Below are 58,298 nucleotides of genomic sequence, written 5' to 3'. Positions count from 1 at the left end.
ACCTTATATTTTAACGATTGACAACTGAAAAATTAGTTTTATTCTCAAAAAAGAAATTAATTTTTAAATTATAGTTAAACTAAGCTTAAGTCTCTAAATTATGGTTTCCGTTGATACTTTGATCACTCTTTTATAATTTTCATTAACACTCTGATGTCTCTGTTTTGCACGAAAGGACCTTATGTAGTTAATATGAAACATTTCAATTAGAAATTGTATTAAATTTTATATTTTATAATAAAATTTAGATTTAAGTAGAAAATTAATATAACTAGTTAAATTAAAATATTTAAACATATTTTTTTCAATATATAAATTTAAAGACTATTTTTGACAATCTTAATATTTCTCTCCCTATTCACACACACACATATAGGGTTTGATTTTAAATTTTGACTCCAAAATTGTAAACCAAATCAAAAATTAAGGTTTTAAATTTTACATAGTCAAACTGATTTTAAACCGATTTGAATCGATTTGGAGGATTAAATGGTTTGATGAACACTCCTAATGAAGCAAATATTTGTATGTGGTTTCCAATTCCACACAACACCAACATGGCTTGTGGAAAATGTTAGTTTCTTCAATTTTAAACTTATTTTCATTTGATCAGTAAACTAATTATTTTTTCATTTATACCTCAAAAAACTAAAATATTATGGAAAATATTTTATAACCATTTATTTTTCATAAACAAATAGAATCTAAATATTAATTATTATTAATATAGATATTAACAGAAAACCTAAAAATGGTCAGAATAGTTGGAAGAAATTAAATTAGAATGGATATTAAATTAATTTAAAAAAACTAATTAATATATTTCATTATAATATAAGATAATTCGCCTTAAATAAGAATTGGACTCCATTTCTCTGGGCCCATCAAAACGAAAGGGTCCAAAGAAAAGGTATTAACCTACATTTAGCCCATTAATTTGTAGGCATGGACCAGTTTGGGCCTAAATGTACGTGACTGGTATTAGAGCACGGACATTGCAAATGCAAAGAGTAAGCCCAACCTATATATATAGTTTATAGATCCTTGACTGAATTTTTTTTTTTTTTTTTTATTATCCTATTAAAGCATATGAACAAAGATAGATTGATGGTATATCCAGCAATGTACGACAGAAAAATAGCGCGCTCTCTATTTTCTCTTTAATTTTCTAAACCCTAACAGTAGCTCCCTATCTCATACTTTCTAATATCTTTTTCGTTTCACGTTCTTTTGCTTTTAATTTTTTTACATTAATAAATTTAGATTTATTTTTCTATAATAGATTTGTCTCTTTTATTTCGTTATAACTGGTTATCTCCGCATTTGGAGTTTTTTTGTCCATTCTTTGTGAGGGTAGTTCTTTCTTTGTGAGGGATTAGTACTAAACAAAACTATGATATTTGATTTTATTTGGTTGAAGACTTTAGATCTTGATTTGCTTGTGTCTTTGATCGACGGAGCCTGGTAGTGCAGTATGTTCCTTTCATTGATGTTATTGACGCATAGCAAGAGAAACTCAATTGTATTCGTCATATGTTGCAAATTATTGAAAAAGCTATCCAGTTATAGAAGATCTAGAGGAGTTACGATTTTGACGTCCAAATCAATTAAAGGACTAGTTGTTGCTATAAAGATTTATATCTTTTCTCAAGATTAACTCCAAGCTGAAAGATCTAATATTATATTTTTCAATTTTAGTTTCATTCAAAAGGATATGAATTCCTTTGTTTCGTTAAAAAAACAGCGAACTCTATTAGCTACTAATAGTAAAATTCTATGTCTGATCTATAAATTTATTTGTAATTCTTGATATTATTATTAATGAATTATATTTTCAAAAAAAAAAAAAAAAGATAGATCGATGGTAAAAGAAAAATATAGCCGTGATTTTTTGATTATGAGAGGAAATTAATAGATAAACATGTGTTTGGAAGTAGAAATTTAAAATGTTAAAATTTATAGAGATAAATAAAAAAATAAAATGAAAGGTGGCAGAATTTATTAGTTTGGTTTATTTTAGAATTGATTTAAAAAATAACAATTTATATCCTTAAAATCCATGAATAAATAACTTATTTTAAATAAATAAAGTTGTATAAATCATCACCTTATCATGTTATTAATTGTCTAACATGATAATTAATATTTAACATTATTTAATTTAATAAATAAATAATTATTCAATTTATTTTTTAATAATTTATTTAAAAATAATATAAAACAATAACTGCCTATTAAGTAATTTTTTTCGTATCATTAAAATTTATATAAGTTATTACTTAATTAATATGCTATTATTAAGCTCTCAGAAATTGAGGGTTTGGAGACTTTAGAATTAGTCCCTTTTAGGTTTAATTGAAAATATTTATATTGATAAAGAGATAATTATATCTGGATAAAGATAGTAAGAATCCTAGTTTATCTGAGTCTAATATCTTTTTATATTATTCTTTTATATACTTTATTATTATATATTATCAGTAGGTCCCCTTAGTTATTTGGTCATTTATGTCTAAAAGATGTTGTCATGTGTTATATTATCTATGTATACTTTATTTTTTTATACTATGATTACTAATTGTTACATATACTTTTTGAGCATGGAGTTCCTTGCCTGTTCTTGTCAATTCAGCAGTGGTTCTATTTGAGAGAAACAGGGTGATGGTTCGTCTGTCTAAGGAGAACCTCAAGAGTCACTTCCTTTCAGTTTATTTAATGAAGAACTCTTTTATTTATCCTCTTTGTATGATTTTGAATGTTGGCGTAATTTTAATTTCTAAGGGTTTCTGATAAAGTGTTTTTCATTGGGACCGGATGGTGTATGTAAATTGTCAAAGCTCCTTATCATCCCTAAGTGTGAAGTTGTTTAAGTTGCCTTAACTTGAAATTTTGTGAACTAAGAGGAGCGCTTTAACTGAAAGATTGCTTAAGTCCGAGCCAAACAGGAGGACTGCTTAAGTCTGAACTAATAGACTATTTAAGTTCGAGCTGGTGGACTGTTTAAATCCGAACTGATGGGCTACTTAAATCCGAACTGATAGACTGCTTAAGTCTGAACTGGTGGATTACTTAAGTCCAAATTGGAGGACTATTTAAGTCTGAGCTAATGGACTGAAAGACTGCTTAAGTCTGAACTGATGGACTTCTGAAGTCCAAGCTGGTGGACTGTTTAAGTCCGAACTGGAGGACTGCTTAAGTCTGAACTAGAGGACTGCTTAAGTCTAAACTCGTAAACCTGGCGACAGAATAAGGAGTGTCAAACATTTCTAAGTAAAAAAAAAAAAAATCTTTAAGAAAAACTTAACATATCATGTTTTCTCAAATTTTCTGAGGCATGATATGCTAAGTGAAAAAACCTGAGATTATGTTTATTATTTCATTCTAGAACTATTTTACACTTTATTTTGTGAAAATATAATAAGCGTTCTTTAGATTGTCTGAATTTCATATCCGGAGTAGTTCCACTCCATGAATATTCTTAAGCTTGTATATACTTCTGTGGGTAGTTCGACATCCAAGGTCAGAAATCTCTTTGGCTCCACCTCCCATTAGGTGAGTTCGCCCACAGGCGTTGGGTTCATCTCCAACCTTTCTTTGGATATGTCAAAAGATTGTTGCTCTTCTGATATTGTGTACTTGTTATCATCTGACATCCACATTATAGATAGAGTGAGGGGTATCCCTTTGAGTGTAAGAACCTTATTGTGGGTACTCATTTGACATCCACATTAGGGTACTTGCGTCGCTCCGATCTGTTTAAAGAGGATATGAGTAGTTTTAAGTGGGTTTAAGACAGATACAGATAGTGAAATTACTATCCGTAATGGATACGGGTAAGGTACGAGTATAGGTCTTTAGATACCCGCTACCCATTATCCGCTATTGGTACTCATGGATATCCTATCCATTATTAGTAAAAATTATATTTTAAATAAATTCGGATTTGGATAGTTAAAATTCGTGGATACCCTATCCATATAAGAGTACTTTAAACGAGTACGGATAGTAAAAATTTAAACAGGTTTGGATATGGATACTTAAATGAATATTCTAACAGGTTTTAAATGGATACAGATAGTAAATTTTAAATGGATATGAGTATGTGTAGCTTAAATTTCACGGATATCCATCCCGCTTCCATCCATAGTAAGAGTCAATTAATGCAATCAATTATCAGCAGGGAAGCATTGCAAGATGGAGAGTATCAAAATGATTATTGCAAAGTCATAGCAGCCTTGCTTATTACTCTCTCTTTTCAAAATATAAATCGCTTAAGCTTTTTACATGAGACGAAGCAATTAAGTCTCTTAAATTATAACAAATTCAAATGTAATTTGATCAAATTATCATTTATCTCAAAATCAAGAATAGCTCGTGAATGCAGTTATTATATCTCCTGTAAATAAGAATAATATGAAAAAATATCATTTATTACTCTTTAAAATACTCAAAACAATTTATATTTTGAGATAAAATAATCATAAAAAAATAATTTATATTTTAAAACGGAAGGAATACCATTTAACTGGTTTGAATTGATATAATATGCGTAATAAAATTAAAATATTACATAAACTTATTAATTTTTTCCTGTGTGGTTGAAAAAAAAGGCCAAAATGTATGAAAGTAATAAATCCATCTTAATTACACCATTTCAAAAAAAAAAAAAAAAAGAAATCCTACCTCAAAGGTAGGATTTTCTTAATTTTATTTTTTTATAATAATAGAATCTAAGTTATTCTTTTTTTTCAAAAGAGTGTAAAATTCAAAAAATTTGAATTTATAAATTTTATATTTCATAATTGTATAAAATTTTTGAATTTTACATTCCATCAATCCAAATGAATATAGACTTAAAGATGTACATATAAATTTTTCTTGATTCATTAGCCCTATTTACTTAAAAAATAGAAATCCTAGAGTTCGGCTGATTCACAACCCTATTTGCTTTTTACATTAGCCTCCTACAAGACTCGTAAGTAAAGAAAATAACATAATTAGTTGTTTACACATAATTTATTTTCTAAGTAAACAAAAAAGCAAGAATCTCTAACCAATCGATCTTTCCACCTATATGATGAGTAAAAGGTTTTAAGTTTGAGTATTCTCAATCACTAGTATTTTCATTAATTTAGTGAGAATAGAAGAAGATTTTCACCAATTTGGTGAGTTTAGGAAGGACTACCCCTATTTTATAGTACGCAGTATTATTTCAGCCCACCAAGCATTCTGATAAATAAATAATAAATAAAAGAAGAATCTCCAATATTATGAGTTTTATGACAATGTATTTTGTTCCCAAAATTTATGAACAAGTTGTTTTATATATTCTGATTTTTCATTTTCAAATGGGTCCTACTTGAACTTTATTATCTTGTTATGTGTGTCATGTGGAGGGAGGGAGAGATGAGCAATGAAAGGCATCTATTTTTTCTGATATAGCCTTTGGATAATGGTAATTTTTTCAATTTTTAATGTTAAAGCTTATTATTGAAAAAGAAAAATGTATAAACAATAATGAGTGTGTTTTTTAATAGTTATAGTTAAGGATATTCTCCTAATGCAATCTGAAATATTAATTATTAACATTTTAGAAATACTTTTCACTGAACTTAAAATCTGATTAATAAGAAATCAGACTTTTTATTCATTCCAATTGAATTTACTAACTCTAAGGCTTAATGAATTTTTTTTTAGAGTTTTTACAGTTATTTAAGATTATGGGTAGTAATTAATTTAAACAGTATTATTTCTCAAAGAAAAGGCAAAAAAAAAAAAAAAAAAAAAAGAAAAAGGTATGAAACTTTAATTGAATTGTATTACTTGAAATAGTTTAAGAAATTTACTCTTATGTATCTATATTAAAAAGCAGCAGAAAGTATGTTAAAACATAACCGAGTGGTAAGTGCATATAATTTACTCTTATGTATCTATATTAAAAAGCAGCAGAAAGTACATTAAAACATAGCCGAGTGATAAGTGCATATATAATCTGACAGTAGATTTAGATTCGAATCCTTCTTCCCTAATACTTAAAAAAAAAAAAATGATAGAAAGTCCCTTCCTTATCATCGAATCCTTCTTCCCTAATACTCAAAAAAAAAAAAGTCCTTATCATCGAATCCTTCTTCCCTGATACTCAAAAAAAAAAAAGTGGTAGAAAAGTCCCTTCCTTATCACCTTACCTTAGCCGGTCTCAATTTTGCCACATTTATTTAAAAATAGATATATTTATACTAAAAATTTAGATTTATATAAAATATGAAAATTCTTTTTTTATTAAGTTTAAATGAGCTTAAAAAATATTTTATGATACACCCTTTTTCTTACAAAAACTCATCAAATTGGTTAAAAATCATATAATGAAGATGATTTAAAAATTCATTTAACTTTGAAAATATAAATTTTATTATTTTGTTATTATTGTTCTCAAATAATAATTAATATAAACTTAACCAACAATATCAATGCAATTAGTAAGAACCAACATTGTCTTTTCTTATCAAGCTAATAAAGTTTTTCATTTTTTTTATATAAATAGTTATAGTTGAGAAGTAAAAAATTTTGAATTCAAATATTTTTAACTGTTTCTGCTTTCACTAAATGGTATTAAATTTCCTATTGTTTTTTCCCTTCCCTACAACGAGGATATAAATATGACAAACTGGCTTTATTTTGTACTCTTCTCACTATTATTTCTTTTCTTTTTTTATTTTTTTTGTCAAAAAAAAGGAGGAGAAGAGGATGAAGAATCAGATAAGAAGAACGAGAGGCAGAGGCCTCAAGGCCTGTTAATATCAGTTGGTTGTTTTCCAAGATGTATTTCAAATATTAATTTGTCGTATCTTGGTCCTGTCAATGTCGTTGGACAGAGAACAAAAGGAAATGAAATCACATATCAAATTGAAACTCAACTTTGCAAATCCTGAAGCATTTATCACTCCACACCATCAATGGCTGCATGGAAAATAGAATTGAACTATTGATTATAAGTACAAATAACAATAATTAAATCTTAATCTCAAATTAGTTTATTCAGTTATATGAATTTTTTGTTTCTATTTTTCTGTTCGTTACTAAATCTAAATTAAATATCCATTTCGCATTTGTAAATAATAAAAAAAACTCATTTTTGTTGAAATGCTAATAAGTAGTTTGTTAATGGAGATTGAGTATTTATGTTTAAAATGAATGGGTTTGAATAAATGTCACATTCAGAAAATTTCCATAACGGTTATTTGATCCTAATAACAGAAATTGTCCTGTTGTTTGGGAAATTGAGACCCACTCACGTTGCATTCAAATTATCTTTTATGGAAACATTTTTTAATTTCTATTTTCTATTTTCAACACACACCAATTTATCTTCTTAGCTTGGCAGTCAGCAATTTATATTTGAAATTTTTGATTTGTGGTTGTCATCACACTAGGGCAAAGCCAACCTTTTTTCTTTTTTTTTTTTTTAATTATTAGGAAATGAATATTTAATCTCGAACTATTGTCAAGTTGTAAAAAAAAAAAAAAAAAAAAAAAAGATTACTTTTTTATATTTTTAAAAATAATTCTAGAATTACTAGGTGGATGATTTCAAATCAGCATTATTTATATCCACAGTTTCATGGAAGAGCATGCACACTGTCTTATCCATAAATTCTCTATATCAATATTTCTCCACCACCACCACCATTAACCGGCTGCATGGCTAATAAGGAACTCGGTGAAGAAGTAGCACATCAACATGGGAAGGACTATGTGGACCCACCTCCAGCTCCATTGTTGGACATTGAAGAGCTAACGAAATGGTCATTTTACAGAGCTGTAATTGCAGAGCTTGTGGCCACACTTATCTTCCTTTTTGTCACTGTAGCCACTGTTATAGCCAACAAAGCCTCAACTATGTCTAGTGGATGTGGCGGCGTTGGTCTTCTTGGCGTTGCTTGGTCTTTTGGTAGCACGATTTTCATTCTTGTCTATTGCACCGCTGGGATTTCTGGTACACAACTTTTGTTTAATTATTTCATTTTTTTAGTATATTTTTTTTTATTACATATTTAATGTGATAATCTTTTGTGATTTGAAACGACATGCAGGAGGTCATATTAATCCTGCGGTGACGTTCGGGCTGTTGCTGGCAAGGAAGGTGTCGTTGAATCGCGCGGTGGCGTATATAGTGGCACAATGCGTAGGAGCTATTATTGGTGTAGCACTAGTGAAAGGACTAGTAAAGGATCTTTACAAGTCCCTTGGCGGTGGTGCAAATTCTGTTACGGCTGGTTTTTCAATCGGCACCGGTTTAGGAGTTGAGATTCTTGGCACATTTTTCCTTGAATACACCGTCTTGTCCGCCACTGACCCTAAACGGAAAGCCCGTGACTCCCATGTTCCGGTAAGTATTTGTAGCGGGATTTCTTTTAGTTTGCACGTGTATATTTATATTGAAGGGAAAGACTCCCGTACACCCAGTATATGAGTTCATTTCTTTCACCAAAACAATTAAAAATAAATTTTTAATTTAACAAGGATATTTTCTGAACATTCACTAAAAGAAAATAAAAACAGTGACATTTAAAAAAAAAAAAACTTTATGAATTGACTTGGTGTTTGAGGGGTAATCCTCCCCTCCCTTCAAACTCAAGATCTTTCATTGCTTATATAAGTGAAAAGACCAATCAAACCACCATTTGATTATATTTAGATGTTTACTTTAGTATGATTGTTGATGTGGTGTTAAATTAATTATATTTTGTGGTAATTGAATATTTAATAGTATATCAACTTTATGTTGATAAAATTAACTGTATTAGATTCTTTCAAAAAAATTAAAAATAAAAAATAAAAAATAAAAAATAAAAAATAAACGGTATTAGATACCACAGTATAAACTATTAGTAAAATGAAATGTGTATTTCTTTTTGTGAAAAAAGAAAATATATAAACGCTAATATAAAAATTGTTGTTGAATAGAGTCTAAATGAAAAAGTATAACACCAAATAATTTGCTATTTTGTATTTCTTCTTATAAACTTATCTTGAAATAAAAGAGTATAACATTTACCTACGAGCTGTGACTCAGTTATCGATATAGATTGGGTACATGGAAAGAGCTCTCGGATTCAATTTCCACTAAACCTATCATGTAGAGAGGGGCAACGAACATTAACTGTAACTAAGCCCCGGTAGTTTGGATACTAGTGGGTTACACAAAAAAAAAAAAAAAAAACATTCATCATTATTTTATTAATTTTGAAGAGTTCCCGAGTCAATTGTAGATCGGAGCAATATATATAATTAGTAGATAAAATTTATCTACACTCAATATATAGACAGTTTCATATACCAAACCGATAAAAAGAAAATTTTTCTTTTAAATGTTACTGTATCATAAACAATAAACAATAAGTGTTAGTGCTTCTAAAAAAAGGAAAAAACAAAAGTGTTAGAAATAATTATACACAGAAAAAAAAATTTTGAAAATTTTATTTCATTATTATTTTCTCAAAAAAAGAAAAGAGTACATGCTAAAATTAGTTTTTTTTAAAAATCGTGATTTTTTTTACTTGCAATGGGTAAAAAGGCTTGACAAAGTAAAAAGGTACATTTTTGTCTTTTACATCTTAGAAATATAATTGTTTTCTAATACGTTAAAAAATATGCAATATTAAAAAAAATCAATAATCTAGAAATAAAACTTACTCCTTCCATTCTTTTTATACAGACACAACTAATTTTTCATCAAGATTAAGAAAATAGTTTAACTTATTTTTTTTGTCATTTTTTTCTTAATTTACCTTAATATATCATTTATTTCTCCTCCAATATCAATATATATCTTAAATTATTTTTCAATCTTTAATTATATACTTTGTTGGAATAAATGAAATACAATCAATTACAAAAATGAAGTTTATACTCTAACATATGGAGCGAAATTCATTTTTTGTCATTTATTTGAAAAAATTATTTGAAAATATGAAAATTTATATTATTTTTATACTCAGTAGGTGGACTAATATATGTTTGTTTTTCTTTTTTCAAAGTCCAATTTAATTAAAATAAATGTTAGTACCGATTTAACCATCTATAGATTGCTTGAAAGTTTATTAATTTAATTTAATCCGTAATTAATGAATGGTTCAGGTTTTGGCTCCGTTGCCTATTGGATTTACTGTGTTCGTAGTGCATATGGCCACCCTCCCCATAACTGGCACTGGGATCAATCCTGCTAGAAGTTTTGGAGCTGCTGTCATTTATAACAAGAAGATGGTTTGGGATGATCATGTAAGTCTCTTACTCTTAACTTGTCCCCTTTTGTAATTTCATTTTATTCAATAACTCCATCAATATATATATTCGGAAACTGTTCGGCAAAAGCTTCTACACTAACTTTTAGCGTTTTGGTCAAAATTCTACTTCTGTTAATTGTAACTTTCAGTAATATAGCTTTTATAATAGGTTTTAAATGTTAGAAATAGCTTTTTACGAAACATTAAACATTCTAACTTTTAATGTTTAGCTTTAATTAAAATTTTTTCCATAATCATACCTAATGTCATTTGTTTATCATTTTAAGTTAAACAGTTATTTTTACCGAACACTTTAAATTTAAACCGCTGCAATATAAATAACTAACAGCTACTAATATAATAGTTAACATATATTAAAACAGCTAATACTGCTGAATGGACCATAAGAGTTTAGAATAGTTATAAAGGCATCAAAATTAAACCGATACTCATAAATTATACTTAAAATATTGGTGAAACAGTGGATTTTCTGGGTCGGACCACTTGTTGGAGCAGCAGCAGCAGCAGCATATCATCAGATTGTATTGAGAGCAGGAGCTGTTAAAGCTTTGGGATCATTCCGCGGCAACCCTGTTATGTAAACTCATTTTCAATCTTAGTTATTGTATTAAATTATTAATGCTTCTTTGAATTGAGACTTTAGAACAATTTGGTATTCATTATCTGCTTGTACTCTTCAGATCACCCCTAGTGGTGTTCGTTAGTGTGAAAACAATATTTCTAAACTATTCTTTCTTTCTTTCTTTTCTCTTATGGTTTATCAACTTTGAATCAACCTTTCTTGATATTGGAATAATTATATCTTCTTGTATCATGTGTTCAATTTCTCACAACTGCTCTCTTATAAATATATTAGGATCATACCTAATCAACATTTTTTAAAAAATACATAAAAATAGGTTAAATAGCTTTGCTATACACAGCCTAAGTCCACTCATTGCAAGAAATCTTAAAAAATTTCAACATTTTGCCATTCAAATAGAGTGCAATGGTTAAAAACATAACATCATTCAAATGACAGTGCAGCAGTAAAAAACATATTAACAGAATTTTTTAATTTTGACTTATTTTTCTGATTAAATCAATTTGATTTTTAAGAACTAATTTTTTTTTAGGATTTTTTCTAGTAAAATCACTATGAAATTAGATTTTTTTTTTTTTTTCTAAAAAGAAAAACAAACTTAATCGACCAGTTTGTTTACCAAATACCAATTATTGAGTCTTACAAGTGGGTGCAGAACAGAAAAAATTACTTACTTGGTAATCAGCAGTTGATGCATGGATTGTTCTGGCCACAGACCTTAAGAAAATTTTAAAGTTTTAAAAGATACCACTAATGTGCATTTAATATAATCAAAGGCCCATTGGGCCAGGAAACAAAAATGGAGGTATTCCAATTCCTCCATATTGGGCCCACCATGTACTAGTACTACAACTTCAACCCTGGCTATAAAAGCTACAGAAATTTTAGCTGGAAAAAGTCTGATGATCAAAGTTGAATGCAAAACAACTCCCAAACATCAGCAGCTAGAAAAAATAACCAATCACAGGTTACATCTAATGTAAATTACAAAAACACCACCAAGAGTAGGCTTGACCCCTTTCCCCAGGGTTAACTAGGCTTACCTATTCACAACCCCACACTATTAGAAACTCAAAAAACTGCCTTTGTCAACCCAAGCCATCCACAAAACATAACTCACACTAGAAACAAAAAAACTAGACCAAAACTAAAAGCCCCACCAGGAGAAAACTGACACTTTCAGTATACTTGCTGGTTTCTTCTCCTGGGAAAAACGCTGGGTTTATAACGGTAAAAGCAAGACAGGGCAAGGGATGAACTCAGCCAATAAGTTAGCATCCACATGCTTGGAATGAATTGCCTCCATGCTTATGACTACCAAATCTAAGTTCAGTTCATCAGCAACATCACCAATGATGGCTGTGGGCTTGTTCCCTTCGCCGAGCCGCTCCAATAACTTGAATTCCTGGAATCCACCTGTCATTTTTTTTTTTTTCAAAAATAACAAGCAACTTAATCATATAGTTGCCATTTTGGATAAAGACATTAGCTACTAAAATAATTTTCTATTGTCAGTTGTCACAACTTAGATAAGCACAAATATATATAAAGAAAAAGAAGATAAGATGATGACGACTTGCATTTTATACATCAATTATTACCATTATTATATCCATCAAGCCGCTACATTTACTTTTCTAATGCTCCATATGCATGCACATCAAGAATCATACTGAGTGGCTTATTAATAAATATAATCCCTCTGTTACTCGTACCTTTTCTTCGTACATTCTATCCACATTCAATTTTTTCAAACCGAGCTTAGTATGTGTTTTATTGATCAATGTTAATTTGTGAATTATCATAGTTAAACTTCCTTAGCTACAAAAGGAAAAGAACACACACATCCTCTAATACAAGTCTGGAAGATAAACTTTCCAATGTTTCAAAAGTTATGGGATCACACACAAACCTTCAGATAGATGCCAGCGAATGCTAGACATTTGAGTTTCATGCTCTGGCAATGACTCTCTCTCCTTTTCATCAATAACTGCAAATAATAATTCAAGATTCCTTAAAATTTTGCATTAAAAAGAATCTGTAACATAAAGTAGACCTCCACTATTTAGTTCCCTACATCTTTAAATGAGAAATGATAATACACAGCATAAGTCAATGCACTTACCCACAACAGTGATGTCAGCCCCATATTTCTTAGCCAATGCAGCAGCTGTAGCAGCAGCCTGTTGAATAAACAATCAGAATAAATAAAAAAACCAACAAAATGAATAATTGAAGCCAACACCATGCCAACAAGGCTGCGGAGCTAGGAAATCAAAATTTCCCGATTAAGTGGCATTGCTCACTGGCGTTGAAGACTTGATGAGAACAAAAAACATTCCAATTGCATTTTATACATGACAATGAATCAGTATAGTCAATACTTTCTATGACCTGTATTAAGACTATTCAACTTCTAAGGCAAAGAGGGTTAATTATGGATGGTTAAGAGCACTTAGCAAATAGATGAGGGAAGTGATTTCAAAAGAAAGAAAGAGAGAAAGAAAAGCTGTTAAGAAAAATTGAGGTGCCTTAAAGGAAGGTCACCTGTCTTGTGCCCTCAGAAAGATAAGGATTCCTGTCTGTGATTGGCAGAAGCAGATGCTTGAAATGAGTAAAGGCATCTGCAGCTAAACTGACTTCAGATTCTTGTGGCATAGCTTTAGCTGATTACAATTCAAGCATAAAAACAACAAGTCACAAGCCATGAATTATATACAGAAAGAAAAAGGTAATCACAATGTACAGACAATTTGCTTTTTGGTCAATAACTCAAAAACATTTCAAATTTTTGGTCCAAAATTTTAATTATGAACAATGCTTTAATTTGTGTTAGCATCTGATATTACATGTTTATAAGTGTAAGACCCCACAAAGAACTACCGATTACATTTTCTAAATAATTAGTTGGCACAAAATTATTTAATGTTTAAAAATAGGAAAAGAAAAATCTGAATCTTTTTGCCAAGTCTTCTCTCTCAATATCATCCCTTCCATAGAAATGCTATATATATATATACACACCATATCATATGATATGCTTATGTGAAAATTTTACCAAACAAATAAATTTTCAGTAGAAGCCTTTCACACACGTACATGGGTTCAATTAATACCAAGAATTACAATTAGCACCAATGTCAATGTCAAAAACTATATTTGACACAGAAATTGAAATATCAAGAAATGATTTCAAATTACAGGGAAAAACCAAAAATTGCAAAAGTTCATTGATTTCCTAATAATTATGAAGTTTGCATCATAGACTTAAAAAGACTTTAATTTAAAAAAAAAAAAAAAAAACATTCATTGCTATCAGGTTGCAAAAATAAAATTTCAAATAAATTAACTATCCAGACTGCAACTAAAAAAATCAAGCAGAAAGTTAATTAACATCAAAAAATTACCTTTATGTCCGATTCTTTGAAGTTTAGGAAAGAAAGAGAGTTTTTGAGCCTTAGACCAATTAGATGAAGACGAGAAATATAAAGAAGAACAAGAAGAAGAAGCGGCAGAAGAAGAAGAAGCGGTAGAGTTGAGGATCGTGATTTTTGGATGAGTTGAAGTCTCAACGGGAACAGCTAGCAAGTACTGAGCAAACGCCATAGCCAAACACTGTGCTGCACCAAGAGAGAAGAGAAGAGAAGAAAAGGCCAAAAGGAACAGAATTGGGGTTGTTTCCAGAAAGGGAATGAGTGTGATTCTGTGAGGTGAGAAAACGATTTCATCTTTGCTGACTCGTGTGTATTTGCTTTACGCGTGGCCTTTTGCTGTTTGATTGATAGATCATTTTTATCTGACGGCTAGTTCTAACCGCAGTAAGGTAGTGTTTGGTCCACGGGATCCGGTTAGATGTTTATCCGGATTATGTTCGCCAGTTTTCGACACAAAACTGATTAACATACAGTACGATTAGAGTCATCGTAAATATGATAAATTTTAATAATCGTATCAGAATACTCTTTCCGATATTAAAATAACAAATTAAAGGCTTTTAAGAGTCAAAATAATACTATAAGACTATATAAAAAGGGTGATTTTTCCGTTAACCTACTGAATCGGTGAAACAACTATAATCAAAAGTACTCGTACTCGAGAGATTCCGTATATAAAAAGACCAATAAAATCACCATGTATCAAATATTTTAATACAAAATATAATATGTTATTAATTAAATGAATAGTTTAAGAATAAATAAAAAAATCCAACCAGTTTAATCGTTTTACCTTCATCAATTCTCTATCCCAAATCCAAATGTACAAAAAAAAAAGTGTAAAATTGTTAATTTTTATTTTCTTTCCTTCAAAATTTGAATTTTTCAAATAAAGGAAATTACAAAAAGGACGTGATTATAATGTTAGTCAAACTATAGGGACTAAATATTTAATTACCTAAAGATAAAGAATAAAACGGCAACTTAACTGACAAGGTCCGTTAATATTGAGGTGTAATTCATCGCGTCACTATGCAAGGGAAAGACGGCGATGAAGAACCGTCGGACCGGCATATGTCGACGATATCTCGGCATGCCTTCGGCGACGACGAGGAACAACCGGCGTTTTCTATCTCGATAATTGAGGTACTCACTCAACATTCTGTGCTTTTCCTGAAAAATAAAAATTAAGCGTAGAAATGAAAAAAATTAGAGTACTTTTTCAATGTTCTTAAACAGAACATGAAGGAAGAGTATGGGCTATTTGTGTGGCCGTGTAGTGTAATTCTCGCCGAGTACGTTTGGCAACAGAGAGACCGCTTTTCAGGTGCCCGCGTAGTTGAGGTAATTCAAATTCGTTTCTTAAATTTGACCGAATTTTTTTCGTTTAATTTACTCTTGTTATCTATATTTATGTGATTCTTAGTTTGCAGCTCGGTGCCGGAACTTCCTTGCCGGGATTAACGGCGGCCAAGTTGGGTTCCGATGTCACTCTCACCGATGACTCCAATAGATTGGAGGTATTTCCTTCGCTTGATACTCCTGTTTGTCTGCATTGTTTTAAGATTCCTGAACACTGTCTTTTTTTTTTTTTTTTTTTTTTTTTTTTTTTTTATTGCATCCAATGAGGAAAATGTCGTTTAAAGGTTTTTTCTTTTGGATGACACGTCTTTCAAGTAAGTTGAGATAGACTTTTCTGGTTCTTTCGCAGAAGTGACAGGTCGTCCTTCCTCTGTTTCAGATGTTTTTTGTACCAAAAAATGGCCGTTATATTCTCCAAATTTTGACTTCGCTGAACTTTGGACATGGTTACAAATTTTTTAGATGTTATGCATTTAGGAGTTAGGTTTTGTGCATTTAAAAAATGCACTAACTAGCACTTGGGCTTTAAAATTTATGCCATATATATCACTGTATTGTTAAAATAAGGTGTTTCTTTAAATCAATTGTTAAAATAAGGTCTTCTGCTCATAATGATTTTAATGGAGTTGTGAGTTCATGGGACCATTCCTTGAGTCTACCTATCTATGGAGTGCCAACTTTCAGTTCACTAGAAACTGCATTATTCTCATTCAAATTTCAGTTTTTTGGCATTCTTATATAGTTAGAAAATTTTTGAGGTTCATTTATGTAGACACTTCTTGAGCTCATGTCTGCAGTGTGCATGCTAAATGGGTTTGTTTGGCTAGATTGATGTCTTCTTACCTTAATTTGATTTCTGGTTTTCACTCAGTAACTTAACTCTTATGATATTATTGTTTTGGAGCAACAGGTGCTGGACAACATCAGAAAAGTATGCAACCTAAATAAGCTCAAGTGCAATGTAAACCATGATAATTAGTAAAATTTTCTTTTTCATTAGTTGACCCTGATTGGCCTTGACTTTCTTCTTTGTTCATCTTACTTTGTAGGTACTGGGATTAACATGGGGAATTTGGGATGAAGCTATATTCAGTTTAAAGCCAACAATTATCCTTGGTGCTGATGTACTTTATGAAGCGAGTGGTAAAATCATTTTTCTGCTACATTCTTCATACTCCTTCCCCCCTGTGGGAATCCCCTTGCACTTAGTTTGTTTGGGCTGAAAAATTCATTGCTATTTCTGTTTTTAAGCCTTTGATGACCTCTTTGCCACCTTGACATTCCTGCTCCAAAATTCTCCGGGTTCTGTCCTTATAACAACTTATCATAATCGAAGGTACTTCTCCATCGGTTTTGAATTATGTTCCAATTATACGCCATAGCATGTGCACTTGTAGTTTTGCCTGCTTGTCTAGTGCAATTGCCTTTTTCTTGTTTTTTTTTTACCTCTTGCAAGCTTTATTTGTATATATATATATATATATATATTTTTTTTGTGATAATCTGCAGCGGGCACCATCTTATTGAATTCTTGATGGTGAAGTGGGGATTAAAATGTGTGAAGCTACTTGATGGATTTTCTTTCATGCCATCCTACAAGGCATCTGGATTAAATGGCAACATTCAATTGGCTGAGATTGTACTCAATAGCAAAAATACTGAGGAAACTAATAGCTTGGTTTAGCATCTAGTGAGGCATTCACTTTCATTGCATTATCACTTCTCTGTGGCACAAGAGACTCGCTCTTCCATGGTAAGATGACCATTTACGAGAGTTTGAGTTTATGTCATGGATAATATCTGCGCCTCTGCCTAGACACGAATGCTACTAAAGGAGATATGATTACAGGATGTTAAAGGTTTAGCTTGTAGCTGCATTTCAAAATCTTTGCTAAATTGGCAATTCTGTTATTGATTAGAGATATTATTTGTAATTACAGTGTAGAATAGACCTGTGTCTATGTGCAATCTGTTCGTGGACATTTTTCTTGATTATATATTATTATTTTGTCTTCATGAGCTGCTTACGTTGGAGAAAGTTTGATACGCTTCAATTTTATTACAATCTAATACAAAAATACCTGTTTATAGTTGCTATTTGTGATACAGGTTTCTTAATGGAAGAAAGTAAATATATCTGATTGATCATCCATCTCTCAATAGTTTAGAATTGTCTAGAACCAGGCTAAGAGATTTTTAATTTACTACCCTACAGTCCTTCCTGATCTCCTGGCCTCCTGTGATGCTACTCATTTTGATCATGGATTTCACAAATGCCTGTGCAAAAATTTCTTTTGAGGTGGCAAATTTGGAAACCAAATTTTTAGTCCCTGTAGTTGTGAGCAAAGCTTGGTCTGAAGAGAACAGGGCTTTTCCTTGTAGGATCAACTTGAAATATGTGTTATCAAAAGTTGTTGAGGATGGGTCCATGGTGGCACCAGCATTCTTTGCCTTGTTGTTTTTAGGGCAGATGCTCCTTAAGCTTGCTGCAAATGTTGGATTTATAGTAGGGTCTATGTCATGTGTGGCACTGAAATTGTGGATTCTGTTTTGGAAGGATGAACAGTGGGAAAAGCCTAAAGTATGCCCACCTGTGTATTGATAATTGGTAACATTATCATTTTACTGCAGTAAGTGAGGATGAGATAGAAGTAATGATATGTTTGTTGGGCTTTCGTTTACCTGAAAGAGCTACGAGATCATCCATGGATAGACCTCTTTGAGAAAAGCTTTGTTGCAGCTGAGAGATGTTGAAAGTTGGAGCAGGTAATTGTATTGTTTCACTTGCCTTGGATATTCTTCCATCCTTTCTTCCTTTTGGCACATCCCATGTTGGTCCACCAGACTGCATAATGAATTGAGTTAGTGACCTCAACAATTTAGATTGGAAGTTAGCATTTAGCATTGAGCTCCCAACTGTTTGTCTTTTTTTTTTCTTTTTCTTTTTTTCTTTAAATTTTGTGTTTGGCAAGTACATAGGTTAATGTTTTGAACTCTAGTCATTAAAAATTCAAAATTTTAATTTTAGCTATTGTATTTTCTATTATCTTACAATTGCAACTGCATCCCTTGCAGCTAGAGCCAAAATATCAGCACAAGACACCACTCCAGGGCATTGAGCTTCCACTACTTTCTTAGCATTGTCAATGACATAAAAGGCATGCAAAGAAACATTAGGTGGCCCATCTTTCTCTGCCTTGTTGCTCCCTTTTGAATTTAACAGCACAGAAGCATCACAGCCCTTGAAAGCCAAAAGCAAAGTAATCAATTAGTTTGAACAGTAAGACTGCCAAGGTAAGAAACATATATAGATGCTTTGTTTTAATTCTCACCCTTATGAAACAGTCATGGAAATGCATTCTAAGGAGAGCTGCAGGAACTGTTTTGTCTCTCGTCGCCGCGCTCTTGACAGCATCTGTGACTATCAAATCAAGGTCAGGACATGTTTTCTCATAGTAATTCAAGCTTAGTGCATTTCCTTGTAATGATACTGAAAATATGAGAACTGAGCTTAAGAGCAGAGTAAAAATGGAAGCCATAGTAAGGTAAGGTGATATTGGTTGCTCTCAGCTTCGTTTTTTGTTTGCATGGGAATTGAACAACCTAGCGAGGGTATATATAAATAACCCGATTTGTAGGAGATAAGAGCTAGAGTAGAGTTGTTGTTAGCCCCAGAACATGAATTAGTTAAGAAGGTGGAGAAAGAAAATGATGAAGTAGTAGATTTTAAGCAATCCAATCTTACTGTATCAATGCTTCGTGACAATTTTCTTGCCATTTGTCTTGTTGCCTGCTGTCTAGAGACCCATCAGAAGTTGTTTTTTCAGCTTTTTTACCTGTCAGAAGTTGTTTTTTCAATTTTTTTTAAAGGGATAATTATAAATTTGGTCTCTAAATTTTTTATCTTTCATATCCTGGTGTCAGAAGGGAAAACATTTGTATTTAAGTGTTTGAATTAATAATTTTAGGACAATTCAAAAAAAAAAAAAAGTGAATTTAGCGAAATTTCTCACCGGAAAATCAAAACGAATTATTTTACTCAATTTTCTTTGCTTTATTTATTTTTTATAGATTGTTGGCTTTTTCTTTTTCTTTTTTTTTTTTTAATTTCAGACACTAAAATAAAAAAAAAAAATTAGATATTCGGACACTACAAGTATAAGTAACCATTATTATTTTTATTTTAAAGCCAAATAGTATGAAAAATTATCTTGTGTTTCACTTTTTCTTTTTCTTTTCTTTTCTTTTCTTTTTTGTTTTTTATGAAATAGCAGAAATTTCAAAGTTCCCGGAAATAATGTTGTACTAATAGCATTTCAAAATAATACTTTAGAATGTATAAAAATTAATGCAGAAGAACATGCTTTTAAAATCACCTTGTGAAAAACTGCATAAGCTGACTCATAAATATACCTAAACAGAAAAACTTAAGGGTGAGATGGAGTAGGATTTCTTTTCTTTTAGCTAAAAGTCTCAATTTCATACGCTAGAAATGGAATTTATTTAAATTTTTACGAGGAAGCGGTTCGGCGTGACTTATTTTGTGAATCTAAAATTAATCGAGTCTATATGCTTCGGATATAATATGATTTAAATATGCAAAAAATATACCTAATCATCTATCTATCTATTTATTCTATCTATATAGAAAAGTCGGAATGAGGGAAAATAATGGGATTGTTGATATTATCCTTGTGAAATTTAATATATTATAAAATAATTTTAGTTTTACCCGATTAAAAGATTTTAACCTAAAAATATATATAATATTTTTATAATTTGATCGGATATTTGTTTTTGATTTTTTAATAGATAAATATATATAGATAATTAAGTATTTCAAAATTTTAAATTTTTATTATTATTATCTTATTATATTTAATTATATTATATTTCATTATATTATTATATAGATTATTAATAATAATTTATTATTATTATAATAATTTATAATTTAGCTTCAGCATTGTTATTTTAAATAATATATGTAAACGTAAAACTTTTACATTTTTTTGAATTTATTTTAACAAGTATATCTAGATCGTTCAAATTTTGATTTAAAAAGAATATGATTAAATTTTTTTAATTACAAATTGCACCCTAATTTGGTTGGTAAAAAATTAAAATGAAAATTATTATTTTTAAAATTTTATTAGTTATATTGATATCTTATATAATTCAAATTCTATTTCTATTAAATAATATAATTTTGTTAATAATTTTTTAAATGCTTTCATGATTTTAATTGACTAAAAAAATAAAAATAAAAATTTATTATTATTTATAAATATTTAATTTGATTTATTAGATTGATTTCTTATTCTATTGTTAAAGTGTATTTATTTACTATAAGAGATTATAGTAAAAGTTATTAATAAAATATATAAATTAATTATAAAATTTATAAAGTCATATGATAATTTTTATAAATTAATGAAAGCAACTAACATATAATAGAAACGGTATGAATTAGTATGTTAATATAAAACCAAAAAAATATTTGTTGTGGCTATAAATTTTAATGTATTTTAACCACTCAATCTAAATAAGAATTTATATTTTAATATTATATAAATAAAAATTTAAATGAATATAAATAATAACTATATAACGAGCTCGCATAAAGAAAATTAGCAAGTGTAAAAAATAAAGAAGATGCTAATTCATCTATGCTTAAAAAATAATATGCAATTAATATAATCGGATCATATGTGTAATAAAGAAATGGAAAATGTCAAATTTCTTTCTTTCAGCATTAAAGGACTCTAAAATGATTAATGACTCAAGTTAATCCATTTGTAAAATTTAAAATTTCAATTGTTACATATGGTAATTTGATTTAATAAGTTCAAAGACCAATTTAACTTTTGCCCCTTTTAATATAGAAATAATATTAGTTATTTTCAATTTTAACATGTATATAATTGGTACTAAATTTTCCGAACAAGATTATATATATATATATATATATATATATATAATTCATTGATGTTTTTTTTTGAATTCATCGGAAGCTTTTATGCGTCGAAATAACACTGCAGTTTATATGATAAGGTATTTCCTTCTAAATTAGTGAAAACAGTTTCGAACTCAAGACCTTCCACTCTCCACATAAGTGAGGAGATCAATCAAATTACCGCCTGATTAACTTTATTGATGTTTTTTTAAATCATATTTGGTAATTTTGCATTATATAAAAATTTTGAAAATATGTTTAGGAATGTCGGACGGTGGTTAGGGTTAACTAATCAAAGTAGTTATATATTAATCAAAACTTTTGTTTTAAGTATTAGCTTTAGAATTAGTTATAAATGGTGGGCCTTGTCTTGGTTTATTAAAAGGAGTTGGAGACATGATTAACAAATTTTAGCAAACACAACAACTATGTACCTGCTGTTACTTGAACTGCATTCATGAATCTTTAGCAGAAAATTAAAATAATGGTGCCAAAACGCTAAACGTTATTAATATATTGTTTGGGACTTTATTCTTTAGTTGAATAAATAAATTCGCCTAAACTTTACAACTTCAACGTTGTGATACTTTAAAATTTGTGGATGACTTATTGTGTATCTAAACTTGTAAATTTTGATAATATTACACACATTTTAACATTAGTATTAATAATTTTTAGGATTTTTGACTTTTATCTACAAAATACCGATTAAAATGTATTTAGTATGATTTTTGGAATAAAATTTTCATAAATTTCGACTTTTTAATGGGTTTTTAATTGATCTAAATTTTCAAGTTGAAACGTTTAATAAAGTAAATTTGAAAATTAAAGTGTTTAACAGGTGTAATTTTATAAATTAAAGTATTTGATGGATTAAAGTAAAATTGAAAGTGTCGTAATATTAAAGTAATTAAGTTAAAGAGGTTATCAAATTTATTTATTCCTTCTTTACTCTTTCCATGGAACTTGCACTCTTGGTTATGCTGCCATGATTTGAACCTACAAAATTGATTATTTTTATGCTGCCAGGATTTGAACATTATTATTATTTATTTAATAATAAGAAATATGTTATAAGATTTATTATTTGATGTAAAATAAATTATTATTGTATTTTCAAACACAATAAATAATATAAATTTTTATTTATTTTATTTTTATTTTTCTTTTAAATATATGAATGTCTTCGTGGATCGGATATGGATTTTGCATAATCCGATCTGAATCCGATCCATGGTCATCGCTGATTTTGAATCATAACATTGGCTCACGGGGGAATCCTTATTTTGTTAGATTGTGTCTATGCAGTTGGATTTAAGATTTTTCTTTTTTTTTTCAATAACTAATTGTCCTCCATTTAGATAAATAAAGCAACTAAATATTAAATTTGAAAATTTTTCGAAAAAAAAAAAAAAAACTCAGAAAGAAATGGAATGAATTTTAATGTATTAAAATCTTTTGAAATCGACTTACGCGTTGTAATTTAGTTGGCAACGCAGATTGAATATGTGGAAAGAGTTCTCGGATTCGATTTCCACTAAACACATTTGCAGGAAGGGGAGAAGAATATTTAACTATAACTAAGCCCAAAATCGGATCGGAAGGTACTTGATAATAAGGTTCAGACATTGGTGGTTTCAAAAAAAAAAAAAATTTGAGAAGGAATTGATTCCATAATAACTAGACCAGCTTAAACTGTTCCATATTTTGCTTTTTCTACGAAATGAATCTGTATTTCAGAAGTACAGAAAAAGAGCACATAGGGCTCATAATAGACTCAATTTTTCTTTTAGGTCCACCAGATCTAATCTTTTTTTCTAAAGCAAGAGGTGGAACTTCTAATTTATTATTATTATTACTATTATTTATTTTCTAATTTATTAAGGATTTTCCTTTTACATAAAAATGAATTTCTCACGAATGTAAACTAACTTTCATAGAGATGACAATAGAAGATTGATTCCCATGAAATACACTTACTAAAAAGGCCTCAAATCTTTATACTCTACAGCTGAAGAGATCAACGCAAAAGGTCCAAAAAAAAAAAAAAAAATCGCCTGTTGTAGACTGAAAAGTCAACTCTCTTCTTCAGTGAATAGTTTTTGGCAAATAAGATTATTTACTTCCCTTTTTACTATTTATTTTCAGGCATGCAATTCTTCAATTTAAAGGTAATTAATTTATATGATTGAATTAGTAATTCAGTAATTGTCTGTCTAAGCACATTAAAAAAGGGCAAAAAAAAAAAAAAAAAAAAATACAACTAAGGGTGTTTGGAATAGACAGCTAGCTAATAAGCTTTCAAATGGAATGAAAGAATTTTTTTTTTTTTTTTAAAGGGAGAATTAAAGAATATTATCAAACACAACAAAATGGCGCATTAATAAAAATGAAAGCTGTCTTAAACTAGATTAATACAAAGTATAATAGTCAAACTACAAAAAGAAATATCAACTCCAAGAATAGATAACCAAAATTTAGCACTACAACATCAATTGTATCTGCTTATGTTCTAAACATATTTACAACTGCAGGATCAAATCAGATTAATCAATACCAAAAATTAAATAGGAAGCCATCAATGCTTCCGATTCGTCCGTGTAACTATACCTGGAAGAAATGCCTCTTTGTGTGTATATATATATACTACATAGATATGGAAAAAGCATTGAAAACAAGAAGATAACAAAAGGATGAATCAAACAATGATAAAGAATGGAATAAGAACCATTATAATTGTGAAAGTAAAACGTTTCAACCGAGGTGAATGATTTGCCGGAGGTGAAGTCGCTCCTGATATATTAGTAGTATTGCCGGTTCCTGATGTGGCTTCTGGATTGACTGCAGTAGCAGGTGGCACTGCAGGACTTAATGGGTTGATAGGGAAGGTGTTGGTGTTCAAAGCATCATAACCTGCAAAACCAGTGACATTATACCAAAAATTAAGTCTCAGTGGAAATAGATACGTGTTTTAAGTTAAAAACAACTTAAAGTGAATATGGTGTACTCACAGTTTGATGGCTTCCAACCCAACACGTTCCTTTCACGATTGAAAACAATAAGATAACCCGTCATGAAATTTTCTGCATTGAAAGAAAGTAGTAGCAACTCATTAAAGTTCAAGAACGTAGAGCATTATATTCCATATCAGGGAAATGTCTAATTAATTCAAAACCGTGTCATTTCTAAGCTTTCTCCAAAAATATAGCATCAGAAATTGAGACAGAGCCGGTGGTAAACCTTAACAGTTTTATAGACTCTAAGGTCCTTCCATGTCAATATCTTCATTCATTCATACAATCTCCTATAACTTACAGTTCCAAAATATTAGGGGAAGTGGGTTATTTTTCTCGCTTTTTCTTAAATATAAAATTCTCAAGAAATAAATAGGATAAATTTTATTCTGCATAGATCATGCAGTTTGCTGCAAATGTTAAGAAGTAACTACTGTCATAACCAGATACTCACGTCCGATGATATTTACATCTCCACTTTTGACAAGACCTAGACAATATATGTAAGCATTCCCCTGTAGATTGAAAAGAGGAAAAGAAAGTAAAGAGAAAATTAGTTGTAATCCAAGAAGCATTAATAACATATTAGAACAATAATAACGATACATTACCCCAAGATTAACTACCACGATTGGGTCAGTGACATTAAATTGGCTACCACCTTTCATCTCCAGATTCACCGTTGGAATCTCTAGATCCGTTTGATTTGAGCTGTGTTCATCGTGAAAGTCAATGTTTAAGTATTGTAAAAGATGCAATGATGCAAAAAGAAGAAGGGGGACTTTGCGGTGATTTAACTCACCCTATCTCATAACAGTATTCAAAAGGTAATCCAGAACCAGAACCAGATGTATAGCGTCTGTCTTTTGCCTTGTTATTGAACTGAAAATATAATATAAACCGTAACTAACCAAATGATGGAACATGAACTTTAGTAAATACCAAATCATATTACTGCATATACTTACGCTCTCTGATATAACTGAATAGGCTGGATCATTGAGGTATGTGAAAGAGGTACCGGAATCGAAAATTGCAGCAAACTCGAGATTAGTATCATTTCCATCCACATTTATTTTTGTGATGCTAATATTGTAAGTTGGGCTGGTAAACAAGAGTTTGCATGGAACAATAAGTATACCGATCATGGTATTCGGATAAAAGAATAGTGTGTGTAGATGAAAATTCAAGAATTGAGCACTTACTGTGGCTCCTTTAGGTTGAAAGGAGTTTCTCCTTGGTCAGAGCTCCCTGTATCTCCAAAACTGATTCTCCCCATTCCATCAGGTCCAAAACACATGGAAAATGAATTTGAAGTATACCCTTCTCTTGCTAAAGTACTAGGAACAGAGATATTACTCATACCAAGCCCAAATAAGCCATTGGGAGCTGCACCATCCAAAAATGAACCAGTTTGTATTTGACCACAACTGCAAAAAATAAAAGTAAGACATTTCAATCACAAATGCCTTAAAGAAATAAAAGTTTGTTCAATAGATATCAGTACAAGGATACTAATGAAGTAAACACAAACAATAAATGCTTTTTTCTACACACATGTGAGGGATAATGCAATAAATTATAACATAATTTTCTTGAAGCCTTTGATACATGATTTGATCTACTTCAAGCATTGAAAATCTCACAATTGAAAACCCTTTTAACATTAGTTCAAGAGCACACAATTCCCTATCATATTCACAATCAAGGTATTCAAGATGAAAGCCTAGGCAGCCCCGAATCATGCCGTTCCTAAAAATACACGGAATCGGTTTAGCATTTCTGTTTATTATTGAAAACAACACTGCATTAGAAATGTTAATTAGAGGTCATTCAAAGCTTGTTTTTAGGGTGAATTTCACATGGTCCAATCATCCACGCTTCAAAAGAGCTAAATAACTGTTCGAAACTGCTTTTTCCAACATCTAAAGCGGTGCTTGTCATAAACTGAACCTCGTAGCGAGCTCTGAAACAATAGAAATTACCTACCCAAATTTAATCTTTGGATCAAGAGCTTTTGATTGAGCATCGTCTGTAGTTAAATGTAATACATCCTCTACCAAAAACCCAGTTGATGAAGTGCCATTAGAAAGGTATAAAACCTGATAAGGACAAGTACTTTGAGAGGAGGCGCATCGACTTTGCGCTGAACACAAGGAGCTGTTGCAGGGGACATTTTCGCTCGTTGATGAATTATTAGGACTGTAAATACTAAGCTCTAGCTCCTGGTTTAAAAAAATATATATATATATCAAAAAAACTATTGAAGATTGTGAAATCATGACTTCAAGAACCTAGCGAAGAGAAAAATCCAAGAAACAGATTTTAACAGAAATTACCAAAAATGGAAAATCCGGCGAACAACTAACACAAATTACTAAATATGAAAAGTCAAAGGAAAAAAAAAAGAGAGAGAGAAGAAATTAGCAAAAATAGAAAGGAATACCTCTCCAGATGAAGATCGCAAGCCATGGACACAACTTTTACAATCACATGGTAACCAGAAAAGATCACTACCAGTATCTAGTGCTACAAGAAATGATAAACTTGGTGTCCCAACTGAAACATTTGCATAATGTAAACTGCAAAAAAAAAAAAACAAAACAAAGAATTATAAAATTGAACAAAACATTAAAAAAAAAAAAACATTAATTTAAAAACAAAAGGAAAGAAATCATCTTTATCCCATGTTTGATTGCGTAGAAAGTCGAGAGTTTACAATTGCTTCCAAACAAAAGGAAAAATGCAGGCTAAGACCTGTTTCCAAACACGACTTTACTATTTTCAGTAACTAAATGATTACTTTCTTTTTCTTTTTTTTCTTTTGAGGTGATAAGTTTAGTTACTTAAATTTTTCTTTCAGTTTCCTCCATTTACTCAGCAACTAAACAAGATTATTCCATATAACCAAAGAAAAAAAAAAAAAGACTTACAATCCAAGAGAACTGATCCGATAAGTTTCATTCCCAGAAAAGAAAGTAAGAGGCGTGGAATTATCAGAAGCGGCCAGTTTTCGGCCATGGATTAATCTGTCCCGGTGAGTCAAAGAAGCATAATAGTGGGGACTACCTTTTTCCGGCAAGTCATCGACCGCTAAAATCCCCTTTATTGGATCCGAATACCGGTGATGTATAGGAAACCCGTATGTGCTGAATCCGTAACATATATTTGATAAGATTAACAACAACAAACAAAAGAAAGAACAAGAAAACGAAGAAGCAGCAGCAGCCATTAGAGAATTAGAGAAATGGAGAAGAACTCTCTCGACGACAGAGGAAGAGAGTGCCGTTCTGAGAGAGAAAGAGAAAGAGAGAGGTTTGGTCTGAGTAAAAGTCTTTCGTTTTCACTTATGTATATGTATGTGTCCGTTTTGTCTCTGTGGAGATGAAAACGCGGGTGTTTGGTGCCATGTAAGGTCGGAGAGGTGGGTCCTATTTACGTAATTTTTTTTCTTAAAAAAATGAAATTTATTTTTTAATCATTTTTTAATAATGTTTGCAGAAAAGTTTTTGCTAATTGTTCCTGGGACCCTTGTGTTTTTGGGATTTTGCATTTATGCCCCACCACCAATCCATAATGTGTAATTCCCCATTACTGCCTACAATTTTCTTTTGTTTTTAAAAATTAAAAAAAATAATTAATGTTAGTTGAGGAGATAACTGGTTGCATCCTCATACTAAATATAATTATATCCTACAGCTACAAAAAAAAAAAAAAAAAAAAAAAAATAGTCGTGCATGCTAAAAAATCAATAAGATACCTCCAAAGTCTTAAAAAAAATAGCAATTTTATCACAATATAAATTTAAACTATGTATTTTTATGTAATTAATTAAGCTTCAATGTGTAATTTTTAAATAGATTATATTTGTTTTATTTGTAAATTTTAAATTTCAAATTATTTACATTGTAAATCTATTAATATATATATATATATATACAAAAAAATCTTCAAAAAATGCTTACTTGTCATTCTTTTCTCGAGCATTTCTTTTTTATATATATGAATTTTTAATTTTTTAAACGTTTCCTTTTTTATATCTAATATAATATACAACTATATCTAAAACTTTAAATAATTAATACTTTAAAACTTTTAAATTTTAAAATTAAAAATTTAAAATTTTTGAATTGTTTTTTATCTGTAACTCTCTCTGTCTCTCTCTCTCTCTCTCTCTATATATATATATATATATATATATATATATATATATATATTACTGTCTACTCTATAGATGTAATGTTAACTCTTTTATTTTTTTTTTCCTTTTTCAAAATTTTTATCTCTTTTTGCAATTTTTTGATCTTTTTTTTTTTGTTTGTCTAGCGACTTCTCTTCTCTTTAATCGGATGTGTCTTGTGTGTGTCATATCTGCTTAAGTGTATGTATGAAAAATATAGTTATGGAGATGAAAACAACAACAATAAATCTATTTGTGTATTTTTTTTAAAATTTATTATATATTTAGTAAATCATAGAAAATATTAATTTTTGTATTCATTGCTTCACAAACACAAACATATATGTAAATTATAATTATCTATAGTTATTTTAATTCATATAATAATAATAATTATTATTATTATTTAGCAAACCCAATTAGATGCAGTTGTTTTACTTTCTTAATATTAGTTATTGAATTAGGTCTTTATATTATTAAGGAAGTGCGATATAATAAATCTCATGAAAAATTTTATAAGATAAAATTTACAATAAACTATGAAGTATAATTTATAATAATAGAACAGCATGCGTAAAGTGCGGGCTTGAAAAACATTTGATAAAATAAAATACTAATAAATATTAATAAGGTTTGGTTAAAAAGTTGTTAAATCCTAATTAGGATTGTTTTTAGAAGGATCTTAATTAGGAAGTTTGTTCAATTTTAATTAAGAAAATCCTAATTGAAAATTTTTTTCCAATATTAAATATGAATCAAAACTATATATATATATATATACACACGCACGCACATTTTGTGTGAAAAAAATCACCAATTTTATTTATTCTGGCTATCAAGAGTTTGTTTAGTTTCGTATAATAATTTTTTGCTTTCGCTATTAATAGTAGGTTGGGACTCATTTATATATTACTTTAAATTTTTTTTTACTATCTAAGATTTTCATTTGATACAATTTGGCAACTTTAAATAATATTAATGGTTTAATTTAATTTCTTTTATTTCTATTTTGATTGCAAATATTATTGGTATATATATTACTTTTGCAAATATAATAATATAGTCTTCAATGGACATGTAAGTGATGCAATGATAATAGTTTATGTGGATGTTTAATTTTCATTGCAATAGAAGAGGGATCCTTTTTGTTCTTTTTCCGTTTGAATCATTTCCTAGGTACAGTAAATACTAATCATGATTGAATTCTCGAGTTTTTTTTTTTTTTTTTTTTTTTCTAGAAAGATTATTAGAAACTAAAGTTGATAATATATATATTTTTTTTTACTCCCACCATTCCGTAATTTTTATCCTAATTTGATTTGTACATCGAGTGATAAAATGTAATAGTATCGCTAAATTATAATTTTTACTTTTTTTTTCCTACCGTACCTTTATATTAGTATTTCACAAAAATTAAATGATTGATATTAAATTACGATTTAAAATAATCAAACTATAACTATTTATTCAATATTTAAGGCAATTGGCTATTATATAAGTGGAGGATTAAATATTGATATTTTAATTTTGTTAATATTAAAGCTTTAATAATTATAATGTAGCAGTGTGATTAATATATTTATTGAGAGAAAAATATATTAAATAAAGGTAAAGTGCCAATTAGGTATGGTCTGGTTGGTCTTATTATTTATGTATGGAGTAAAAAATCTCAAAATATGAGTCTACATCAAATACTCAAGATGTTCTTTGGATTAAAAGACAAGACAATATTGCTGCTCATGTATTAGCTAAAGAAGATGTTAATTGTGCTAAGCTTAAAATTTGGTCTAATGTTCCACACCATATTAATCGGTCTAATGTTCCACACCATGGTAATCAGTCTAATGTTCGGTAGAGGATGTGTTCGGTAATAACTTTTTAAGTAAACGCTATTTTTTATAGTGTTTTGTAAAGCGTTTAAACTAGCTTCTAAAGGTTAAAATAGTGTTGTATAAAAAAGTTAACTCATGTAACGTTTAGCTTTTAGCATTTCATAAAAAACTACCCGAACAGCTAACTGCTAAACATTACTTAAATAGCTAATAACTGCTGAAACAACTAATTTTGGCAAATAAAACTATTCCATCTGTCCCAAAATATAAGTCGTTTAATGTTTTTGTACAAGGATTAAGGAAGCAATTAATTCTCCTAGATTATAACAAAATGAAGGGTAATTTGACCACATTATCCTTTATCTCGAAACCAATAGTTGCTTGTGAAATATTTATTGTATTTAGTGTAAACAAGGGCAACATTGAAAAAACATCATAGTTAAGCTTTCAAAATTTAAGGTGTAGTAAATTGTGAATTAACCCGTCTCTTAAGTAAATTTAGGATATATATACTGGACCCAGGATAATTGTGTCAAGATAAGGATTACGAATCCTATATTATTTGTTAGTTAGAGTTATTTTAGGAGTCTAGTATTATTATTTTAATATATTTTATTATTGTATGTTAACAGTAGTCCCCACTAGTTATTTGATCATTTTATATCCAAATGTAGTATTTGTGTATTTTATCGTTTATATTTATATTATGTGTATACTTTATTTTTTATACTCTAATTACTAATTATTATAGATATTTTTTTAGCATGAAGTTCCTTGCCTGTTCTTGTCAATTCAGCGGTGGTTTTGTTTGGGAGAAACAAGGTGATGGTTCGTTTGCCTAAAGAGAACCTCAAGAGTCACTTCTTATCAATTACCCTTTATTTATCCTTTTTGTATGATTTTGAATGTTGGCATAATTTCAATTTCTAAGTGTTTTTGATAAAGTGTTTTCCACTAGGAGTGGTGTATGTAAATTGTCAAAGCGAGGTTCTCCTTATGGCCTAAGCGGAGCGTTTTTATTAAGTGTGAACTTGTTTAAGTTGCTTTAAGCTGAAATTTTATGGGCTAAGAGGAGCGTTTTAACTGAAGGATTGCTTAAGTCAAAGCCAAACTGGATGCTTAAGTTTGAGTCGAACTGCCGAATTGGAGGACTGCTTAAGTCTGAGCCAAATTGGAGGATTGCTTAAGTCCAGGCCAATTGGAGGACTGCTTAAGTTAGAGCCGAACTAGAGCCTAACCGAAGGACTGCTTAAGTCCGAGCCGAACCAGAGAACTACTTAAGTCTGAGCCGAACTGGAGGGCTGCTTAAGTCCAAGCCGAACTGGAGGACCGCTTAAGTCTAAGCCGAACTGGAGGACTGCTTAAGTCTAAGCCAAATTGAAGGATTGCTTAAGTCTAAGCCGAACTAAAAGATTGCTTAAATTTGAGCTGAAGTAGGGCCGAACTGGAGGACTGTTTAAGTCCAAGCGGAACGGGAGGATTGCTTAAGTCAAAGCCGAACTAGAGGACTGCTTAAGTCCGCGCCGAACTAGAGGACTGCATAAGTCCGAGCCGAACTGGGGCTGAACTAGAGGATTGCTTAAGTCTAAACTGGAGGATTGAGTATTTCCGGATTCATGGACTTGGTTATAGACTGCTTAAGTCTAAACTGGAGAATTGAGTATGTCTGAACTGATGGACTTGGTTATGGACGGCTTAAGTCTAAACTGGAGAATCGAGTATGTTCGAACTGATGGACTTGGTTAGAAGACAGCTTAGCTTAGATGGCAAACTACACATGTCCAATCTAATGGACTTAATGAAAATGACCGTTTAGGTCATCTTGTGGACTTAGAGCTAGTGGACTTATTGGGAAGGACCGCTTAGGTCATCGAGGCGAGCTATGTATGCCCAAGCTAGTGGACTTAATGAGAAGAACCGCTTAGGTCGTCTGAGCAAGCTATGTATGCCAAGCTAATGGACTTAGCTAAAGGACCGCTTATGTCCAAACTGGAGAACCATATATGTCCGAACTGATGGACTTGGTTATGGACCGCTTAAGTCGGAATTGGAGAACAATTATGTCCAAACTGATGAACTTGGTTAGAAGACAGCTAAGGTTAGATGGCGAACTACATATGTCTAATCTAATGGACTTAGTGAGAAGAACTGCTTAGGTCATATAGGCGAAATATGTATGTCCGAGCTAGTGGACTTATGGAGGAGGACCGTTTAGGTCATCTGGGCGAGCTCTGTATGTCCGAGCTAATGGACTTAGTGAGAAGGACTGCTTAGGTCATATGGGCGAGCTATGTATGTCTGAGCTAATGGACTTAGTGAGAAGGACTGCTTAGGTCATCTGGGCGAACTATATATGTTCGATAGTAGACTTAGTAAGAAGTACTGCGTAGGTCATATGGGCAAACTATGTATGTTCGAGCTGGTGGACTTAGAGCTAGTAGACTTATTAAGAAGGATCGCTTAGGTCATCTGATCGAGCTATGTATGTTCGAGCTAGTAAGCTTAGTGAGACGACCGATTAGGTCATTTAGACAAGCAATGTATGTCCCAACTGATGGACTTAGCTAAAGGACCGCTAAGGTCCGAACAGGAGAAGCATGTATGTCCGAGCTGATGGACTTGTTTATGGACCGCATAAATCTAAATTGGAGAACCGAGTATGTCTGAACTGATGAACTTAGTTAAAGGACCGCTTATGTCCGAATTGGAGAATTAAAAAGAACACTGAAAAGTTTCTAAGTAAGGTCTTTCAGGAAAAACTTAATGCATTATGTCTTTCTTACCCTTACAAGGCATGATACATTAAATGAAAAAACCTGAGGTCTCTTTATTATTTAAATATAAAGTTACTTTACATCTTATTGGGTAGAAATACAATATGCCCTCTTCAGATTGTCTGAGTTTCATGTCTGGGGTTTTTCAGCACCCAAGGTCAGATATCTTTCTAGCTCCACCTCCCATTTGGTGAGTTCGCCCTTATGCGCTTATTCAAGGGGGTGAACTCTTGGTCTTGTTGTGATCTATCTTCTCTTGAGTGGGATGTTTTAACAGTGTAGCTAGCTCGTGGATGCCGGAGAGGCGATCTTCTCCTAGGTGAACGTCTCTTGATCAAAGAAGATTCTCTTCTATGCCTGGGATTTTCTTCCTCATGCAATCTTCGATATTGAGCTTCACAGGCTTCATTCGGCTTTGTATATTTGTGAGCCCGTGCCATGAGTGCAGCAAAAGTTAGAGGAAGGTCCACACTCAAACTCTCGAATAACTTGTTATATTTGCAATTCTTCACCATGGCACTAATGGTCACTTCATCATTCAGGTTCTCAGTCTGCATCGCTGTTCTTTGAAATCTAGAGATATACTATCTCAACGTCTCGCCATCTTCTCTCTTTAGGTCTATTAGATCAGACGAGATTTTCCTGGATGACACGCTTATGATGAATAGAGCTCAGAATGTGGTAGCCAATTGGGAGAACGATTGGATGGATCCTATTTTGAGAGTCTGATACCACTCTGGGGTTGCTCCTTTTAGGGTAGTTGAAAAGACCTTACATATTAGATCCTTCGAATTGGTTTGAAGGTACATCATAATTCGGAAGATTGCCAGATGACTTCGGGGATCGGTAGATCCATCATATGATTGGAAAGTGGAAAGTTTGAATTTTGGTGGAAAAGCCGCAGCAAAAATATCAGCAAGCAAGGGCGAGTCTTGTCGGAGACCATAATCCCTTGCGTCTCCTGTCTCTCTACACTCCCAAACTAGTTCCTTGATAACATTCCGGAGATTAGCTCCATCCAAGATTGGCAAGATGTGATTGAGCTCTTGGTTATTGGGGATAATTGCACTAGGGTCCACCTCTGATTCTGCCTTATGGTATCGATTGGATATTGAATGACTTCGATACTAAGGCGAAGTTGAAAGGAGGTTATGTTCTTGGCGAGGAGGGTTTGCCAGCCTGGTGGGTGGTATTGGCTCGCCACGAGGCGGAGGGTTCTCCAAGAGGCGCTTCAGCACAGTAGTAAATTGCGAATAAGCTTGAGCTAGAGGAGCTACTACTTGGGGATCCGTGGTTGATGGAGGGGCGAATGTGGGTTGTTGGTTGACCACGTTGTGGGTGTTGTCCTGGTCTTCCATGCGGAGGTGCTCAGTGGAATCGTTAGCCATAGGAATTAAGAAAACACTATGGATATTTTTTAGAGTTTGAAGGTGTGTTCCACATTTACCGCATCAATTGTTAAGCTCTCAGAATTTAAGGTGTAGTAAATTGTGAACTAACCCATCTCTTGAATAAATTTGGGTTATATATACTGGACCCAGGATAACTATTTCAAGATAAGGATTATAAATCTTATATTATTTATTAGTTAGAGTTTATTTAGGAGTTTAATATTATTATTATTTTAATATATTTTATTATTGTATCTTAACAATCATTTATTACTTCTTGAAATATACAAAACGACTTATAAATAAAAAATGACTTATATTTTGAGATAGAGAAGGTAGTATTTTGAACCAAAGGTGAAAAAATAAAAAGATAAATTATAAGTGGGAGAAAGTATTTATTTATATTGCACATCGAATTTATTAATCCATTAGATGTGTGAAGTCAAGTCAACAAAGACTTGAGAATGGGTTGAGTGAGAGAATTTGAATATGCCTTTAATACTTTTTGACTAGAGAAACCATTAAAAGCAGCAAAAATGGACTTTTTCTTAGGCCAAAAGATTAAAAAATAAAGTGCAAGTGGAAAATTTTGAAATAAAAGAAACGTTTGGGTTAATCGGTGCGAAATAAGTAAATTGAAAGGACATAGATGTAAATGCAAGGACGCGGAGCGTTAGCGGTTGTTGGCCAAAGTAAAGCGTTGACATCAAAGGAAGCATAGTATTGGTTTGGTTACCTTCGCGGAAGAAGCCATGTGGGCCACAAAATTTTGACACTTGTTTTACATCCAATGCTTAATGTCTATACCAATTAATTAATTATTGATTTTTTTATTTTAATCGTATAATTATTACTCTGTCAGTATCCTATGCCGTTTAAGATTTTTGAACGAAAATTAAGAAAATAATTAATTATTTTAAATTATACTTCTTTTGTCCTAAAATAATAGTCCATTTTCTATTCTCATATAGATTAAGAAATATGATTAAAAGACAATTTTATTCATATAACTTTTCTATTATACTCATCTTAAATAACATATCAGTGTATTGGAATAACAATTAAGAATTAATAAGGGTTATTGAAAATAAGATAAAGTATAATAAGAGTATATTAGACAATTTAAGAATTAACTATAATACAAAAGAGGAAAAAAAATACAAAATAGGAAAGTGGACTATACGTTAGGACAAACCAAAAAGAAAATATTGATTATCTTTTTGGTACAAAGGAGTAACAAATTAAGAGTAATTTGACCTCAAAATCAAAATTAACTTGTGAACATAGTTAAAGTATCCTGTATAAATAAGAGCAATATTGGAAAAATATCATTTATTATTCTTTAAAAACTCAAAACAGACTTGTATTTTAGGACAAAATAATACTCTAAAATGATTTATATTTTGAAGCATAGGAAGTATTAGGGTTTGTTTGGCAAAATTAACTATTGTGATAGTTGTTAACTGTTAGCTATTCAAATAATTTTTCATGAAACGCTAAAAGTAAAACGTTATATAAAATAATTTTTTTATAAAATCTTATTTTAATTTCTAAAAGTTAATTCAAATCTTATGTTAATATTATAAAAAAAATAGCGTAAAAGCTACTCAAAAAGTTATTGTCGAACAGCAGTTATTGTCGAACAGCCTTAGTATTTATAAAGATTTTAGATGCAAGCAGGCCTTAAGATTTGAATATCCATTAGGCTAATTCATTTAGATAAACAAATCTGGGTATTAGGTATCCTAGTCTTCCTAGATATTCAAATTTGTTTAATAAAAATACAATATTTTAATTTAAAATTTAATTTCAGTCATGGTACTTAATTCATTTCTATGCCTTTTTAATGAGTGTAAAAGGAAAACACTCGTGTAGGTAACATATTTAATCTTCCTAATCAATTTTAAGCAGGTTTGAGTATTAATAAAATAGATATTTTAAAAGAAATTGTAAATAGATTTAAAATAGATACATATATCAAAATTATTAACAATTTTGCAATTGTTATAGATATTAGAATTTCAAATAAATTTCGATATAAATAATTTAAAAATTATTATGTGAAATTTTCTTTTTTTTTTTTTTTTGAAAAGAATTAATACGTGAAATTAAGATATATTAAACATACCACTTAATAAAATAACTAAACACATAAAAATATTCACATATACTTTATTAAAAAAATTATTTAAACCACACAAATGTCAAAATTTAAAAGGTCCAACCTCTAACTAATCTAAGTCCTACAATATTTGTTTTTTCCTTCTTTTCTCAACGCTTGCATATCTCTCTATAGGTAGGTCAAATTAAAGAGAAGAATGATATCACAATTTCTTAATATATGTTTTTTTTTTATTATATTTTTCAAGTAAAAAAAAAAAATTTTGAACTTATTTGAACTAGAGGAGTTTTTTCTAGCACGTATTTGAACTAGTGGAGGGAATAACTGGCGGTTACCTAAAAAGCAACTAACAAATAACTACAGACAAAACCGTGGTAATTACTTATCCATAAGAATTACTTAAAATGGTAAATGTAACAAAATTGAGTTAATGAGTATTTTTATAGTAGTATAAGTTCGATTACTGTAAAAATACTTACTTACAGGGAGGCTAATTGGGAATTTTGAAATAAAATTAATCTAAAAAAATATGATAATTAATTATCTATAACCAACGAATAAGTGAGTTAAATATTTCATTACACATCTTGAATTTTTGATCAATAAAATTAACTATTCTAGTAATTTTCAATATAACTTTTAAGATAAATTTTAATATTTTGACTAGGTCAAAATACTATTTTTATTAGTTATGGAGTTTTTTTTTTTTTTTTTTTTTGGTACTAGCTATTTTAATAGTTAATAACTGATTTAATAACTGTTATTTGTTTATATATATATGAATTGCACGTTGATTTTGTTCGTTATATGCTTATTTAATTTTTTTATTTATATAATATTAAAAGTATAAATTCTTATTTAGATTAAAATAAATATAATGAATATTTTTTTTAAAGATGTAACATCTAATCGAAAAGAAAATAATATTTTTACTTCTCTGTTAATAAAAAAAATAATTTTGTTATAGATTAATTATATAAAATAACTAAAATTTTGGGTTTACCATACTACAAAATGTTTTATAATATGGCAACGCTTGACATTAGTCTAATAAATCAAAACTTGCTTTATGTAACCAAAATATAAAATATAAAACTGATCTTTACATCAATTACTTTTGTCAAATGAAGTTAAGATGTAATTTTATTAATAGTATGTAATATTTTGGATTTTCCATGTGTTTAAAACAAATTCCAAAAATAAATTGTTTAAAATTCTCAGCTCCATATAGGATCAATGTGCAAATAACAATATTAGTGATGGAAGATCATTTCTCAAGTTTACAGATAGATAGATAGATATAAATGAGATTAAATTTAAAAATTTCAAAGTCTTATAAATTTATTTAAAAAAATATTTTAAAAAATTAAAATCTCAGAGGTCTTTTGTGAGAGCTCACGTTTTCTTCACGGTGAGACATAGGGTTTAGTCTTTTGACGGCTATAGTCCCTCATATATTGAGTGTTGTTTTTTTGTCTTCATGTCCATGTCTCCTCTCTCCTTTTGTTTCTTTGTTTCTTTTTTCTAATATATTTCTGCGTCAGGTTTTGGTTTAATTGCACTTTTGTTTTCATTATCTAGCTTTCGCAAATCTGTTGTGGAGTCAAGAGAGAGCAATGACTGATCAAACTGGTACCACTCTAATTGTGGTGGAAGCAGAGGTAATAGAAGTTTTGGATGAAGTTTCTAAGAGTCCTGAAAGGCGACCTCAACTATGTGTCGCAAGTAAACTATGGAATGTGAAACCTTTGAACAAATTCGTCTTCATGGACACGATGACTAAGGTTTGGAAACCGAGGCATGGAATTATGATTTGTGAATGGGGCAAAGATGTATTCATGTTCCAATTTCACCATTGGAAAGATATTAAATTTGTTTTAGATAATCAACCATGGCACCTTATAAGAATTTATTGCTTCTTGGCCGAGTTACTGGGAATGAACAACCATCTTCCATACAGTTTCACTCTTGTCCTATCTGGGTCCGGGCTTATGATCTTCCCTTGAGTTGCATGAAGGAATCAGTGGCCCGATTAATCAGTGCAAAAATGGGCAGTTTCCTGGAATGATTTGCTGATAATGAAGTTGGTTGGGTAAATACATACGATTTAGAGTTGATATGGATCTCAAAAATCCTTTTTTGTGTGGCATAAATATAAGTATAGGAAGGAAACCATTCTAGATCCCTCTCAAATATGAATCCTTACCCACCTTTTGTTACATATGTGGTAGATGTTGTCATAGTTTCAAACAATGTGATAGTGTGGAGGAATTAGAGGATAGCAGCATGATAATGAAGTATGTTGATGCTATTAGAGCCTCTCCTTTCAAGAAGACGGGGAAGTTAGTGTCAAACATCGATAGTGATAGCAGGGTCAAGAGAGGTTTGGTTTTTAACAATATGGGTAAGTCAGGCACTAAGGGTACAGGGGATGTCCTATGGAGAATGTACGAGGTGATCATACAATGGTGGATGAGAATCCAGTCTCTCCAGGTATTATGTCAGTTGAGGATATCTTAACCAAGTTAAAAAATATGAAAGTCAAATCAGCACAACAAAAGCCCAAAAATCAATAGTACCACACCTTTATCTACCTCACCCCTACCTACCTTACCCATTATACATGTTCCCTCCTCACCTGTCCTTATAATTTCGGACCTCGAAACTAAAAGGACATATTATGAATTTTAAATTAAACTGAGGTTAATATAGAAAATTTTATTATTACTCTCTATTCTCACATTTATATATAGTAATAGTATAAATATAGATATATCACGTGAAGTTTAAATTAAAAGACAATATCACGTGAAAACCTATAGTTAAGAACATTAAAATCGATTAATTATAACAATCATTGGACAATAATATTGCAAGATCAAATAGAGAATATAAATACACATATTTTCTCGAATTAAATATGCATAAAAAATATAAGTAAAGGGATATATATTCAAAAGGACAAACGAAATTTATTTTCTCAACTTAAAAGGTATAATAAAACTAAAAAGATCTTCAAAAGAATAAATGAACCTATTTTCTCCATTAAAATGCATTAAAATCTAACTAAAATGATATATTATGAATTTTAAATTAAACCGAGGCGAGTATAGAAAATCTCATTTCTCTATTCCCACATTTATATATAGTAAGTATAAATATAGATATATAGATATTAAAATAAAATATTCTATATATTTTTAAAATTAAAATTTTCAATTGTTCTTGATCTCATATAAATATGTTCATTTTATTTAAAAATAAATAAATTTTTTAAAAGTAAAGATTTAAAAATAAATAAATAATTTTGAAATACTTAATTATCTATATATATATATTTAAAAATAATTTTAATAAATTATAGATTTTACTATATTTTCTTTCTTTTAAAATGATCAAAGAACATTTGTTTATTGTTACTTTTTATTTTTGTCAAAAACAGCTTTGATAAAAATAAAATTGTATCCCTCATCTGTCTAATTATATGTTATATTGCAATTCGCTCCTCATGCTCAAGTTTCAAGATATATTCGTTTTTTTAAGAAGGTATATTCATTTTTTTAAAGAAGATATATTTGTTAATTTTTATGAATATAAATATATAGTGTGGGTGCATGATATAATATATGAATTAGTTTAAAAAAAGAAAAAAAAATTAAGATAAATAAAAATAAATAAATCACATATTAAAACAAAATGTAATTTATATATTACTATTCTTAATTAAAAAATTATATACAAATTCCAAATTTATTATAGTTGTATTATAAAGATTGAAACTCATATTTTTCCGAGACATTTTTTCATCTCTTTAGCTCTTGTTTTTTCATTTTTTTTTTCTCAATTCAATTAGCTGTATGAGAATTCTGAAAGTAATGCAATAATTAATTTCAAAAAATGATCTAATAGTAATATACGACTTTTAATATCTAGTGATATATATTTAACATAGTTAGCTTTACAAAATAAAAAATTAAATAAATAGAGAGTCAAATTTTTAACCTTCTCTTTTTTCCGTGTGTGTATATATATATTAGGTATAAAAAAAATAATTTTAATAAATTATATCCAGTCAATTAATACAATATAATTTTTAAATTGGCTATAACTAATGATATTTTAGGATTTTTAAACTTTCATTAAAGTTATTATAGGTAATCACATTATTCTCATATTTCACATTTATATACAGTAGAAATTTGGTAAAAATAACTTCTTGATTAGCTATTAAATTTAAGATAACAAAAAAAGTTAAAAGAACGGTTTTGTATTACGGGTAGGGTTTATTAATTTGTGAAAAAATAATTGATAAAAGTGTCAAAAAATTGTCCATTAATTATCGTGAAACGCTAAATATTAAGTGATACAACATTTCATTAAACTTTCTCTTAATCTCTAAAACCTACATATAGATTATCTTATAAAAAAATATAACTAATAAAAATAATGTATTGATCTAGTCAAAACACTAAAAAGATACTTTAAAATCCACCGCTGAACATGTTATAGTGTCCGATAAAGTAATTTATACAATAACTTTTAGATGTTGAGACATTAAAGATTAATTATCTTATCTTTAATTTTTCATAATAATTTATAAATAATTTTTTATACTTGCACACATTACATTTTTATAAATTATCATATCTCTAATATAAATTAACGTCGTAATAATACCTAGTAGTTACGTCACTCGTCGAACACAGGGTAGCCTTCATCTTTGCGGTAGAGAGACAGGAAGATGAAATCAGACCATGTCTTATTGGTATATATAAAATATATTTAATAATAATAATAAAAAGAAAAGCCACAAACAAGACTTAAACGTGGTCCGTATGAGTGCATGACATGTGGCAGTGAAGACTGAGTCTCTATTGATATTGACACCGTGATTATCGTTTCCTAATTGTCTAATATTCCAACCACCAGAAGAAATAAGCAAAGAAAAAAACTTGGTTTTTTACTTTTTAAATTAAAATTTTGAAAAATTGAACATTTCAAAGTCAAAAAAAGGAAGCGACAAAGCAAACATCAAGAAAGAAACTTGCATTATAATCATTTTGTTGAAGATTTATTGTAACGTTTTTAAATGAGTGTCCTTAAAGAAAAAATTCCACTTGGCAACCATTTAGATGGTGATTGTGATGGGTATTTTATTGTTTTTAGTTTTATTTTCTTTTTTAATATAAGTTTCTCTATCAACCATTTCTTTTTTTGCATATAAGGTTGCTTAGATATTAAAGAAAAATAGTTTTCTCCCAAAAGTTTTGTTGAGTTAACTCAATTCATAAATGAATTTTTCAAATTCTTGGAAGTCAAGACACAAAAGTATTTTTTTCTTTTGTGAACATCCTAATTTCAATATGAATATTTTTCTTTGAATCCAAATAAGAGAACTACACTTATGGTATATTAGGCAATATTAATTGTTTTAATAGCTATTATAATAGTTGTTAGCTGTCCGTCATTATTTATTAGCTTTAAGGTTATATAGCGTTTAAATTATAAATATTCGGTTAAAAAAAAAACTATTTATTAGTTATTTAACTTAAAATGAAAAAAAAAATATTAATTGTTTAATTAGCTAAATTCAGAGGATAAAAACAATATATACGACTGTCAAAACAATTTGATTAAAAACTAAATGTTAAACCTACAGGCTGTGGCTCAATTAGCAACACAGGCTGAGCATGTCGGAAGGGCTCTCAAGTTCGGTCCCCATTGAACACATCTGTAGAAAGGAACGAGAAGCCTTAACTATGACTAAGTTTCGAGTCGGATTAAGCCGTCCTTGTAATGGAGCATGAACATCGGTGGTTTATCCAAAAAAAACTGAGACCCTATATTAGCCGAATATTACAATTAATAAAGATAGAGTTTAGAGTGATACTACAACTAATTACTACAACACTGAAAATTAATAATAAGTTACTGAATCAGGGTGTTGGGACGACAAAAGTTGGTTTAGAGCGACACTACAATAGGTCGTAAAAGTCGAGGGATTTTTATAGCTTAAGCCAACTAAATTAAACAAAACATTGAAAATCATTTTATAATAACATATAACATATTTACCTTATTTTTTTATTTGGATAAAAAAATCATTAAAAATACATAAAAAATATAATAATTTGACCTCAAAATTTTAATTAACAATGTCCAATACAACTTAATATGGTTGCTCATTTCTTCGCTTAGGTAGAGTATCCATTTCTTACACTAGTTAATCTATGTAATTGGTTCTTAAACGGCAGGGATAAAGAAGAAAATTCAATGAGTTGTTGCGGATAATCAAAGTTACTGCAGAAGTTTGAAAATTCAAATGAGACCATAAAACTAGTGCAGTAATCGCCAAGGGTGGAGGAGTAGCCTAGATTGCCGGTATCGGTGCATCAACAACGGCATTTAAGACGGATTCTCTGTTGTTCCATCTCCAGCTGAACAATTTGTTTGCAATATTTCACGGCCTGTCCTGATCTTCTTCACAGGGCAGGATCGACGGTGACTTTAACCTCGCCGGATTCCAGAGGCCCGCGTGGGAACTGGAAAATTCAACTACCTCTTATTCTAAACTAATGTCGTTTTTCTATTTTCAGATATCGCTTTTACATTTTTGTCTTTTTAAAGTTGAAAACGCTCCACATATGTTGTATCTCTACACTTTCTATTGTTTATTGTAGCAAGCGACGAGCTCATTCTACTCGGTTCATAATATTTGTTACATTTGAGAAAATAATTTTTTTTTTCAAAATATTTATCACATTTATAATTTTAAAGAATAATAAATTCGATTTTTCAATGTTTACCTTTTGTATATGATCACTGATTGTTATTTCAATTTAATGATTTTTTTATGAAACTAATATTAAATTAAGATTAACATAGTCAATTTACTCAATAATTTATTAGTCTCTCTATTTTATTTTGTTTGTATGGTTTGAGAAAACACACATTAAGAATTTAGTCAATAAATATTATTTTGCCTTTTTCTATTATTAACTCATTAAGATATTAATAAAAGTTCTTCATTTAATGAACAAATATAAATGTTATTATGTGAAAAACGATTGTTTAGATATAAAAATTTAGAAACTTTGCAAACATTTTGAAACATCTCAAAAAGGAATAATAAGCAAAAAAATGGAACAGAAAAAGTATAATTTAGACGAATTTAATGATTTTTTTAAAAGACGCAAAATTTTAAATATGACAAATATTATAAAAAAATTAGTAATATTTTAGTATTTAATAATCCCGTTGGAACCATTCGTTCCATAGATCATTTCTATTATTTTTATTTTTAAAAAGAAAACAATGTGTAAAACAAAAGAATGTCATTTGCTTCCTTAGATTCAAGCAAGAAGGTTCCAAGAACCTGCCCAACTATTATAAACTTAATGTTCTCATTCATTCTTATCTGTTTGTTGATATTATAAAATACTCCGATCCAAAAAATATTGAGATGGCAATGTTACGTTATCCCTTCCAATGGCAACCCGAAACCTGTGTTCCTTCCCCATCCCATCCTAACTTTGCTCCCACCTTAAATATATGTACATGTATGTAATTTTTGCTTAAAGACATATTATTTATTACATATATAATATTAATGCTTTTTTGAGAGTGGTGTTATTTTTAGCATGTTAATGGAAAATAGAGAGAGTAGCTTTAGTGTAACCCTATATTTATTCACTTACGATCTAGAGTTCATGCGTTCGAGCCACGAAAATAATCCTTTTATAAAAAAAGAATAAAGAAGTTTGATTGGGGATGACAATTTTAACTGATCTAGTAGGGATCCAATTCGATTTTAGCGGATTCAATAGTAAATAAATAAGTTTGGGACAAATTCGCTAAGTATTTTTATTACTTGTATTAGGTTCGGGTTCAAAGACTCGGGCACCCACTACTCGTTTAATTAATATTCTAAAAATATTTAAAATAATTATTTTTTAAAAGAAAATTACATATACGCACCTTTTTAATTATAATTAATGTTTATATTATATTTTTTATTAAGTCAAAACAATAATTTTATAATTTTTACTTGCTTTTTATTTTTAAAAAATAAATATTAAAAAATATTATTAATACTAAAAACGGATTTGAGTATGTGGCTTTATAACAGGTTCGAGCACTAAAAGTGAATTTTTAAATAGATTTAAATATTTAATTTATGATCAGGTTTGGATTCAGATAATGCATTTTAAGCGTATACCTGACACGTTGCCAACCTCATAGCCTGCGCACTAGATCACCTAATGAAAAATAAGATTCATTGTGATTTCCATTCACTTTACTCTTTTCTTTTTAAACAACTAAACCCTATCTCACATAAAATCAAGATCTAAATTCTTATGTTTTGTACAATGAAAGGTTGAATTCATAGGAGGGAAATGAACATTTTTTTTTCTTTTGTACCAAACATGGAATTCATAAATTTCATTTACAAAGCATTAAACAGAGTGGTGCTTGATCTACTTAATTTAAATGCTAAAAATGGATGGAATGCAGATTAGGTGAAGCTAAAGGCCACAGGAAGTTATGGACAATGGGCAAAAAACTGATATACAATAAGAATTTATACATTGGTGTATTCTATATGCACAGCTATGACCTAATGAAAAAAAGAATTTGAGATATTATCAAAATATGATACTATTTGCTTTCCTGATAAATGAATGGCTATGGAATAGACTACAATAAATTGTATAGTGTGAAGATGAATGTGAAGCTAGCTACAAAGCAAGAGTGAAGAGAGTAATATGGTGATGCAACTGAACTCTGATGGTTATTCCTGCCCTCCTTTGTTGATTGTTGACTAGAATAGTTACGTTGTCCGGCAGCAACAGCAGGAGGCACGCTGGAGGCATGTGGTTCCATCGGGAACTTGCTGTAATCCTCCATGTCATAACCTGTAACCGAGCCAGAAGGGTAGGTTACTTGTTGAAATCATTGTATGAAAAGCATGGAAGGAAATTACACACATGAAAATAACACCTACAGTTAGTCTTTTTCCATCCCAGGACATAATTTTCTCGATCAAATACAATGCGGTAGCCAGTCATAAAGTTCTCTGCAAAAAAGATCAATCAAGAACTTAAATAAGTGCATTGGAATTCCCAGTACACAATAATAAAGGCAAAAGTAGGGAAACCCAAATCAAAAACCATGAATCAATCCTTTCACTGGCCTATCATCACTCTCTTTGATCAAGGAATGCTACACAAAAAAGGAAGCTTGATCTAAATTTGTTAAAAGTTGAGTTAGTTTTTAAGTGCAAATCTATTAGATGTCAAGACTACAACATTTTCATTCATTCATCTGTATTGACACTAATATGCATGTTCACAGTATTACTCATAACCCAAATTCAACTTACGTCCAATTATATTGAGTTCGGTACTCTTCACAACAGCCAAACAATATACAAGTTCATTCTGCAATTAATTGGAGAGAAAACTGTTTATTATCTGTCTCAGTAACTAAAAAAAGAAAAAGAAAATGTAGTGTTGAAAAAGATGTGTGTATGAAATATTACCTGAGTGGAGATAACAATTACTGGATCGGATATAGCAAATTGTCCTCCTCCTTGCATGGTAAGTCTCATGCTAGGTATCAAACTAGCATTTGCATTAGGACTACACATAATCAATCAGAAAAGACATGATTATGGAGTATAAAGAGCAATACAACATCAAAGGGAGTATTACATATAAGACTTCATTTTCTAACCTCATGTCATAACAATATTCGAAGGGGATCCTGGGATCAGGAGGACGCAGCCTGTCTTTTGCCTGTGCATGGAACTGCAACAGAACATAAAAACTAACTCATGCACAAGATACTCATGCAGACAAAGTAAAGCTCATCTTCAATTTGAAATGCTTACATTATCAGAAACCATTGCATAGGCTGGGTCAACTAAATACGTAAATGAGGTCCCAGAATCAAAAAGAGCTGTGAAGTCTACATCGATTAAAGTTGTCCCTACTCGAATTTGAGTCACAGTGATATTGTAGGTTGGGCTGAAAAAGATTCCACATGTAAGGTCTAGAATAACTAGCTAAAACCCCCATTGAAAACAAACTATATAAGACGGTCACTGTTAAGTAAATAAGAAATTACCACTTACTGTGATGGATTCAGATTGAATGGAGTCTCATCCTGGTCAGGACTGCCCTTGTCCCCAAAACTGATCCGTCCAACTCCATCATATCCAAAACACATTGAGAAAGAATCAGCTATTAAACCTTGCCTTGATAAAATGCTAGGAACTGAAATTTGATCCATGCCAAGCCCAAATAAACCATTGGGAGCAGCAGTGTTCAGAAACGAACCACTCTGAACCTGTCCACAACTGCACAATTCATATCAAATTTCACATCAACCAAGATCCAGAACACCATATGAATAGAATAAAACTACAATCAAATGCTCATTGTTCAAATCCATTATTACATGGAGCAAAAAGAAAACAAAAGGCATACCCAAATGTGACATATGCTTTAACAGATTCTGGATCACTATCTTCAGTTGTTAAGTGCAGAACATCCTTTACCAAAATCCCAGAAGTAGAAGTTTGAGCAGAGACATAAGATACCATGTAAGGGCAACTGCTGAATGTTCCAAGACAACGATTACGGTGTGCACACAAATTGTTGTTACAAGTGACCTTTTTGCTAGTTGATGACTCTTTGGGGTTGTATATGCTAAGCTCAAAATCCTGCAAAGCATATCATATATAGTAGGAAACAAATCACGAGATCAAAAAAGAAATCGAGATAGACCAAAAGGCACCTGGTCCAGTCTAGTCACATTTCTCTACAGAAGAGACAAAAGGGCAAAAAGAAAAAAAAGAAATGCATATCAGATTTCAATGCATCCTCAACAGCACTATCAAATAGATGATTCTATAATAGCTCCATTGTTTGACATCTAGAGTGAATGATTAATAACATAGATTTACAAATTTTTACAATGAATCAAAACTGAAGTAGATTGAATCAAAGTGTGCGAATCACCAATCACTAATTCCTCTTGCTAATAGGCAAACAAATAAAGCACACATGTTTAAACAGTAAGGGTTTGACTAAGCAACTTCTCTAATAATATCTTGGCATCTATTGCAATGAGCCAAATCGCATTCATTGTTACATACACTATGCATAACACTAGTTAACAAAATTCAGAGGCAAAAAGAAGGGGGGGGGGGGGGAGAAGAAAAGAAGTAAAATTGATCATAGACACATACAGAAGCATAAACAGTTCCCTCAGTAGGCGCACATTTGCTACAGTCACAAGGCACCCAAAACAGATCACTCCCTGTATCAAGCGCCACCATAAACTTCACTCCCGGCGTCCCCAATTCCACCGTCGTGTAATGCAAACTACAAAATTCCAAAAATAAATTAAACAATCAAAGAAAGATCGTAATTCAAGAAAAGAAAGAAGCATACAATCCCAAAGCGCTAATTCGAAAAGTGGAGTTTCCATCAGAGAAAGCGAGAGATGAGTCCACATTGGAGAGTTTGCGGCCACGTTTTGTCCGATCGAGGTGGGCTAGCTCTGAATAATACTGGAAACTTCTTTTAGGCGGCCATTTTCCTTGCGGGAAGTGGTTCTTGAGTTTTTCTGAGTAGCGATGGTGCATTTTGAAGGTAAAGATGCGGCCATTACAGGACTGGGAGTAATAAATCGAGATTGGAAGCAAGAAAAGGAGCAATTTCAAGAAAGGAAACATAATTCTTGAGGAGAAACCCAAGAAACTAAGATGGGCATTGAAGAGAAAATTGCATGATCATTAGATCTTGAGAGAAAAGAAAAGAAAAGAGAGTGAAACTGTTAAGAGTAAGAGTGAGTGTCTTTGTTTGTTTGTTTGTTTGTTTGTTTTGCATGTGGAGAAGATGGCAGTGGGGCCCACATGTCGTTGTTTGTTTGTTTTGTTTGTTTGTTCATGTGTTTGACAGTTTTGGGAAAAATGGAAAAGGCGGGTGTTCAACTCTTCCTATGCTTTTTTGACCGTTTATGGAAATAAGAAATAGCGCCACTACTGTTCTTATGATCCACGGCTGAGATCAAATATGAGAATTGGATACCGGTAACCATCGTACACGTCTGAATCTTCAATGTTAAGCCGACAAGGTTTAAAAAATAAATTAAATACTTCCTCCCTCTCTTTAAATTTATCAGTTTTTGACCATTTTGTTTTTCATTTAGTTGTGATGTTATCGGAAATCTATTAATTATTTTATTTCAACTTATTTTTATCTAGATATTTATATTAACATTATTTCAATTAAATGAGTATTGTTGTAATAAATTTTAATGATTCAATCATTTCTTTAATATAAAAAGTCAAAAATTAATAAATTTAACGGAACGGAAAGAATATAATTTATATAGGTCATCGAATTTATTAATTAAATTAACTTACAATCTATTGTACAAGGATTGTGCAAATTCACCGATCGAATCGAAAAACTGAATTAACTCATTTTGATTCGATCAGTCTGTTCAAGAAAACTTCGATTTTATCAGCTTTAATCGATTTGAATCTAAATTACTATTGATATAGTTTGTTTTACAAAATTTAATCGCTTAAAACCAAATTGATATAGCAAAAACAGACCAAACCAACTGGTTTTAAGTCTGAAACATAAGACTTGCATTTTTTTTTTTTAAACTTAATTTAGTTCAATTTGATCCGAATCGTCCATTTGCTCACCCGCTACTGTATGCATGCTAGGTGGAATCCAACTCTATTAAAGTGAGCTAAAATATTGTCAATTTTGAGTTTAAAAAAATTTAATTTAATGTTTTATAAAATTCATAGTTAAATAAATTATTATTCATATGGAGTAACCTCAAACAACTCGGCTTGTAATACATATAGGATTCCTATCAATTACCTAATTAGAGTCCATTTGATAAAAATATTAATTATAAATTAACAAAAACAAATATTCTGTAAATTTCAGAGAAACTAAATAAGTTTCATAAACTATTTTTTGTATCAATAATATAAACTTATATTTATTTAAGAAAAAAAAAGGTTCAAAATTTAGTGGCAAAAAAACATTATAATTGAATAAAATAAGTAATTTTATTGTGGCTAATTAAAATTTAACAAAAAAAATTTGATATTCCTATGCTAGGTTGCATTTTATTAAGACTAAATCTTTCTCTATGTACATTTAGAGATAAATCCTAATATTTTAAAAGGGGTAAATACAGTACGATTTCTGTAGTTTGCGAAATACAATTAGTTTGTTTCTGTCTTTTTTAAAATATATTAATTTTCTCTATGTTTTGTTTCCGTTGCACTACTAGGTCATTTTGCTAATTTTTACATTTTTTCCATTAAATCAACAAGAAAATACAGAGGTCAAATGAGAGATATTAAAATATTATACTAAAAAATTACAATATGGTCCTTATAATTTGAAAAATATAACCAGTTTATCCCTATATTTTTAAAAATAAAGGGTATTTTCATTATTTCATAAAGTACTTATGAAAAAAATGCAAAAATTGGATAAAAGGACCTTATAATTTAACGGAAGTAAAATATAAGGATGTTTTAATCTATTTTCTAAAAGACATAGACGGACTAATTGTATAAACTATGGAGATTATACAGTTTATTTTCCTATTCTAAATCATATATTCAAGATTTAGGCTTAGTTAAACAATTTTGATTGTTAGTTGCTCACTAGTTCGCAAAACATTAAATGGAGTAACATCTTATGAGTCATTCCCTCAAATATTTAAATTATTCGTATAGTATAAATAATAAAGATAGTATTTTGACTCTAATTAAAACATTAAACAATAAACATTAATAAATTACTTTAAGTGGTAGAACACCAATTTAACCATGAAATTTGTACCTCAAGTGGTACACTATATATGATACTTGTGTTATTAAGTTCAAAATTATAAGCACACCAAAGTATATTCTAGTGGTAAGTGGATATATGACTTGACAATAGATCCAGATTTAAATCTCCTCCCTTATTACTAAAAAAAGTTCAAAACTATAAGTGTTATTGATAATATATTTTGATCAGAGAAAGAATTAAAAAAAATTAAGATATCACATAAATTATTAAAATTGCTTAATACTCAAAGCCAAAGGCAGCATCTATATATATATATATATATATATATATATATATATATATGGTGGTGAAGATGATGGCTTGATTGCCTTCTAAGTGGGGTTTTTATTGATATTTTTTTTTTTCACATTTATAATATTTAATTGAAAGAATGAGCAAAGCTAATCCTTTTTCAAGATTATATTTAAAAAAATTGTGGCTTAAATTAATTGCTCAAGCTTTAGAATTTAACAATATTTACAAAGACAGGTTCTGTCCAACTCATGGTACTTACAGAAGGAGACCCACAATGCAAGATTGGGGTAGGAAAAAGAACAGTAAGTTCTTTTAAAAAAAAAAAAAAAGATAAAGAATGCTTACACTAATTAAACAACACTACAAAAGCTGCCCAATTTAAAAAAGACACATCTAGGGCAACAAATTCCATTTCAAGAAATCCCATTTTTAATTTACGAGACGAAACCAAACTCATCGAAATGTCTGATTTGCGTAAATGGCGAAAGAAGCTCCATTCGATGAATAAAATTGGACATCATGAATCAAAGGATTATCTGTTCTTCTTGGAGGAGATCCTGAGTAACAAGATGGTGAACACCCAATGCATATGGATTCTTTACCATCAATTGCCTGCAAATTAATTAACTAGTCATTTAACATTAACATATACCATAAATAAAATTTTCAAGATTTTACAAAATATTAAATGTCGTGACAAAATACAGTATGCAAAAACTGATTCGTGATACCATTTTACTGTAACTAACCTTATCGGTAATTAGATTTAGAATTCCACTTCTTCCATCAGAAATAGGTTGGCTGATAATTATAAACAATAATACAAACATAATTAGTCATTAGGGAAAGATATGTTTATGCAATTATAGCAAACATCTAAAAAAATAAAAATAAAATAAACCTGTGTTTGCTACATCTAAGAGGCCGGAGAAATTCAGGCAATGTATGTCCGAGCCGGCGAGGTTTAGGGCAAAGAGGCTGGTTATTGCCAGCAAAGGCAAGCTTAGTTGTATCTGAACTTGAATCAACAAGGTTACTTTTAACTTGCAAATGATGCATATTTATCTTCTTTAAACTCCAAATTCTTGACCAAAACTTGTAATCAAACAAAGTCACGAGCAAGAGAGGAGTAGTAAATTTCTGGTGACTTGAAATCCCAGTTTGATGATAATTAATTTCTTTAGCTCTTAAAAATTCAAATAATAATTAATAAATATAAAAAATTACCCATTTCATTAAACAATAGCCACACAATTATAAGTGAAGAATCACTTACTATAAGTAGAACCACAACATTGTGTTCAAGTGAAAAGAAAGAGAGACAGAGCAATTTGATGTGGGTAAGAGTAAATGTAGGATTTTGTTGGGGGGCTTCACTAGTTGGGTTTTAATCTCCTAACTTTCCTCTATTTCTCTTCTTGCCTAAAATTCATTTGGTCCAAGTAATTAGTCCATAATTAATCTTATGCTTCATCTTTATTTTATTTTTCTTCCCTTTTTGTTGACCTTATTTGCATAAATATATGCATTTTCAACGTTTTGTTGAGTATATTTTTAGGTTTCTTTTTTCAAATTCTTTATTACACTTCTCAACGGTTTTTCTTTGTGTAAATGACCATCATGAGAAATGGCATGAACCTTCACATTTGCCACATGGAGAAGATTATGCTTTGAAAATTCTTAGATTATAGATTACATATATAAAATATGGATGTAAAAGATATAAAAATGAGCGAATAAATATATAAAAGTAAATTGAATATTTATATAATAATAATAATATTGTTTATATTTGAAACTTTGATAATAGAAAATTTTTGAGTGTAATTAAAAAAAAAAAAAAGAAAGAAAGAAATAGAGAAAAGATACACAAATATTTATTCACATTTTGCAACAAAATATCGTCCTAGGCTCCGAGCATGGCTATGGCTATGGGTCGTCTCCTAGCCTTTTGTTTGTGGGAAACATGAGCTTACACGCTAATCCATCATTTATTGGTAATATTCAATCCTTTTTAATGGTGAAACATGAGCTTACATGTTAAAATACATTACAGTATGAGTCTTCAATCCTTTTTAATGGTAATATTCGTACTTTTTTTTTTAGTTAAATGATTCTTTTTGATAGTATGTTCTCTAAAACTTAAAAAGGTATTCTAGAAATGTTTCATTAATGCCCTATACATGCTTTGCGTATTCCTTTTTAACTGATAATAATTAAATAAAAAAAGATATTCTTGAAATATTTCATTAATGCATAGCCTAATAGTAGATGCACATTGTCAATAGAATTTGTTCGAATCCCCTTTCTCTTAATATTAAAAAATAATAATAAATAAATTAATTTATTCATTAAACTTAAATTAACACTCAAATAAATAAAATTATAAATTCCCTAGTCCCACAAAGGTTATCACATTCTATTTACACAAAATTTTAGAAAATACAATAAATATATTTTATACACCATTCTACATTTCATACCCTTTTTACATCATTTGTATAATAATAGGTGCACCTTTTAAATTAATAAGTAAAATAAGAATTTTCATTTTAAAACTAAACCCTAAACAACAGTAGCAGTTAAGCCATAGCTCCAAATTAATTGGAGCTGATCATATGAATGCTTTGTTTCTAATAATATCCACTCTGATCAATATCAATTCAAAGCAAAGTTTAGTAAGAAAAAAAGATTCCAGCCGAATCCCATGACCTGGGAATCCAAAAAGAATCCAATGGAAATGAAATTGCAGTAACCAGAATGGCATATGCCTAAAAAGCTTTAAAGTTTCATTTTTGACATGTCTAAATTGGAACCGCAATCATGGAAATCAACACGTCAATCCACTTACCTGCCCACAAACATACAGTCCATGCAAAAACATGCGCACAAACAAACAAACAAACACCGACCATAATAAATAAGAGCAACAATCTAAATTATAGACCTAATGCATAAATTTGACTTTGAACTTTAACCGATTTTCCCAATTTTCCTTGTAGCCAATTTTACGAGAGTTCAATCATGGACTCTATACTTTCACATTTCAGAAATAATTATACTCCTCGACAAAATGAAATATCTTTATAGGGGTTCAATCAATGCTCTGTAATTATTGAAATATGAAGGCGTAAGATTATAATAGACTCCCCGCAAAGTTCAGATAGCTACAAGGGTAATCGCTGAAAGTATAGGGTCAAATTTATTAGGGCCTAAATTATACAAATGCAAGTTTCACAATTCTGCAGCCCTCTAAGAAGTTGTAATGCCATGCAACTACTTAAATCAAATACTGCATGGGCAACAACAACCTAATCAACATTGCTGTGATGCCAGACAACCAATATACGCTCAGCAGAAAATACGCCATAAAGTAGGCAAATATGGCAATTGGTTGATGCATATCAGCACAATGGAAAAGCGGTTCACTTAGTTCTATAATTGAAGCGTGGAAGTATTTGATCTCTTTTTTTTCATATGCAATCCTTATCAAAAAAACCAATAAAGTAAGGGAGTTCTAACAAGTTAAAAGACAATCAAGGGAGATACTGAAAAGGAAAAAACATCCACAAAAAGATACAAACCACATATTGAATGCCAAAAAAGATTTTTGCCTCTTAAGTGAAATGAAGAATCAACTAATTACTGAAAAAGAGTAAAGATTCAAATCATGGAATATATGTATCCCAGTCAAACCTGGGTTGTGAGAAAACCTCATAATCAATAGGTCCATCTACAATAGTGTCAACAGTCTGGATGCCTTCCAATAGACCTGGTTGAAAACCGTCATTATCAGAAGGCAATAATTTGTACATTACTAGTAATGCAAGAGTGAAAATGGCTTGCAACTTCGTTGAGTCTCCTTGGACTGAAAAGAACAAAAGCATCGAAAGGAGGAATAAATCAACACAGAACCGCATAATATATAATACCGTGTCCATCAACCTCCCATCATTGCCAGCAGGAAATCCCATGACTCTATATACGAAAAGAAAGTTGTACTTGTCAACCACATACCTATACCCAAAATAAATTGCACCAACAGGGACCACTAGTGGAGCAAATGAAGAATATATCAATGTCAGGGCAAATATTGTCAAATTAAATGCATAATATTGTGCAAAATCAAATTTCTGCTTAGGAATGGGAGAAGTTTTGCTGATTGGATATTCTGAGAGATCTTGTCCCTCTGTACCAATTCCATTAAGTCTGGGAGCATCAAATGCGTTACCAGAAATCAATGGTCTCTGAAGACTATCCATTGTCTGATTTTCCATGGGGTACTCTTGATTTTGCTCTGGTACCAGCTGGAGCATGTCATTCTTACGAAATTTCTGGAGTTTCTTCTTTATCCAAGGAATTGGAGCCAAAAGATCAAAAGATATTCCCAAGAAGGTGCTTGTAATTAGAAATGCAAGAGAAGAAAGGCAAGATCTTGACAGGAATGATGCACTCATATATTGCTCGATCCTCTTGCAATCTTCTCCATCCAGATAACATCTGCCCATCTTCAGGATTGCACTTTCTAGAGAAGACTCAACCAGAGCTCTCAGGAGAATAAGATTTACGAGGAAGAAGCAAACCATCTTCAGAAGTGCAGCTTTTTGCTCCCCAGACACAGTGAGATGTCGTTCAAACTTGGAGAGATATGAAAGAGCTGAAGGCACTACTATATACATGCTCACAAATATAATAACATTAGGCAAGAACTGGAAGATTAGGGATGCAAACCAGCTGGAACTTTGCACCCAAGCCAACCATGATTGGGCATGATCCATTGCTTCTGCATTAACAATCCGGCCTGCACTTGTTAGGGCAGTGATGACTGCAAGAGGAGAGCTAAAGAATAAAAGCATCAACAGCAAGCATGTGTTGACAAATAATCTCCGCAGCCTCAACGAGAATTTTGTTAAACCCAAATGGTTCCAGTAAATATCAGTTGCCAATGGGGCTCGTTCAACTTTCCACTGATTCCTCTGCAACCGCAACTCCATAACAGAGAAGAACTTACCGAGACGCCTTTTCCGGTCATTCCGGAAGTCCTGAACAGCTTTATTAGCAGTATAAACATCTTTGAAAATGACAAATGCAACTCCTGCACTTGGTGCATGTCCTTCCTTGTACGCCGCCAACTCTCTCTCTAATTCAGCTCTAATTTCTTGTAATTTCATCAACTTCTCTTCATCTGTGTAACCCAATCTATCCATCATCTGATCCCAAAAGTGTTTCACCCTTCTACACAAATAAATCATCCAACTCCTTAACCTCTCCATCAAACTCCCTCCCAAAATTTCATTTTCATTTTCATCAGGTAAAAGTCTAGAATCAATTCTAGCAACCAACCAAGTAATTTCATCACGAACCTTAACCAACTCAGTAGCTAAATCATCCAACGTACACAAATCCATAGGCACAACCACCTTATAAACCTTACCAGGATATCTATGTTGAAAATAGTCGCGCAACACTAGCCTATCGTCCCCTAAACTCTTAGGTAATCCCTGAACCATAATAGTAAAAATCGCAGTAGAATTGGCATTTGGGTCACTCAAATTCCCATTCCCATCTCTAAATCTAGTAATTCTCAGTCTTTCTTCAATCACAGACATGCCAAAATGCACTAAACCAACAATGGTAACAACAAACAGAAAATGAATCCACAAATAACCGGAACCTTTTTTGATATGACTAATAGTGGTCTTCGAGAATTGGTCATCAAGCATTGCCGTCCCAGCATAGACATTCAACGGAAGAATAAAACATATCGACAGAACCGCAATACCTAAAAGCACAGCAAAGCTACCGCCTTCAATAATGAGAAATTGAGCGGCGTCGGCTCCACAGTGACGCGCGATCTCTCGTCCGGTAGCATGCCAGACGGCGAGAAGCTTGGCGACAAGAGCAGAAGGGCCAGGAATTCGACGGTGGTCACTGCGAAGCTTGACGAATATGAAAATAAAGACACAAAAGAATAAACCGATAGCTGAAATGTTGAGAAGGTACTGGATGTTGCCATACCAAGCGCCAGGGTTATCAGCATCGCCATCGCCCGAAGAAGAAGATGGAGAAGGAGAAAGAGTGTGGTTCATTGGAGAAATTGGAGAAATTATGAAAGCAGGGTCCATATTTGAGGGATTTGATTTTAGTTTTTAGGGTTTATAAGAACAATTTTTTGGGATTTCCTTCGTGAGAAGGATATACAATACGATACGATAAAGAGTAAAAGAGAAGACGGAAAGAAAGGAGACATCTTTTTTCCGTTCTTCCTATTCTTGTTTTGTCGTTCGAGAGAGAGAGAGAGAGAGAGGAGTTTAGGAAGCTGACGGATGACAGAGGGAGCCGACACGGTGGCTCGCTGGTTGCCAGACAGACAATCTCAGAATTGGGCCATTATGTTTTTTAATTATTCAAAATGGACCAAAAGCCCAAAACTTACACAGATCAGGAGTAAGGGCGTATGGTCTTGGTGGGTCCACTTTATTAGGGTCCCCAACAAATCAAATCTTGAAATTGTGCATCGGCCTTTCAAGTGTTGGGTGGGAGTCGAACCTGGATTCACAAATAAAAAACTATCCACGTCATCTAAAAAATCCAAATTGATTCACAAATATTAAAAATTTTAAAATATATTAAAAAATATTAATTAAACAGTGTTCTTGTTGATTTTCTGACTTATTCGAAGAGTAAGAGATCTCAGCTCGAATCAAACTACAGTTATTTTCAGTAATTTGTGAGCCAAGACTTGTCTAAATTTAAGATTGAATAATTGGATAAAATATATTTTTAAAATTTATTATGCAAAAAAATGGTGTGAATCTATTATGCACGAAATCTTCAAACTATGGATGTTTTTGTGTTTGGAAAACGTGATTTCCATCTCCATGTTTCCACGATTCCGTAAAATAATAAGTTATATTGTTCGAAAATGATATACTTTTGTTAAAGATCGATAAATCTATAATGGGTATTCCAGTTCTTGCTCAGAAATTGGCTCATGCATATTCAAGCAACTACAATGGCCAATGCTTGCTTGAATATTTAGAAAGATTAATGAGAAACTAGATATAAGCATTTCAGAGCTGAATAAGATGCTTAAGACTCTGTCATCACCTGTTGAAACTTGAAACCATGAAGCTTTCATATGCATTGTTTGATCAGCCAAGAGTCTCTTAGGAAAATCCTTATAAGAGGAGAGGAAGATGAGTACT

The 58,298-nt window shown here is 30.7% G+C and overlaps 7 protein-coding genes across 8 annotated transcripts; 2 read left to right on the top strand and 5 right to left on the bottom strand.

Moving 5' to 3' along the window:
- The first annotated feature begins 7,618 nt into the window (after nt 1-7,618).
- LOC105647094 (putative aquaporin PIP2-8) lies at nt 7,619-11,032 on the top strand. The gene is made up of 4 exons (XM_012233085.4): nt 7,619-7,993; nt 8,091-8,386; nt 10,138-10,278; nt 10,766-11,032. Exons 1-4 carry the CDS (start codon nt 7,699-7,701, stop codon nt 10,883-10,885), a joined length of 852 nt encoding a protein of 283 aa, XP_012088475.1. The 5' UTR covers nt 7,619-7,698; the 3' UTR covers nt 10,886-11,032.
- A 767-nt stretch (nt 11,033-11,799) lies between these two features.
- On the bottom strand, nt 11,800-14,605 carry LOC105647093 (cell wall integrity/stress response component). Its single transcript, XM_012233084.4, has 5 exons — nt 14,295-14,605; nt 13,435-13,553; nt 13,013-13,070; nt 12,800-12,877; nt 11,800-12,303 (listed from the first exon to the last, which is right to left on the bottom strand). The coding sequence occupies exons 1-5, from the start codon at nt 14,491-14,493 to the stop codon at nt 12,110-12,112; spliced, it is 648 nt and encodes a 215-aa protein (XP_012088474.1). The 5' UTR covers nt 14,494-14,605; the 3' UTR covers nt 11,800-12,109.
- A 696-nt stretch (nt 14,606-15,301) lies between these two features.
- Nucleotides 15,302-18,993, top strand: LOC105647092 (Putative methyltransferase family protein). Of its 2 annotated transcripts, none has more exons than XR_016320486.1 (8): nt 15,302-15,467; nt 15,561-15,665; nt 15,755-15,841; nt 16,594-16,614; nt 16,733-16,826; nt 16,935-17,019; nt 17,193-17,436; nt 18,759-18,993. XR_016320486.1 is itself a non-coding variant. In XM_012233082.4 (8 exons), exons 1-8 carry the CDS (start codon nt 15,354-15,356, stop codon nt 18,819-18,821), a joined length of 762 nt encoding a protein of 253 aa, XP_012088472.2. In that variant the 5' UTR covers nt 15,303-15,353; the 3' UTR covers nt 18,822-18,987. The 2 variants fall into 2 exon arrangements, 1 of the variants encoding a protein (XP_012088472.2); XM_012233082.4 differs by having other exon boundaries at nt 15,303-15,467; nt 16,594-16,644; nt 17,193-17,361; nt 18,765-18,987.
- A 5,026-nt stretch (nt 18,994-24,019) lies between these two features.
- On the bottom strand, nt 24,020-28,007 carry LOC105647090 (aspartyl protease family protein 1). Its single transcript, XM_012233080.4, has 10 exons — nt 27,587-28,007; nt 27,100-27,235; nt 26,643-26,878; nt 25,859-26,083; nt 25,622-25,757; nt 25,456-25,535; nt 25,265-25,364; nt 25,108-25,168; nt 24,651-24,722; nt 24,020-24,552 (listed from the first exon to the last, which is right to left on the bottom strand). Exons 1-10 carry the CDS (start codon nt 27,883-27,885, stop codon nt 24,338-24,340), a joined length of 1,560 nt encoding a protein of 519 aa, XP_012088470.1. The 5' UTR covers nt 27,886-28,007; the 3' UTR covers nt 24,020-24,337.
- A 17,465-nt stretch (nt 28,008-45,472) lies between these two features.
- LOC105647089 (Eukaryotic aspartyl protease family protein) lies at nt 45,473-48,807 on the bottom strand. The gene is made up of 10 exons (XM_012233079.4): nt 48,412-48,807; nt 48,207-48,342; nt 47,443-47,678; nt 47,088-47,312; nt 46,845-46,980; nt 46,688-46,761; nt 46,494-46,593; nt 46,335-46,392; nt 45,957-46,028; nt 45,473-45,867 (listed from the first exon to the last, which is right to left on the bottom strand). Exons 1-10 carry the CDS (start codon nt 48,693-48,695, stop codon nt 45,650-45,652), a joined length of 1,539 nt encoding a protein of 512 aa, XP_012088469.1. The 5' UTR covers nt 48,696-48,807; the 3' UTR covers nt 45,473-45,649.
- Nucleotides 48,808-51,259: 2,452 nt separating this feature from the next.
- LOC105647133 (hypothetical protein) lies at nt 51,260-52,282 on the bottom strand. Its single transcript, XM_020684504.3, has 3 exons — nt 51,992-52,282; nt 51,840-51,891; nt 51,260-51,702 (listed from the first exon to the last, which is right to left on the bottom strand). The coding sequence occupies exons 1-3, from the start codon at nt 52,147-52,149 to the stop codon at nt 51,544-51,546; spliced, it is 369 nt and encodes a 122-aa protein (XP_020540163.1). The 5' UTR covers nt 52,150-52,282; the 3' UTR covers nt 51,260-51,543.
- Nucleotides 52,283-54,732: 2,450 nt separating this feature from the next.
- Nucleotides 54,733-57,457, bottom strand: LOC105647088 (early-responsive to dehydration stress protein (ERD4)). The gene has a single exon (XM_012233078.4). It carries the CDS (start codon nt 57,213-57,215, stop codon nt 54,759-54,761), a length of 2,457 nt encoding a protein of 818 aa, XP_012088468.1. The 5' UTR covers nt 57,216-57,457; the 3' UTR covers nt 54,733-54,758.
- Between the last annotated feature and the right edge of the window lie 841 nt (nt 57,458-58,298).

The sequence above is a fragment of the Jatropha curcas genome, chromosome 4, assembly GCF_041381405.1.
Source record: "Jatropha curcas cultivar XTBG-Jc1 chromosome 4, XTBG_Jcur_1.0, whole genome shotgun sequence".
In the NCBI taxonomy this organism is placed as follows: domain Eukaryota; kingdom Viridiplantae; phylum Streptophyta; class Magnoliopsida; order Malpighiales; family Euphorbiaceae; genus Jatropha; species Jatropha curcas.
Note: the sequence above shows the minus strand (reverse complement) of the source record. Positions and strands in the feature narration are given on the sequence as shown.

Bases quoted from the DNA above. Each gene is read 5' to 3' on its own strand.
- LOC105647093 (XM_012233084.4), bottom strand. From the start codon at position 14,493: ATGGCGTTTGCTCAGTACTTGCTAGCTGTTCCCGTTGAGACTTCAACT. The intron at 13,554-14,294 runs GTAATTTTTTGA...AATTGTAATCAG, and splicing joins TCAAAGAATCGGACATAAAG to CTAAAGCTATGCCACAAGAA. The intron at 12,878-13,012 runs GTAAGTGCATTG...TATTATTTGCAG, and splicing joins GGCTGACATCACTGTTGTGG to TTATTGATGAAAAGGAGAGA.
- LOC105647092 (XM_012233082.4), top strand. From the start codon at position 15,354: ATGCAAGGGAAAGACGGCGATGAAGAACCGTCGGACCGGCATATGTCG. The intron at 17,020-17,192 runs GTACTTCTCCAT...GATAATCTGCAG, and splicing joins ACAACTTATCATAATCGAAG to CGGGCACCATCTTATTGAAT. The intron at 17,362-18,764 runs GTTTAGCATCTA...TTGCAGCTAGAG, and splicing joins CTGAGGAAACTAATAGCTTG to CCAAAATATCAGCACAAGAC.
- LOC105647094 (XM_012233085.4), top strand. From the start codon at position 7,699: ATGGCTAATAAGGAACTCGGTGAAGAAGTAGCACATCAACATGGGAAG. The intron at 7,994-8,090 runs GTACACAACTTT...AACGACATGCAG, and splicing joins TTGCACCGCTGGGATTTCTG to GAGGTCATATTAATCCTGCG. The intron at 8,387-10,137 runs GTAAGTATTTGT...TGAATGGTTCAG, and splicing joins CCCGTGACTCCCATGTTCCG to GTTTTGGCTCCGTTGCCTAT.
- LOC105647089 (XM_012233079.4), bottom strand. From the start codon at position 48,695: ATGTTTCCTTTCTTGAAATTGCTCCTTTTCTTGCTTCCAATCTCGATT. The intron at 46,594-46,687 runs GTTAGAAAATGA...GATTATGTGTAG, and splicing joins GAATATTGTTATGACATGAG to TCCTAATGCAAATGCTAGTT. The intron at 46,029-46,334 runs GTAAGTTGAATT...TCTTTTTTGCAG, and splicing joins CGAACTCAATATAATTGGAC to AGAACTTTATGACTGGCTAC.
- LOC105647090 (XM_012233080.4), bottom strand. From the start codon at position 27,885: ATGGCTGCTGCTGCTTCTTCGTTTTCTTGTTCTTTCTTTTGTTTGTTG. The intron at 24,723-25,107 runs GTGAGTATCTGG...CTTTCAATGCAG, and splicing joins AGATGTAAATATCATCGGAC to AAAATTTCATGACGGGTTAT. The intron at 24,553-24,650 runs GTGAGTACACCA...CTGGTTTTGCAG, and splicing joins GGGTTGGAAGCCATCAAACT to GTTATGATGCTTTGAACACC.
- LOC105647088 (XM_012233078.4), bottom strand. From the start codon at position 57,215: ATGGACCCTGCTTTCATAATTTCTCCAATTTCTCCAATGAACCACACT.
- LOC105647133 (XM_020684504.3), bottom strand. From the start codon at position 52,149: ATGCATCATTTGCAAGTTAAAAGTAACCTTGTTGATTCAAGTTCAGAT. The intron at 51,892-51,991 runs GTTTATTTTATT...TATAATTATCAG, and splicing joins CTTAGATGTAGCAAACACAG to CCAACCTATTTCTGATGGAA. The intron at 51,703-51,839 runs GTTAGTTACAGT...ATTAATTTGCAG, and splicing joins TAAATCTAATTACCGATAAG to GCAATTGATGGTAAAGAATC.